Genomic DNA, 72089 nt, shown 5'->3' on the forward strand with positions numbered 1-72089 from the left:
AAATACTGAGACAAATTTACGGTGGAATAAAATGAATTTCGCATCAGCATCATTTTCTGTGCATACTTCTTCCCATTCCATCTCTTCTAGGCTGCTCTTAAAACTCTGTATCCTGCTCGCATTAATAACTCTCCCTGCCTTGTATGAAACTGTATACAGCACCTCAGTGCAGCACTCCGTGAGCACTCGGTCAAGAATGGGCTGCCATTCCCCAAGACACCTTCCAGCACCTAATTGAACATATGCCTGCGAGAATTAAAGCTGTAATCAAGGCTAAGGGTGTGCAAAAACCATACTGAATTCCAGCATTACAGATGGAGAGCGACACGAACTTGTAAGTCATTTTCAGCCAGGTGTCCGGATACTTTTCATCACATAGTGTGTATTCTCAGTTTAAAGTAAATATCTAAGTTTTTCTTATGAACTATTTCCTTTACGGCTTTAAAAATTAGCTCTGCTGCTTCCAGCAGCTCTTCTAGATGAGAGCATTCAGTGACTTTAATCTTACCTCTTATTTCTTGCTTAAAACTGTTGTTAAAAACACTGGAAATATTCCTGGGCTTACGCTACTGACTGCCTCATATTGTCCATATTATAATTTCTGTAAAGAAATTTATGTTTAAAACCGTTTTCAACGCTCAAAATCTACAGAATAACAAGGTTTAATGACCACTCATTTGCAAAAGTTTTAAATATATTGTTCTACACACAATTCCACATGAATGTGCAGCAGAAGAGCTGGTAGCGTACACGCAGGAAGTGTTACAAAGCTATAATTATGCAAGAAATAAGACGAAAGCTTAAAATCACAAAATTCTCTCATCTATAAGAATTGCTGAAAGGAACAGAGCAAATTCTAAAAGCCGCCAAAGTGATAGTTTACAGAAGAAAACCTACATATGTACTGGAATTTGAGAACATAACTTCCTTTTATCGGTCAAATTACTGGCTGAAAAAGAATCAGAAGAGTCCAATATAGATCTCGTATATATATATTCCTTTTTATACTACCGAAAATATCCTATTTACAATATTTACATGTATAGGAGGTGGACAGTAGGATGATCTTGGAAATTAGTTGGAACCAGGTGGCTGAAGGCAAGGGAACACTCATTTAGTACCTATACGAATAGTAGTGATAGAATGGGAAAGCTGTTACCTTCTGATCCACTAATTCAGTATCCTCTCCTTGAAGTATGACTTTAATGTTCTTTGGTTCAATGGATGGTGCTCACGTTGGAGTCCAGTAAAGACCAACACCATGCTTGTTGGGACCCCTGGTGCACATCTGCGAGTTGGGGACATGCTAGGTATCTTCATCGATGAGTGACACAGAGAATAGGAGATCCTTGTTCTGCCCCAACATACTGACCATTTCCGGTACATGTTCCCATGAGCTGGAGGTCGCCACTGTTGCAGGTCCATACAGGTTGGAGGACGCCTCCGTTGCTTAACAAAGAAGCAGGATAACAGTTACATATAACAATGATTACAAGTACAGATGGGCATCTAATATTATCAAGCAGGGGGCATGTACTCTTCTGCTCCTTCGTATTCTGCATGGAGACGCTGCAAAATCTCAGCTCCTACTGCTATTTATACTTCATGGTCCTTCCACTTACTGAGACTGGTGATCTACTGCCCCTGCCTTATATCCCCAGCGTCATGATTATGTGACTGAATGCAGTGCTGCCATTAGTTCCTATCAATCTGCCAGGATAAAATTCATAACATTACACGTTTATGTGCTCTCTGGTGGCTTTCAGTCTCAGGCTGTAGGACACTTTTCGCTTCTTAGATATATTACCTAGCCATCGCAAAAAAAGGTAGACAATTTCAGCAAACCAACTACCTATATAAGTTGGGTAAGGCATTTCCAAGCCATCCCACTGCATTACCATTATTTGCTGAAAAGTGTTCTTCTTATGCTCCTTCTCTACGATTTGTTTCAAATCATCATTTATGAAGCTGTGAATGCACTCCTCACCAGCGTTCTTACAGGTAATACTATTATTAAAATCCTCTCTGACACCAACACCTCATAAGCTAAACACACTGTACACACAAAAAGCTGCTTTCATTAAGGTTGAGATACTCTCAACAATTTCTGCCTGTATTTGAAAATTCTTCCAACAAGGTAGCATCTGCAGATCCCAAAGAGAAATGATGGAATGAAGAGATCCTTCCACACCAACAGCTCAGAATGGACTGAGCTTCTTCTATTAATTCCCAGCTGGGAAGGGGAGTGGGTAGAAGAGAGTTAGAGGAGAGGGAAGGGGAAGAGGTGGGAGTCGGGTGGAACAGGGGAGGGGGAAGTACAAGGGAGGGGAGTAAGTAGGGGGAAAATGGATGACACATTTGTTGACATCATCAATCTGATGTTGCCACATCTACCGACACCATCTGTAATAAAACAGTCAACTATACACACTAGACACGTGTCGGCTCTCTCCCTTTACTCATCTCTGGCAAATATGCAAGCAGTTATTCGGATTGGCATTGATAGAGCTGCTGTATGTGCTACTGAGGTATATCGTTCCAAATCCCGTCAAACTGGGGCCCTAGATAGTGAAAATGCTGCGTTGCTTGGAGGACCCTGCCCTTAAAGCTCCATATCTTCTCATTTGGACAGAGTTCAAGTTACCTTGATGGCCAAAATAGAGTTTGGAAAGCACAAAAGAAGCAGTAGAAACTCTCGCCTTGTGTGGGTGTGTATTATCTTGCCGAATTGTAAGCACATGATGGTTTGCCATAAACAGCAACAAAACGGGGCACAGAATATCGTCGAATTGTTGATGTGGTGTGAGGATGTTCTGGTTGACAAAGGAGTCGTTCTATGAAAAGGGATAGCACCCAAGACCGCCATTAATGGTTATCTGGTCGTATGGTAGGAGACAGATAGGTTGGCAACCCAATGCTGTCCAAAGTGTCACCAGACACCCCATAGCTTGTCATCTGAGTTCAACTTGAAGCGGGACTCATCACTCAAGACAATTGCGTTCCAGTCAATGAGATACCAAGCCCGAAATGTCTTTCTAAAGGACATCCAGCAACTGTATCAGCTAATGCGAATTCGAATAATTCCTTCAATACGTGCCAGAAGTGGACCAACGCATTATTGTGAAGTTTTTCATCTCAGTTAAATCATCCAGTTATTCTGAAATTGTAATAATGGGTTTTTCTGTACATGTATGTGATATCTATCGATTTCCGTCCCATTCGGAAAATTCTTTCGTCGTATGTCTTTATTTTCATTTCCCTTAGTCACCAGTTTCTGACTGGGCTGATGCGGCCCGTCACGAATTTCTCTCCTGTGGCAACCTCTTCATCATGGAGTATTACTTACATCCCACACACTCAGCTCTTTGCTGTAAGTAATCCTGTCTGTCTTCCTACACAGTTTTTACCCTCTACAGGTCCCAGTAGTACAAAGGAAGGTACTCTATGAAATCTTAACACATGCTCTATCTTCATGTACCTTCTTCTTGTCAGTGGTCTCCATATATTCCTTCCCTCAGCGATTCTGCCTCCTCATTTCTTACGTTATCAGTCCATCTAGTTTTCAACGTTCATCCGTACTATAACATCTTAAAAGCAGTTTATCCCATGTTTCACTAGCACACAGTGCTGTGCTCCAAAAGTACATTCTCCGAAATATCTCCCTGAAATTAATACATACGTTTGATACTGGTGGACTTCTTTTGAGCAGTCTTTCTTGCCACCAGTAGCCTGCTTTTTATGTCTTCCTGGCTCCGTCTATCATGGGTTATTTTGTTGCCTAGGTAGCAGAATCTCATAACTTCATCTACTTTGTGATAGAAATCCTGATTTTAAGTTTCTCGTTGTTCACATTCCTGCTACTTCCCATTAATTTCGTCTTCCTTCAATTTACTCTAAATCCATATTTTGTACTCATCAGATTGTTCATTTCATTCAGCGGATCCTGTAACTCTTCTTCATTTTTGCTTAGGATGGCAATGTCACCACCGAATCTTATCACTGATATCCTTTGATAGTGAATTTTAATTGCAATGATGAACTTTTGTTTTATTTTCGTTATTACCAAATGTTACAGTCTTCTCTTTAACTCTTTTTAAATCGAACACTTCGTTCTTGGTTTTCCCCTCTTATTGGTCCCTCTTGGCTCTTGTACATATTGTCACTATCCGTCTTTCCCTACGGCGTGTCCCATTTTTCTCAAAGTTACGATTCCTCTGAACGTGTCTTGATTTTTCTTTAGTCTTTCATTATCAACCGCAACCTCATAATTGCCTTTCGGGTACCTTTACCTTTCCTAAAGCCAAACTAATAGTTACCTAACACATCCTCAATTTTCTTTTCCATTCTGATGTGTGTTATTCTTGCCAACAACCTGAATGCATCGGCTGTGAAGCTAATTGTGCCATAATTTTCGTACTTTTACCAAGGAAGTTTGACAAACTGCCGTACGTAGTTGAGAAGTTATTTTATTTTACCTTGGCTATCAATTTCGGCATTTTAGTATGCCATCTTCGAGTCCATTATGCCCTTCATTTTTGGACATTCATATGTATCGATATTGCCATACTGGAGCCATCAGTGACTTGATATCGTGCATTCGTTGTTCGAGTGCTTCGAAGACTTGACAACAATATTGATACATCTGAAAAGGCATTTCATGAAGTGCACATGGGGACCTGAAGATGGAACACTGAAACGCCGAAAGTGGTACACAAAATAAAATTACTTCTCGAGTACGTGCGGACGTTTGGCGATCTTTGATGATAAATATTTGACCAGCTGCTGTCCCGAGTCCACAATGGGTCAACTTTTTGGAAATTTGTGGTAAGGTCTTGTGGGGCCAAACTGCTGAGGTCGTCGATCCTTAAGCATACACAGTACTTAACATAAACTAACTTACGCTAAGGACAACACACACACCCACGCCCGAAGAAGGACTCGAACGTCCGACGGGAAGGAGGCGCATTTACCGTGACAAGACCCCATCAGACCGCGCGGCTATCCCGCGCGGCGGTCAACGGAAATTCTCGCACTCTTCGTCTCCTTTAATCTTCGTAATTGTGTGTATGGTGTTCCTCCGCAACTCAGAGAGTATAACGCCAGACTCGTACATTCTACGCAACAAGATGAATAGTCGTTTTGTGGCCCTGGTTTTAGAAATTCTGATGGGATGCTATGTATTAGTTCTGCTTCATTCGATCATAAGTATTCCAAAGCTCTTTTAAATTCTTAGTCTAATACAGGATCCTCTATTTGTTCTGTATATTCTTCTCTTACGTCAACAGAAGTGTCTGTTCCTTCATAGAGGCCTTCTACATACTCTTCCCACCTATCCACTCTCTACTCTGCATTTAACAGTGGAACTATCATTGCGCTCTTAATGATACCACTGTTGCCTTTAATTTCGCCGAAGGTTGTTTTTCTTTTTTCTTTGCACTGAGTCAGTCCTTTCGACCATCCATTCTATTTCGATATCTTCACATTTTTATTGCAACCATTTGGCCTTTGCTTTTATGCAGTTTCTTTTTATTGCATTCCTAAGTGACCAGTATTACTATATTGCTGAATTTCCGTGAACTTTTTTGCATTTCTTTCTTTCGTCGATCAACTTAAGCATTTCTTGTGTGGTTTCCTGGTTTCTCCGCACCTACCTTCTCTGTACCTACTTCTGTGATAGTCCTTTTTTAGAGATGCTCATCCATCTTCTGCTGAACTGCTTAGAGAGCTATTCCTTACCGCACTATCTATAACCTCCAAGAACATTATTTAGAATTTTTGAATCCCACGTCTTTGCACGTCCATCCTTTCGGACTAGCTTCTTAAAAAATGGTTCAAATGGCTCTGAACACTATGGGGACTTAACTTCTGAGGTCATCAGTCCCCTTGAACTTAGAACTACTTAAACCTAACTAACCTAACACACATCCATGCCCGAGGAAGGATTCGAACCCTCGACCGTAGCGGTCGCAGAGTTTCAGACTGTAGCGCCTAGAACTGCTCGGCCACTACGACCGGCGGACTAGCTTCTTAAACTGCAGCCTACGCTTCATCATCACATAGTAGTAATCTGATTCTACATCTGCTCTTTGGTTCGCCTTTGAATCCATTATTTGGTTTCGGGATGTCTGCCGTGTTGTAATCTAAAATCTTTCCCATATCTCCCGGTCTTTTCCAGGTATACCTACATGGCTTTTGATTCTTGCCTGTCACTAGCTAAAATTTATTTCATAACTCAATTAGTCTTTCTCCTTTCTCGCGCCAACTACCAAGCCCATATTTGTCTGTATCTCATTCTTCTATTCCTTTGCCACAACCACATTCCAGTCCTCCGTGACTATTAGATTTTCATCTCCATCTGTGTACTGAATTACCCGCTCAATATCCTGATATACTTTCTTTGTGTCTCCATCTTCCGCTTGCAACGTCGCCTCTTTTACGTTAAATATTGTTTTCTGTGTTGGTTTGCTGCCGATTCTGAGTAAAACAACCCTATCACTGTACTTTTCACAGTAGCTCTTCCTGTTCACAAAAAATTCTATTCCCGTTCCATCATTTTCTGCAGCTGCTAATATTATCCTATACTCATCTCGCCAGATATCCTTGTCTTATTTCCATTTTGCTTCACTGACGCCCCACTAAATCTAGATTGAGCCTTAGGATTTCCTTTATCAGCTTTTCTAGCTTCACTATCACGTTCAAATATCTGACATTCCATACCCAGATTTGTAGAACGTAATGCTTTTCTTGGTTATTCAATCTTTTTCTTATGGTCACCTCCCTCTTGTCAGTTCCCTCCCGGAGATCCGAATGGGGCACTAGTCTGGAATCGTTTGTCAATAGGGAGAACATTAACAGACTTCTTCATTTACAGGCCACATATCCTGTGAATGCACAGTGTGTGTATTTTCTTTCTGCATCCTCATGTCGTCGATCATTGCTGATTCTTCTGCCGTTAGGAGCAGCTTCCTACCCAGAGAGCAAGATTCTCTGTCCGCCCCTCCACCGCCTTTGACGAGGCCATTGGGTGAGTCTTTGGCCGCCACCGTTAATGAAATTTGTTCATCATTTAAGCGTTGATGGCGTTCGATCCCCAGACCGCCGACATTTAATTAATAATCAAAGAGGCTACCCCTAGACCAAGGGTGCTGCTTTGTTTTTGGCCCAGAGTGTACAAGACGATGAGATAGACTCGACCTAAGGTGGTGTTCGTGGGCGCAGGCGTTCGGTAGTGGCCTCTTTGCAGAGCGTGCGTGCGGGCGGCTAATGGGGCCTCCTAACCGTGAGAAGCGACTTTGCCTTTCCGCAGCCTTCCAAAGAAAGCCCATATTTCCCGTTGTGGCCTCCGACAAAAACCCCCATCTAGATGCGAGTTAAAAACGCATTCCTAGACTAGATATTTTTCCCATACTATGCCTCTGTTGAGAGAATAAATTACAGTATGACAAAAAAGGGGACTAGAGAGGGTAATAACACTGCGTTGAATAGTTATCTCGGTTACTTCATGAGTATTATTTTCGTTTCTGTTGCCAGAGTGGTATGTGGGTGCCAACAGACCGCAAGGGGTTGGATGTCGGGCAATGAGACCACTCTCACGTAATCGTCGTGCCACTGTGAACCGTGAGATTGTACGCTTTGGAGCCCAGTTAAATTTAGATGCATTTGCCCCCACTATTTGACTTGGGTGTCTTTGTGCCTGCACAACGCAGCGGTCATCTGCTGCTGTAATTGACAGTGGTCGACCACCTCGTGCCCTACAGGCAGCAGAGACTATGGTTCAGAACGCTACCCATGCTCGTGAAACAATGCTGTGCTCAGTACCAAGCTCCAGCGCCACACTCGTTATCCTTCGTCCTCGTTCCAGTTTCCCAAAGATTCTTCCACATCTGAAGTCATCAAAATGTTGTCTCCGGACCATGTTTTGATGTAGAAGATCACTACAGTAAACCGTAGCTGCTCACACCGAGGGAGGTGGCGCAGTGATTAGCACAACAGACTCGCATTCGTGAGGGTAGCGGTTCAAATCCGCGTCCGGCTATCCTGATTTAGGTTTCTCGCAAATGCCCTAAATCTTTTCAGGTGAATGCCCCTGAACGGGCACGGCCGACTTCCTTTTCTGATCCCATGGGACTGAAGACCTCGCTGTGTGGACTCCACACCCCACCCCCACATCGCCCCTCAAATCAACCAAACAACCACCAAACTACTCGCCGAGTGACACACATTGTCTTTTCCCATTCTTTCACGTGGCTGGTGCTGGGGGACCATCCCTATTTAGCGCTATAGTCACGCTGGCCGCAGAACATGAGACGTCCAATTTTCTGTGCGAGACCGGGACAACTATAGGAACGTGCTCCTACACTTCAAGTCATTCCCACATAGCACTGTAAGTAGGCTGTTTAGGTTTTTTTTATTGGTAACGCCGCCGCCACGTAGCGCTCTGTATAAAAATCACCGGCTGTGCCGTGTGCAGTCTGTGGCTGGTTGCATTGTTGTCTGCCATTGTAGTGTTGGGCATCGGCAGCTGGATGCTAACAGCCCGTAGCGTTGCGCAGTTGGAGGTGAATCGCCAGCAATGGTGGACGTGGGGATAGAGATGGCGGAGTTTTGAAATTTGTAAGAATTGGTGTCATGAACTGATATATTTATACAAGACTGTGCTTAAACTGACACACAATATTTTTTTAGCGCAACGCAATCTGACTTCCAAAAATCCCTACGAAAGAATGGCTCTGACTAACATTAACCTATACGTTTCACAAATCACTTACCTCACAAAAATCTTCATTACTCAAGCTACTGCAATACAGCGAGCGCCACTACTGCCAGCTAACTAAAAGATTCAAACTACGGAAGTCACTAACTACTGATAGGGACAGTTAGCAAATGAAAGATTTTAATAGAGAACAATGTATTTACCTTTTTAGTCATAATATATATATATATATATATATATCAGTTCATGACACCAGTTCTTACAAATTTCAAAACTCCGCCATCTCTATCCCCACGTCCACCACTGCTGGCGGCTCACCTCCAACTGCGCAACGCTACGGGCTGTTAGCATCCAGCTGCCGCTGCCCAACACTACAGTGGCAGACAACAATGCAACCAGCCACAGACTGCACACGGCACAGCCGGTGATTTTTATACAGAGTGCTACGTGGCGGCGGCGTTACCAATAAAAAAACCTAAACAGCCTACTTACAGCACTTAATACGTATGTTACTTTATTATTCCGTTAGTAAGGTTTGCAGACCAGCTCAGCCCCCTCATTTTGCATCTACTTAAATCACATAATTTAGTACAGTTTTTCATAGTCTTTTTCTTCACTACTGCCATTTATTCCCTTACTGATTCTTACATTTCCATGGCAGATATGTAGCTGACCTCACGCACCATAGTATTGTTACGATTACACGGGTGTTACTGGGAATTGTGATTCATATCTGCATATCTCACTAATATCACAGTTACAAATTATAATTTGTTAGACAGTAGGGACCATACGGTAACAGAATCACAAGGAAAAACATACTGGGTGACCAAAAGGCTGTATAAATTTGAAAACTTAATAAACCACGGAACAACGTAGATAGAGTGTTAAAAAATTGACACACATGCTTAGAATGATGTGGAGTTTTATTAGAACCCTCCACGCCCCCCCCCCCCCCCCCAAAAAAAACGAAGTATTGCTAGACGAGTGAAAGATCGGTTGCGGGCGTCGTTTGGTGATGATAGTGTGCTCAGCCGCCACTTTCGTCATGCTTGGCCTCCGAGGTCCCCAGATTACCTGGCCGCAAATGCATCGTGATCGACCGACATCTCTAGGGATGCTGAATGACAACATCCACGCCAGTGCCTCACCATAACTCCGGACATGCTTTACAGTGCTGTTCACAACATTATTCCTGGACTACAGTTATTGTTGACGAATGATGGTGGACATGATGAGCATTTCCTGTAAAGAACATCATCTCTTGCTTTGTCTTACTTTGTTACGCTAATTATTGTTATTATGATCAGATGAATATGTCGGACAGTTTTTGAACGTCTGCATTTTTTTTTTTTTTTTGTTCTAGTAACGCCCCATTTCATTCCAAGTATGTGTGACAATTTGTACCTGTCTATCTGCATTATGCCGTGATTTATTCAGTTTTCAAATTTATATTGACTTTTTGATCACCCTGTATTTTCAGTACTGATACCTACGGTTAAAAAAATGGTTCAAATGGCTCTGAGCACTATGCGACTTAAGTTCTGAGGTCATCAGTCGCCTAGAACTTAGAACTAATTAAACCTAACTAACCTAAGGACGTCACACACATCCATGTCCGAGGCAGGATTCGAACTTGCGACCGCAGCAGTCGCTCGGTTCCAGACTGTAGCGCCTAGAACCGCAAGGCCACTCCGGCCGGCACCTACGGTTAAGTACATCGGCTATGTATTATAACTTTACAGGTAAGGTAGAGAAGTAGCATGTTCGAGTCTCTACGCAAGTCACTATTCTTCTAAAAATTTTTGGAACATTGCCGGCCGGTTTGGCCGTGCGGTTCTAGGCGCTCCAGTCTGTAACCGCGTCCGCTATGGTCGCAGGTTCGAATCCTGCCACGGGCATGGATGTGTGTGATGTCCTGAGGTTAGTTAGGTTTAAGTAGTTCTAAGTTCTAGGGGACTGATGAGCAGAGATGAGAGATATTAAGTCCCATAGTGCTCAGAGCCATTTGACCCAGTTTTTTTCTTTTTTTTTTTTTTTTTTTGTTGGATCATTGTTCATGGAAACAACAGCAGTCGAAAGGCACAGATACAATTTTGACTGTCACATAATATAACGCTTTTATTGTAATTTCCTTATTTTTATATTTTTATCGCTATTTTTATCTTGGGCGAACAAAACTGTTTTCTTATTAAAATTATTACAGTTCCTCATCACAAGCAAACCAAACAAGTTGAATTTCTTGTGCTTGACAACGAGCAATAATGTATTTCCAATATCTACAAAATATGGTTCAAATGACTCTATGGAACTTAACATCTGACATCATCAGTCCCCTAGAACTTAGAACTACTTGAACCCAACTAACTTAAGGACATCACACACATACATGAGCGAGGCAGGATTAGAACCTGCGACCGTAACAGTCGCGCGGTCCCGGACTGAAGCTCCTAGAACCGCTAGGCCACCGCGGCTGGCCAGTATCTACATACCGTTATTGTAGAAAAGAACATTGTTAGGATTAAAGCTGCAGTTTCAGTATACAGTTAAAATCTAAGTGGGTGATTTATTTTCTGTGAAGTGCAGTAATCTTGCCATAAATTACGAAAGATTACTGGAAGATGAAATAAAAAAAAAACTAGTACCAAATGTTATTGATTTTATTTTAAAGGAAAATTTTTCTTGTTTGTCTGGTTGAAAGATACTCGTATACGTGAAGAATTAATGGCAAACAAACTCTAGTGTACATGAATTAAAGCTTCTAGCAGTTACCAGGTTGGTCGGATGTTTTGCTAAGATACATAGTTTAGGAAATTGGGCCTATATTTAAGTGAGTCCCATCGGTATTTGCAACACCCCATGATTAAGGCCCATTCCATGTTTTTCGCATGTGAAGCGGGTTGTTTCTGTTCATATTTTGCAAGGACTCTTCTTCTGACAAAAAAATTAAGGGAATAAAAAATCATTTTGTGTATAAAAATCTGAAGACGTTCACTGATTGAGACACGCTGTAGAAGGCCATAATTCACTGTGCGAATTGCACACTTACAGTCGCATTATATCTGACACGTAAATCGAATGTCTGGGCGGGGATTTGAAACCCGGTGGCCCCGAATAAAAGTCCTGTATCCTAACCGACGCATTATCTCACTCAGTCTTCACTGAGAAGAAAAGAGAAAAAATCAGAACGTTACACAACGGAAAAGTCGGTTATTTACTATGCTATTACGGAATGCTAATGCAGTCGGTAGTGCGACTATGAGGTGCGGCTTCCTGCTAAGATTAGCTCAACCATTTGCATAGAAAGATTTAAAATTACTGCCAGTTAATAACTGCCGCGGTTTAACTTCTCAGGTATTAAAGAGAAACCGTTCTTGGTGAATAATTTTAGATACGTTTCCCTATCCTGTGCCTCATAATCAATATTGTCCACGTTATCACATACGTTGCTATGACGATACATAAACACTTTCCGTCACATTTTGCGTTTTGCCTCAGGTAGCTTTCAAATAGAAAACACATTTTTTATTGCTTTCTGTCCACGACTTTTGTACTGCCACGTGGAAAGCAAAAATGTTTATAGGTAATTAGTTTTCCTAAAATGGTTGAATAGCTCTGAGCGCTATGGGACTTTACGTCTGAGGTCATCAGTACCCTACACATAGAACTAATGAAACCTAACTAACCTTAGGACAGCACACATATCCATGCCCGAGACAGGATTCATCCCTGCGGCCGTAGCAGCACCGCGGTTCCGAACTGAAACGACTCTAGCAGCTCGGCCACAGAGGCTGGCTAATATTCATCATGAGGTGCTTGCTGTAACGAATATGCTCATTGAGTGAAACATTTTGAATTACGATATATTGCAGTCATAGAATATGACCTCACAATAACACATTAAAAGTCGTAAATGTTCAATTGATATGCCCACGCTGCATTTAGCTCTCTACCAGAAAATAATTGATGAAAGCACACTGTATTTCGTATTCTCGAGACGTTGTTAACAGCCAGTTACAACAAAACGTAGCACGTTACAATATTTACAATACTTTCTCGGAATATTGTTTGTGTCAATGAATTGTTTGCAAAAAGTATTACGATGCAGGAGGCAGAGTCTTTATTATTAAAGAGCGCATATTGATCATGGTTTTAAATGTTTACTAAAGCTATAGAAGTATTCGTTTATTTATTTGAGTTGACGAATATCGTTTGTTTAGGTTACGTAACGGAGGCGGGACTGATCATGGGAACACGTGAATAAATTAGCTACGAATTGCAGAAGTATTACTTGATAATTCAGAACTCATCTCGACCTCTAAAATTTGTAGAAGCTGCAGGTGTTTATATACACAAGCCACGCTCAGCGCGAGCGGTAGCTTTCACTGTCGCCTCGTATTCCACCTGGCTGGTCGATTCTGTACGTAGGTGGAAGCCGAATGGTAGAAAGGGGGCGGCAAGCAGGGATGGAAAAGCCACTATCCTGGTCAGCGAGCGGACGATCCGTCCTGAAGCTGAACATCCGCCAACTATGCCTTTGTGGGGCGTGGCCCCTCTGGCGATCACGGCTGTTCAACGTGTACACCCTGTTCGCTGTCGCCCTGGGCGTGTGGCACACCACAGAGAGCGCGCTGTCGTGCTACTTCAGCTGGGGCGACATGGAGCAGTCGACTATGGTGCTCATGGCCACCTTCAACATCGGCGGCAGCACCGTCAAGATGGCCCTCTTCGTGCTGCACAGACAGCAGTACAACTCCCTAGTGCGGCACGCAGACGTCCTGATGACTGAGGGTGCGCCCTGCTCCAAAGAGGCGGCGCTGCCGGAGCTGGTGCTGGCGGCGCAGAGGAGGGCGGCCCGCCTCACCCTGGCCATGCTGATGCTCATCGCGTCGCAGTACGTCACTTGGTTCCCCATGCCACTGGTCGTCAACAGGGCCGAGCACCGGTTGCCCTTGGCGCAGCACCAATGGGACGACAACAGACACTTCTACGCGCTCTCGTACGCCCTCCAGTGCATGGCGGCCGCCTGGACGACGCAGTTCAGCCTGGGGGTCGACTGCCTCTTCGTGACGGTCATGATGCTGGTGATCGCGCAGCTGGAGGCGCTGGCGTCGCGCATCCAGGGCATCAGAATCGAGCAGGGGGCCTCCTCTTGCGCAGCGCAGACGACGAAAAAGGTTTCGGACCAAATGTACGAAGAACTGTGCCTTTGCGTCGAAGTTCATCAGAAGCTTCTCAGGTACGTTACCTACGATTAACATGGGCTGCCAGTGGCCGAGCGGTTCTAGGCGCTTCAGTCTGGAACCGCGCGACCGCTACGGTCGCAGGTTCGAATCCTGCCTCTAGCATGGATGAATGTGATGTCCTTAGGGTAGTTAGGTTGAAGTAGTTCTAAGTTCTAGGGCACTGATGACCTCAGAAGTTAAGTCCCATAGTGCTCAGGGCCATTTGAACAATTTTTTTCGCGCAGAATAAAGTCTACAGGCGTCAAATCCAGCGATTTGGAAAACGTTCTCGAAGACATGCTGTAGTACTTCGTACACTATGGGGTGGAGGGGACTGATGACCTCAGATGCTATGTCCCATAGTGCTCAGAGCCATTTGAACATGGGCAAATCGTTCAAATGTCTCTGAGCACTATGGGACTTAACTTCCGAGGTCATCAGTCCCCTAGAACTTAGAACTACTTAAACCTAACTAACCTAAGGACATCACACACAGCTATGCCCGAGGCAGGATTCGAACCTGCGACAGTATCGGTCGTGCGGCTCCAGACTGTAGCGCCTAGAACCGCTCGGCCACCCCGACCGGCTGAACATGGGCAGCTGCCTAGCAAAACGCTGTTGACATCCGGGGATAAATTTTCATTGTCCAGCGGAATTTACGCTAATTTGAACCTTCGGGAAGACTCGTAACTGTGTGATGGACTGCGGCTCGAAAGCGCCATCTTTTCCATTCGTGGCTATATCTTCTACTGGTACTATCACCTCTTTACATCCTTCTCCTACCTTTCAAGTTACATACCTTGCGGGGCTAGCATGCCTGGAAGTAAAAATATAGCAGAGAAATTACCAGAGCATAGCAGAGTGTTTGGAAAATGGATTTTGACTCTGCTAGTCACGCAAGGCGTGTTGGAGAAATTACGTCCACTTTGGAAGAGAGCAGAGAGTCTTGAAGGCAGGAGTCTCCAGTCGCGCTTTCGTAGCACAGCCGGTTACAGTAATTGCTCTCTACATTTGAAATTTCTGTGATCGTGTCCGGATCCTCACTCGCAGTTAATACTTCCACCTAAAGACTGGAATATTGCTCAAGTAACACCAATACCCAAGAAGGGAAGTAGGAGTAATTCGCTGAATTACAAGCCCATATCACTAACGTCGATTTGCAGAAGGGTTTTGGAACATATACTGTGTTCGAACATTACGAATTAGCTCGAAGAAAACGGTTTATAGACACATAGTCAGCAAGGATTCAGAAAATATTGTTCTTGTGAAACACAACTAGCTCTTTATCCTCATGAAGTAAAGAGTGCTCTCGACGAGGGAAGCCAAATTGATTCCATATTTTTAGATTTCCAGAAGGCTTTCGACACCGTTTCTCACAAGCGTCTTCTAAACAAACTGTGTGCCTATGGAATATCGCCGCAGTTGTACGACTTGATTCATGATTTCCTGTCAGAAAGGTCACAGTTCGTACTAATAGACGGAATGTCATCGAGTAAAACTGAAGTAGTATCCGTCGTTCCCGAAGGAAGTGTTATATGCCCGCTATTGTTCCTGACCTATTTGTATATTAATGACGTAGGGGGAGATCTCAGTAGCCGCCTTGGGTTGTTTGCAAATGATTCTATCATTTACCGTCTTGTAAAGTCATCAGATGACCAAGACGAATAGCAAAATGGTTAAGATAAGATATCTGTACGGTGCGAAAAGTGGCAATTGACCCTCAATAACGGAAAGTGTGAAGTTATCACATGATTACTAAAAGACATCCGCTAAATTTCGATTACGCGATAAATCACACAAATCTGAAGGCTGTAAATTCAAATAAATGCTTAGGTGTTACTACTTCAAATAACCTAATTGGAAGGATCACATAGATTATGTTGTGGGTAGCGCAAACCAAAGACTGCGATTCATTGGCGGATGACCTAGAAGGAGCAACAGGTCTACTAAACAGATTGCTTACACCACGCTTGTCCGCCCTATTCCGCAGTATTGTTGTGCAGTGTGGGATCCGCATCAGGTGGGACTGACGGATACCATCGAAAAAGTTAAAAGAAGGGCAGCTCGTTTCGTATTATAGCGAAATAGGGGAGATAGTGCCACAGACATGATTGAATTGGAGTGGCAATCATTAAAACAAAGGCGTTTTCCGTTGCGACGCGACCTTCTCACGAAATTTCAATTACCAGTTTTCTCCTCCGACTGCGAAAATATTTAGTAGCCACCCACCTACATAGGGATAAATTTTCATCACGATAAAATAAGAGGAATCAGGGCTAATACAGAACAATGTAAGTGCTCGTTTTTCTTGTCCGTGGTTCGAGAGTGGAACGGTAGCGAGACAGCTTGAAGGTGGATCATTGAACCCTCGGCCAGGCACTTTATTTTGAACAGCAGAGAATATGTGGGCATTTATTTACTTTCGCTTGAAATGAAACTCTTTTTCTGTGCCTGAATATCCATCGACATATTTACAGCAAATGCAACGTGACGTATTTGTTGCGATCAGCGAGTTTCGAATCTTATGAGATGAGTTTTTTGGTTTGTTAATTAGTCTAATCACAGCTTCTTTAACTTGGCGATGTATTCCACACAGGATGTCCCGATAGGGCGGTCCTTATTTTATCGGACTTCTTGTTTCTTTATGCATATCCCATAGTTGTTTTCCTTTTGATTTCAGAAGGCGTATAAGACTGATTTTGTTGAAATTCTAGGCGATGATTCTATGCTGCAATGGCCGTGAAGTGGAGTCATGTCATTACTTGTTGCTTATTACTGCTTACGCCTGTACTTGACTGTTATCATAATGCAGAATGAAATTTTCACTTTGCAGTGGCGACTAGCGTTGATATGAAATCTTCCTGATTTAAACTGTGTATCGGACCGTGACTCGAACTCAGGACCTTTGCATTTCTCAAGCAAGTGCTTTATCGACTGACCTACCCAAGCATGACTTAAGACCCGTCCGCACAGGTTTACTTCCGCCATCTCCTTCCTTAAAAATTTCACAGAAGCTCTCCTGCGAAACGTGCGGAAGTAGCACTCCTGGAAGAAAGAATGGCATAATATGTCACTTTAAGACTCTCCGTAGCCCATTTGGCACTAATGTAGGAAGTGTTTCAACCCCACAGTAAAAGAACCTTATTTAAGAGAGCTAAATCTATGCTTAGCTTCTTCAACTGGTCCAAACTATGCACTGAAATGAACTCATTTCCCCTATGCTGAGCGAAAATTTCATTCTGAAGACATTCCCAAAACTATGGCTAAGCAATGTGTCCGAAGTACGGCAGTATCCTTTCTCGCAGGAGTACCAGTCGTGCAAGTTTCGAAGAAGAACTTCTGCGAAGCTTGAATGTTAGGAAATGAGATACTAACGGAAAAAAGCTGTGAGGACAGATCGCGAGTCGGTAGAGCACTTACCGAAGAATGGCAAAGGTTCTGTCTTGATGCCTCAGTGTGGTACATAATGTCAGCGCACACTGTCCTGCAGAAAGAAAATTTCATTCTGAAGCATGACAGTAGTCAGGCACGCGCATAAGCAGTAATAACTCGTAGTGAGTTGACGCAACTTCTCGGCCACTGTGGCATGGATGCCTTATCTTTAATTTCAACAAAAGAAATCTTAAATTATTTTTAAAACAAAAGGAAACAACTGTGTAGTGTGCGTGATGAAACACGAAGTTCGTAAAAGTACGGTTCACCCTAATGACACAAGTATGGAGAACATGGTTGCGTAATCGCAAGGATATATGCTTTAGGAGAAGTTTTATTTTGTTAATTATGATTTGTACAAGCGAATAAGAAGAGCTTAGAAAATGCGGGATGAACATACGTTCCAAAGGTTACTTACAGATTTCTTCGGATTGACTGCGCAAGTCTCAACACATATTCTATTTTGATGCTGCATCTCTCGCCCATCTTACGTTATGTCTCCATGTATGGCGAGAGTTTGCGTCTTAGCTCCAAGTTCAAGTCAGAGTGATTGCCCACTTTCCGTTGGCTTTCCTTCAGACATCACATTTCTCTTCATATGTAAGTTCTTTTTTGTGACTTAAATGTGCTGCCAGACCGTGAAAACAGTTTCCAAATAAAAACTTAAACTATCTCTGCTTCACAACCCTTTATACTCCCCAAATGAAATTCTGATTAGACAAGTGTATGCAACGAGTAACATGAGCACTCATGACTAGTTAGTTTATATAGCGAAGATATATGAATCTCTTACCAAGAGCTCCACTGCTGTTGAATGCAATAGCGTGTGTGTGTGTGTTGGGGCTTACGGGCGGTTAATGTCAAGGTCATCAGTGCCCTGACACACATTAAAAGAAACGAACGTCGACAGACTTAGGAAAACCTAAGCATACACACAAAGAAAGAAGGAAAATGCTGTACAAGAAAGTAAAACGTAAAGAAAGCGAAAACGGAGCATCAAGAATGGCACAGGAAATTTTCATTGGCTGGCAGTTTACATAAAATATGGGCGAGCGTGTCACCCTGTGAACAAATTAAGACCCACTCCCTAAAATCTTGGTAAAAACATTTGACAAGTTACAGAACTTTAAAACTTTAACCACATCCGTGTGATTATTTCCTAAAGGAGATGGGAGATCCGCTGCCGAGTCAGCCGCGGTCCGCTAATCAGAAAATAAAACGCATATCCAATAAAACGTGGCTCACAGTGATCTGGACGCCACAAGTACCACACATTGGAGGGTCCTCTCGCCGGAGCAGGAAGCCATGCGTCGTAGGACTGTGGCCTATCCGAAGCCGAGTGAAGAGAACCTCGTCCCGTCCACGAGGTTGGAAGGAAGTACACCACACAAGCGTTGTGGGCTTGACTAAACGGAGCTTATTGTCAGGCATTTCCAGCCACTCATCTTCCCACCGACGCATGACTGGTTAGCTCAACAGCGAGATGAGTGTGTGCAGGGGGAAGGCACACTGAATGACTTGTGGATCGAGACACGCCGCCTTGTTTACGAGATCTGCCCTTTCGTTCCCAGCAATGCTGACGTGACCTGGAACCCAGCAGAAAGCCACCACCTTCCCCAGTCGTTGAAGTTGGAGTAGGGCATCTTGAATAGTCTCGACTATTTGATTTGCTGGATACAAACGTCGCAACGAGTGAAGGGCAATTAGGGAGGCGGAACAGACAGGCAATTTAGGACAGGAAGAACGTCTTATCTGCTCCATTGCCCATAAGGTTGCAGACAATTCTGCATCAAAGACAGTAAACGCCTGAGGCAGTCGGAACTTGAGGAAACGATCCGAAAAACAACACAGCAGCCTACGGAATCGCCCTGTTTCGACCCATCCGTAAAAAAACAGCTACATAGTCGTGGTGCTCAGATAAAATGGCAGAAAATGTTGCATTAAAAATGGTGGCAGGAGTGCAATCTCTCTTGTACCGCACCAAATATAAAATCAGTCTGGGCTTCTCCAGTAACCAGGGTGGCAGGCGGTTAAAATCCTGGATTTGGGGTCGTGCAGCGAGAAGGCAGAAATGAGTTAAATATTTGTGTATGTCCTTACTGTTCCCTTCCACTGAGTGCGATTCTTTCGCTATAATATTGAAGTACTGACATGAGTATGTCTGACAGTGTTTCTATACGTTAAACGATGCACACACAATTTGTAAAGCTACTACATTTTCATCACAAACTCGGAACACAAGGCCTGACGAAATTTATATTGTTAGAATGGTTTTCAATTGCTTTCTGTCCAGATAATCACCAGTTAGAAGTTTATTTATCTGGTAACATCGCTGAAACTTTTCTCCTGTTCCAGCTTCGTCAAGCAACTGGAGAGTACAATGAGTCCCATTGTGACTACGCAGTTCGCCATCAGTGTCCTCGTCGCGTGCGTGTCGCTGTTTCCAGCAACATATGTAAGGCATGTATTTAACGATAGCTTAATAAAGTTACAGGATTGTTCATGACTATGCTTTGAGTACTGTTTGATATATCTATGTATGTTTAACGTCCTATGCAGTACATTTAGTTATTTCCTTTTTTCCACTTGCGGAAAATAGTTTATTTTATACTAGTAAGATTGTAGAACAGCAGAAAAAAGTAACGAGCAGTACTTCATCCTTTAATTCCTTGAAAGATTACAACTCGATTTTTATATCACAGTTTCTGCTGAGTATCTCTGCTATTATATTGCGGTATACTGAAGGAACCACTTTTTCTGTGATAGGATTTGATATACGGCATCATAATACAGAGTGATTAAAAATAATTAACAGTTTTCAGTTGTTTATTTCAAACACATAATGAAAGATAGAAACGCATTGGGCATGCGACTGGCTAGAGGCATGTTCAAGGTCCTATGCTCTCACTGGCATTACACCGTTCATTGAACATCAACATCATGCATTCCTTGAGAAATCTCGAAACGGTTCTCGATTTCATTTCACATTATTGAATCGGTACTTCAACAGTTCGTCCGAAAAGTACCTTCTTAATTATGGTCGCCGGGACGCAGTGGCTATAGTAACTACAGTTTGTAAGGCTTCATATTGGGGCGTCGTTTCAGAACAAGCTAAAGAGCTCATCGTCAAGTTTCCAGTCCACCACATCTGACCACCATAACAAAGGTTCATCGTATTGTGCACTAAGCACATTGTAACTCTTTTCACATCATCACGAGCCATACGAGAGCGAGTAATGGACTCCCCACAATATTCTAAGTCATCCTGCTCCATAGGTGTGAGACTAGCCGCAGTCAGACTAGAGAATTGCCATCCTGCACATCGGTTACTGTTGTCACCACAGCTGTGTTTTGAGTGGTGACGAGACCGCGAAGAAGGAACTGCTGATGAATGGAGTCTGTTCAGCTATGATTCGTTGTTCTGCAGTAACGTTGTTGACCATAGTTGGCGAGTATGACGGCTACCTGGTGAGAAGTTGCATTCTACAAATGTTTTGTAGAGGCACAGCGATGATGCTGCTTGAGTCTTGGTGTGGGAAGCCATCGGAAATGGATTCAGGTCAAGGCTGGTATTGATAGAGGGAGTTCTGGTGGCACAACGCTTCGTCTCCCCGTTGAGCTTTTGGTGATTCTCGGCAAAGCGTGGTGTTGTGTCGTGATCGCAAGATAAGCAGACAAAAGCCCTCTTGCGAGTAAGTTGATGCCTTATCTTCCCAGAATCTCTAACTGAGGTGGAAGGTGCACAGCTTAAGGTTTAGAACAGCTCTCAAGTTTACCAGGAGTTTCTATAACAACACTGACGCGTACGCAAGGAAACAGATTTGGAAGCAACAGCGCTTCCCAATTGCGTCGGAAATATCGGACATGCTTCTAGAACCGTTGCTGTAAGCGTGTGAGTACTTTGTACCTTTCTTGTTATAGGGCACCAACTTCACTGCTGTGTTCCTGTGTGCTGGATTTCTTCCCGTGCCTCTGGGACAGCTTTATCTTTACTGTTGGGCGGCTCACAACGTAACACAGCAGGTAGGCCTCCATAAAAATAAGAAACATATACCTCTCTACAACGATATAATGTCGTTGCGTCATCAGTATCTGGATGAACAGATCTTATCGGTCTACTTCCAAAGTCCTGCTTGGTAAATTGTCTTTTCTCGTTTTATTCTTGACATATGTAGGATCATACAAATAGGACCGTTGTTACCAGCGTTATATGGGCTTCCTAACATTCCTGACAAAAACAAATACCGCCGGCCGTGGTTGCCGAGCGGTGTTAGGCGCTACAGTCTGGAACCGCGCGACCACTACGGTCGCAGGTTCGACTCCTGCCTCGGGCATGGATGTGTGTGATGTCCCTAGGTTGTTAGAATTAAGTAGTTCTAAGTTCTAGGGGACTGATGAGCTCAGAAGTTAAGTCCCATAGTGCTCAGAGCCATTTGAACCATCTGAAACCAATTCCACTTTGTCCCGCCCACAGCAGCAATTATGGCCAAACGTGCAGACTTGTCAAATTAATATGTATTTGTAAATGTGAATACCAATTTCAAAGCAAGGTGGACTTCGTACAGTGGCTGAGCCATTTCAGACTTCACACAATGCCAGTTTTGTCTTCTTTGAAGTAGCTTTCTACTTCTTACTCGAGCCGATAGGAGACACTGTAAAGTGCATCGGCAAGAAATTCGTTGAAGAGACAAATTGAAACACTCTTTTGGCGTACTTATTTTCTCTCTCATGAACACTACTGTAAACGAATCGATGCAGTAAGCAGGATGTTCCGTCATCGCAAACCTTTCTATGGAGTACTTGGAAGAGGAAGCCTTAAAATCAGGCACGTGGAAGTCGACTTCCTTCTTTCGTTATATACACAATACGTTTGTGACTTAGTCAGAAGGGAAATATAGCTCATGTTGTCTATAACATTTACAAAGCCCGAAAAAAATGTGAAGTACTGAGAAGGCAGGGTGGCATGTAAATAAAACTGTGCGGGACCTCATTTTGCCGGTTAGTCGAACTGTCTAATATCCAGATTTATTCCGACCAACCATGTCTGACATTCACAAGGAAGAATCGCCAAATTGTACGCTATGCACACAGTAACCCTTTCACATCAGCCCCACCCATAACAGAGCAAGTAATGGACGAAGTGGGACAATCTATGTCACGCTGCACCATTGGTCGGGGAATAGCGCCGTCTGGACTAGAGAATTATCGTCCCATGCTGCCATTAACGACACAACGCGAACGGCTGCGCTTGGAGTGGTGCTGTAACTGGGAAGCATGGCCTACCGATGAAGTTCGTCGCACTGTATTCAGCATTGAATCACTGAGCCGCAGTACCCAGATAACCATCGGTGGTCACTATAGCGGCGACCTGTGGAAATGACCCATGTTTTGGAGAGGCACAACGGCTGTTCATTTTGTGCCAAGGGGTGGAGAGCCACCGCGTCACGGCTGGTAGCGATTGACAGACCTCTGACGACATAATGGAGCGTCACGAACATCTTGAGTTCTCATGTGTTACTCACATGTGACACTGTTCATTCACAAGTGGCACGTGTCTGTATGAAATGTCTACGTGACAATGAGATGCTCCCGTTTTCAGCAGGATCCCAAGATCTGCACTCGAAAGATCATATGTGGGACCATCTCTGACGTCAGATTCGTCCAAATGCCGGTATTCATGAAACGAATAAGCATTTGCAACAGGTGCGGTCGAGCTTGGCTTAGGATGAGTATTCAGTGACTACACGAAAATCTTCCCAATCGAATCAGTGCATAAATCCGTGCCAGAGGGGGTTGCAATTTCATACTTATGAGTGAGCTCATACAGTCTAGTTCTACATCTACATCTACATCTACATCTACATCCATACTCCGCAAGCCACCTGACGGTGTGTGGCGGAGGGTACCCTGAGTACCTCTATCGGTTCTCCCTTCTATTCCAGTCTCGTATTGTACGTGGAAAGAAGGATTGTCGGTATGCTTCTGTGTAGGCTCTAATCTCTCTGATTTTATCCTCATGGTCTCTTCGCGAGATATACGTAGGAGGGAGCAATATACTGCTTGACTCTTCGGTGAAGGTATGTTCTCGAAACTTTAACGAAAGCCCGTACCGAGCTACTGAGCGTCTCTCCTGCAGAGTCTTCCACTGGAGTTTATCTATCATCTCCGTAACGCTTTCGCAATTACTAAATGATCCTGTAACGAAGCGCGCTGTTCTCCGTTGGATCTTCTCTATCTCTTCTATCAACCCTACCTGGTGCGGATCCCACACTGCTGAGCAGTATTCAAGCACTGGGCGAACAAGCGTACTGTAACCTACTTCCTTTGTTGTCTGATTGCATTTCCTTAGGATTCTTCCAATGAATCTCAGTCTGGAATCTGCTTTACCGACGATCAACTTTATATGATCATTCCATTTTAAATCACTCCTAATGCGTACTCCCAGATAATTTATGGAATTAACTGCTTCCAGTTGCTGACCTGCTATTTTGTAGCTAAATGATAAGGGACCTATCTTTCTATGTATTCGCATCACATTACACTTCTCTACATTGAGATTCAATTGCCATTCCGTGCACCATGCGTCAATTCGCTGCAGATCCTCCTGCATTTCAGTACAATTTTCCATTGTTGCAACCTCTCGATACACCACAGCATCATCTGCAAAAAGCCTCAGTGAACTTCCGATGTCATCCACCAGGTCATTTATGTATATTGTGAATAGCAACGGTCCTATGACACTTCCGTGCGGCACACCTGAAATCACTCTTACTTCGGAAGACTTCTCTCCATTGAGAATGACATGCTGAGTTCTGTTATCTAGGAACTCCTCAATCCAATCACACAATTGATCTGATAGTCCGTATGCTCTTACTTTGTTCATTAAACGACTGTGGGGAACTGTGTCAAACGCCTTGCGGAAGTCAAGAAACACGGCATCTACCTGTGAACCCGTGTCTAAGGCCCTCTGAGTCTCGTGGACAAATAGCGCGAGCTGGGTTTCACACGACCGTCTTTTTCGAAACCCATGCTGATTCCTACAGAGTAGATTTCTAGTCTCCAGAAAAGACATTATACTCGAACATAATACGTGTTCCAAAATTCTACAACTGATCGACGTTAGAGATATAGGTCTATAGTTCTGCACATCTGTTCGACGTCCCTTCTTGAAAACGCGGATGACCTGTGCCCTTTTCCAATCCTTTGGATCGCTTCGCTCTTCTAGAGACCTACGGTACACCGCTACAAGAAGTGGGGCAAGTTCCTTCGCGTACTCTGTTAATTTGAGTCGATGCTGCTATCGGTAAAATAATACACCATATCCTTTAAATCAGTGAGGACCCCCTTTATTTCGTGCTTCTCCCCTGCTTCAATTTTCTGTGACGAAGCGTAAATTCAGTACGTCCACCACATTTCACTGTGGAAATAGAGACGCCAGAGAAACGGATCCGGGACTCCGTGTTTGCCGTAAACTCCCGAAATGGACCTTTATTTACGTTCCATTAGTCACCACCATCGAGCACAGAGAAGCGGTAGCTTCAGCACGGTACACAGGACACGTACCTAGTCAGACGTTCAAAACTTAGCAGCTGAACTCGAAAAAGTGACAAAATGTATTACACAGCAATGATTACAGTTAGCACAAAATTCGTCAAGTTATCGAAATTGCACCGGCAGACTTTGCGGCCACAACACAAGAAGAGGCACAAGAGCAACGACAAACCATCTGCCTCCCACATTCTGGTGACGCGTCCAGTAGAATGGGTTGTATTATGAAAAAATATATGGTGAGAAACGTATCCTATCAGCCCGAAAAAGATTAAATTACTCGAGGGTGACGTGAAAGATGATTTATGCCTCCTGAAGTTTCGTTCATAGTCACCAAAATTAATGAGCTTAGTAGCGTTCTTTTATATTGAAACCACGAATTCAATAAGAACTCGGTGACTCTTACTGCACCTCTAAAACTAATTTTTGGGCTGATGACCATTAAAACTGTTACTGCAAAAAAGCGCCATTCAACAATCAATAGGGATGGGATCGTGTTCGTTTGCTCCACGATATTCCTTCTAGCTTTGTTCTGGAGACCGGGCAGAAAATACGGTCTCCACGCTTGACAGAAAATGGTGTTGCCATGTGCAGTAAGACTTTCGCTAGCATCTGTAGACTACGTATGTTTCGGTATGTACACTTTGTGTCAAAACATTAAAGACAATACAAAAATATTGTGGCTATAAAACGCAGATTTTTATTTTCTAATGTAAAATTGTTGTTTTGGAATTTCATCTTTGATGTGATGTATGTTTAGCGGAGTTTAGATAATTATAAGTAGTTTTGATTTATTTTGAAACAATTTGCTGCACAAGTAATTTCCGCAGGTTCCATGAGCACTTATTCATTTTGGATAAAATATCTCGGGAAGAGTTCTCTCTAGAGGTGGTGATTTATGTTGAATTATAGTAAACATGCTCCTGCCTAGGTTGGCTTCCTGTGACATGACTTGCTCTTTATGGTATGATGTATGGTGTCATCAAGTGGCTCAAATGACTCTCAGCACTATGGGACTTAACATCTGAGGTCATCAGTCCCCTAGAACTTATAACTACTTAAACCTAACTAACCTAAGGACATCGCACACATCCATGCCCGAGGCAGGATCCGAACCTGCAACCTTAGCGGTCGCGCGGTTCCAGGCTAAAGCGCCTAGAACCACTCGGCCACCTCGGCCGGCATGGTGTCATCCACGCTTTTAAAGACGCGTTATACCTTTCGCTGTGAATATTCGGATTTGTTGCTCATTGAGTTGTGTTTATTTCTTTAATATGACTCCACCGAAGGGAACGTTTAAGAAAAGAAGAGATAAGGGTAATAGATTCAACAGAACATGCCCTGCTGTAAGTTCACATCCAGGGACAGAGGGTACAGCAAGCTACTCTGAACACAGTTCTTCACTCTAGCGAGTGCTCCCAAGAAAAGCTTTTGAACAGTGATGAAGGGCATAGTGAAACAAATGCCAGTGCTATCAGTTTAATATTATATTTAACTGTACTGAAAACAATGTTTAATCAAAATGCATGCTGTGATTTGTGTGGTGAAGACAGAACAATTTCTGAAAATTTCTTCAATAGCATCGGTTTAGTTCTTAGTTTTAAAGTCTCTTGTTCGAGATGTGAGAGTAAGAAATTATTTTTGGACATTTGAAAAATGTAAAAATAGTAACCTATTGGAGATGAGCGTCAGTAACTTCTGTGGACTGAGATGCATCTGTAAGGGCTCTAGGGAGAGAAAAACCTTTATGAGCAGCAGCCGTAAGTATTGATAGCGCAAAGGTGCTTGATGTGAAGTATTGTAAAAAATTTTCTGTGGCTACACAAAAGTGGACACCAATAATGAAAACAAACAACTGCGTGAACACAACCGTCTGAAAACATATGTGGGGTCCAGCGGAGGAGTGGAAAGTCTCAGCTGTGACGATCTTCCACTACTCCCAAGAACAACGTGGGGTCCGCAACACTATTGTTGGTGAAGGTGATTTCAGTTCATACTGATCAATAATTGACAGAAATCTCTATGATGACCTAAGCGAAAACTGGAGCCAAGCCATTAGAAAGTAAAAAACAACCTGAAGTAATGATAAAAGTAGTATGGGCAACATTTTTCCAAGAGACGTCAAGCGATGAGAAGCCAGTACACAACTCATGTTCAATTGACTAATGTAAATACCGCGAAGCTGAGGCACAAGGGACTGCATATATACCCATAGAAATACCATCCCTGAAGCTACTGGACCAGCAATGAAGCCAGTATATAGAGATATAGCACGTCCAGATCTTCTGAAGGAATATCTCGCACGAAATCCTTGAAATGTAAATGAGTTCTTCAACAATGCTGAATGAACCAGGGTTCCAAAAGACGAATTTAAGAAACTTGTAAAACACCTACAACAAATAAAACCTATGTTCATCTTTGAAAATGGACTCGATAAGCAACCTGAGCTTCAGTAATCGGAATCTAACCTGCGTGCGTGTTGTATGAGTGTCAGTTTCGCTGTTATTTAACCCCTCAACAGATAGTTACATGAAAAACTTAAAACTAACATCTGGATAACCTATTTGACTCCGTATTTGAATAAGGAATTACAACTGATGCATAATTTGATCAATGTAACGGAGAGTTCTGACACACGCCTTACAACCTGGAAGTACTGAAGATAGGGGTCAGTGATGCTGTGATCACCTTCACTGATGTAAATGCAGAAATAATAAAGGTTCTGAAGCAATTTGGAATTGTGCCTTACCACAATACGCAAAGAGTCATAAAAAAACTGGATAGACAGCGAATCTCCAAAGCTGAAATTATGGTCAAAAATGCAACAGAATAAACCAGATCCCTCAGACGGGAAAAGAGACTGCATTTGGTCGATCTTCAAAAAAATGAAGACACCAAAACTGTAGAGTATTAGATTGTTTCTTCATTCAACAGTGAGTTATTATTTACGTCAACTTTCAATTGCGATTTCTGAAAATCTACTTCTTTTTCAAATGTTTTCATTTTCTCAGAAGCTGCTGAGCTAAAGCTATGGAATATTTACCACTTATTGATAGCGATTATCTGTTTACGTGGTTCTACAACGATGGAGAGAGCACTAATAGTTTGATCATTAAAATATTTTTAAAAATTACGTGAATTCTCAAGACCCTCCTTAAAAATTCATATCTTGATTCCTAATAAAGTTAGATACTTGATAGAAGATCAGCAAATGTTTAAGATATGGCAAAGTTTTCTTTTATTACCTGGAATCATTTCTAAGAAAACACGATATACATATATTACGTTTATCGTATCCAGATACAACATCGGTACTCCCCTTAAGATTACGGCCCTCCGCGACGTTAAAGGATACCTGTTGGTATTGCGGGCACGTGATACAGTAAGAAAGGCATCAGTGGAAACTGTCTAATGGTGTCCGTCTCGCATTCTTCGGCCAACGATTGTTTGACGGTTTGTGTGACATTTCCCAAGGACGATTGTCTGGAATTGTCAAGGTTTCACCCTCCCTTGCCCTGGTGGATAGTGAAGCTTCGACTGGGTCAACCACTCCTGCTGACGAAACGTCAGAAAAATGGTCAAACAATCGTTGATCAAAGATCATGAGACAGAAGTCAACAGGCAGTTTTCAACAAGTGGCCACGACAGCCTCCACAGATTTATACAACTATGGAAAGCATTTGAAGTACGATGAAAAATAGAGTAGGAGACAAGATATTGGACATCGACGTCCCAAGACGGAATGTGGAGGTCAGAGGCTTGCCCACTCCGGATCGGCAGCTATATGTGACGTATACGACAACAGAGTACAAAAGTGATGTAGACACGAATGTTTCGGAGGATGTCGTTCAAAGCATATTGCTGAACATTGGGATCCGCAGCAATTCGCCCCCCGAGTCTCGATCTTGATTCAACGACATCTTCAGTTACGATGATAGTGCACGCAGTGTCATCGAGACTCGACCGTTGTTCAATGAAACGTGTCGCCTGGTAACATGAATCACATTTCTTGTTAAATTACATCGATAGTCGCGTCCAGCTTCGCCATCTGGACGAACGGCTGCTTGAAAAATGAACCACGCCACGGACGCAGGCTATTAGGGGCAATATTGTGCTATGGTGGATGTTTCACTGGGCTTCCAAGAGATCTGTGAAAGTAACGGAAAGTACCATACAGCTGTGGATTACGTGAACATTGTTGTAAGACCTCCTGCATCCATTCATGCTTGATAATTTTCCCGACTGCATTGCCAAGTGTGAGGTAACTATGAGAAAATATAGAAAAACAGCGAAAGGAAAAAAAATTACGGGTCACGCCGTGGAATATTGGAAGTCTTAATTCCAAAGTTGAGCCAAAAATTTTAAAACGATAAGCTGAAATCCTCAGTCTATTTTTAACAGGAAACAGAGATACCAAATGGAAAGAAAATAAGGATTTCCAATCAGACGAGTATGGTAACATGAACAGCAGGAAAAAACGTTATTAATTAAGAATACCAAGAAAGGGAAAGAGTGAGTTCCTGTGAACACTTCCGTGACACTATTATTGTTACCAGAATTACCAGTAAACAAGAGGAACGTCCGTGCTTCGGGCATACAAGCCCACGTCACAACTAGAAGATGAACAGATCGAGAGAATGGATGAGGGTACTGATCTGAAATCTTACTACGTTAAGGTAGATGAAAATCTAACAATCACTATAAGTGGGCCTCTATAGCTGAGATATAAATACGAGACTGTGTTACGGGAGAAAACAAGGTAGGTTGCTGCAGGTTTCTTTATGTCCACTCCCTGAACTTTAATTCCTACTGCAATTTTTTTCTGTATTTTCCTTTACTGCTTGTAAAGTGCACAGACTGAATAAGATAGGGAATAGGCTACAGCCCTGTGTCTCTCCGTTGTCTGTCACTGTTCCCTCTAATATCCGTTAACTCTTAAAACTGTACAAGTTATAAATAGCCTTTCGCTCCCCGTATTTTACCTCTGTTACTTTCAGACTTTCGAAGAGTGTGCTTCATTCAACACTCTCAAACTCTTCCTCCAACTCCACAAACTGTACAAATATAGGTTTTCCTTTCCTTGACCTATCTTTTAAGGTAAGTCGATACGTAAGTATTACCTGATATGTTACTAAATTTCTCCAGAAACCAAACTGATCTTCCCCAAGGTTGGCTCCTACCAGCTTTCCCATTCTTCTGTAAAGAATTAGTGTTAGTGCTTTGCAATGTATAGCTTATTAAACTGTTAGTTCGATAATATTCACACCTGTTGGCACCGGCTTTCTTTGAAATTAGAATTATCATATTATTTTTAAAGCAGAGGGTGTTTCGCCTGTTTCATATATCTTGCTCACGAGATGGAACAGTTTTGTCATCGCTGGCTCTCTCAACGCTATCAGTAGTTCTAATGGAATGTCGTCTACTCCCGGGGCCTTGTTTCGACTTAGGTCTTTCAGTGCTCTGTCAAATTCTTCTCACAGTGTCATGTCTCCCATCTTATCTTCATCTACGTCTTATTTCGTTTCTATAATAGTGTCTTCATGGACAACTCCCTTGTGTAGGCCCTCTATATACTTATTCCACTTTTCAGCCTTCCCTTCTTTGCTTAGGACTCGTTCTCAGTCTGAGCTTTTGATATTCGTACAGCTGCATTTCTTTTCTCTACAGGTCTCTTTAATTTTCCTCTAGGGAGTATCTATCCTCCCCTAGGGACACGTGCTTCTAATTCCTCACATTTGTCCTTTAGCCATTCCTACCTAGACATTTTGCGCTTCCCGTCAACGTAATTTGTAGGCGTTTGTATTCCCTTTCGTCTGCTTCATTTCCTGCATTTTTATATTTTCGTCATTCATCAATTTCCTATGTTATCCGAGTATTTATACTAGGCTTCGTCTTTTTACCTGTTTGAACCTATGCTCCCTTCACTATTTAGTCTCTTAAAACAATCCATTTGTCCTCTAGTGAATTGATCTCTCCTATTCTAGTGAACCGCTGACTAATGCTCCCTCTTCAAATGTTCAAATGTGTGTGAAATCTTATGGGACTTAACTGCTGGGGTCATCATTCCTTAAGCTTACACACTACTTAACCTAGATTATCCTAAGGACAATCACACACACCCAAGGCCGTGGGAGGACTCGAACCTCCGCCGGGATTAGCCGCACAGTCCATGTCTGCAGCGCCCTGGACCGCTCGGCTAATCCCGTGTGGCAATGCTCCCTCTGAAACCGTTGAAGTTTCATATGTTTTAATACACATTTCATAATAAATAAGTTGGAGCCAGTGTCCACACCTGCTGCTAGAAATGTCTTACAATTTAAAATCTGGTTCGAGATCTGTGTCTTAAAATTCTATACTGAGTCTCAAACCTTCCTGTGTTTCCAGCTCTCTCCCACGTATAAACGTTCCGTCACGATTCTTGAATCAAGTGTTATCGATGATTAAATTATGTTTCGTGCTAAATTCTACGAGGCGGCTTCCTCTTTGCTTCCTTTCCCCCAGGCCATATTCACCTACTATGTCTCCTTCTCTTCCTTTTCCTGTTGTCAAACTCCTATCCCTTATCACAATTAAATTTTCATCTGCCTTATTATCTGAACAATTTCTTTTGTCTCTTCATACATTTTTTCTGTCTCTTCATGATCTTCGGAGATTGTTGGTAGATAAACTTGTACTACTGTGGTACGTGTGGTCTTTGTGACTACCTAGGCTACGATAATTCACCGTGTTGTTCGCAGTAGTTTACCCGCTTTCCTACTTTCTTATTCACTGCTAAACTCTCTCCTCCATTACCCCTATTTCATTTGAATTTATAATCATTTATTCACCTGATCGGAAGTCCTATTCTTCCTTTCACCGAACGTCACTAATTCCCACTATATCTATCATCAACGTACCCATTTCCCTTTTTCAGGTTCCTAACCTACCTACCCGATTAAGGATTCTAACATTCCGCACTCTGACCCGTAGAAAGCCAGTTTCGTTTCTCGTGATGACCACATCCCCCTTAGTAGTTGCCGCCGTTAGTTTCGAATGGGGGACTATCTTACCTTCATAATATGCCACCCAACAGAATTCCATCATCGTTTAACCTACATTAGAGCTGCATGCCCTCGGTAATACTTCTGGCTGTAGTATTGCTTTCCTTTCAACCGTTTAGAGTACCAGTTCAGCAAAGGTGTTTTGGTTTATGTTACAAGATCACATCTATCAATCATTCAGACACTTGCTCCTGCAGCTACTGAAAAGGCTGCTAAACCTCTTCGGAGCCACACATTGGTCTGACCTTTCAACAGAGATCCCTTCTCTGTACTTGCACCTACGGTACTGCCATTTGTATCGCTGAATGACGCAACCCATTACACCAACGGAAAAGTTTATCTTCATGGGGTGGACATATGTATTAGGAACCCACTCTGTGTTTTCCGGAATTTTTATGCATCTTGTCAATTATTAACACACAAGAAAATTTTCCTATGGCAATTAGTCTTAAAACTTGAAAATAATACTGTAAAAGAGCATAATATCTGTCATCTAATGCGATGGGACTTCTCGTAAAATAGAGGGTGATTATCAATAAAGTTAAGCTTTCAAAATGCTTTAGAAATAACACCAGTGGTCAGAATGACGTCAAATTCCAATGGAATATTATCAGAGAAGGAGAAAAATGTATGGTAGAAGAAAAAAATACTGTGAAAAGTGATCAATAGATGGCGCTATATTTCTTATAATAGACAAATGAAAACACACGTCATGCGCACGACCCTCTGAAGTTGGTGTAAACACGCCCGGTACACCGCTTTTCCGCCTTTCGCGTCAGCGATATTCGTCATGACTGTCTCAATGCAGGATCGCGCTATGCTTGTAAAGCTGTATTACAAGAATGATGACTGTGCACACGTCGCTCTGCAGAACTTCCGGACACTGAAGGGTTTGAGAAAAGGCGTTGGTCCGATGACTGCCGTGGGTCTGGAGAAAATAATTCCGAAATTCGAAAGATCGGTTCTTTTGGTATAAAACCTGCTAGAGCGAGGAAACAAATTGATACGACGAAAGTGAAAGCAGTGGATACAGCAAAGCAGGAGCAGACGAGTGGTGGTGTGCAAACATGCACTGCACGGAGTATTGTCCGAATATTGACATTCCCATCAGTACCGTGTGTAAAATCCTACGAAACATCCATCTTTGCTATCCATTCAGAATTACCCATATGCTCGAGTTGCTTCCTATTGACCTGCCAGAGCAGGTGTGGCCGCGCTGTTCTAGGCGCTTCATTCTGGAACCGCGTGACCGCTACGGTCTCAGGTTCGAATGCTGCCTGGGGCATGGATGATGTCTTTAGGTTAGTTAGGTTTAAGTAGTTCTAAGTTCTAGGGGACTGATAACCTCAGTTGTTAAGTCCCATAGTGCTCAGAGCCATTTGAGCCAAGCAGGTCCCCAATTGCGTGGATGTGTGGATGGGATCTTTTTTTATGCAAGATGGCGGACCTCCACACATTGAAAATCCAGTTAAGCAGCTGCTGAAGCGCCATTTCGGAAATGATAGAATTTCCAGCCGCCATTTCCCTACAACCTGGCCGTCCCGATCACCTGATCTTAATCTGTGTGACTTCTGGCTGCGGGGCTATCTGAAAGATGTATTCAGTGTTCCGAATGGAAACTTAGCTGCATTTAAGGCATGAATTTCGCAACACATTCTGAATGTGACTCCGGAAATACGTTGTTTGTCGATTTCAACTTGTTGCGTAAAACGATGGGCATGTTTTGCGCCGTCGCACGGAAATTAATGATCCGATTTGATTTTAATTAATCCTTTTCTAAACATTCATGGTGGTGTCTGTTTGTTCTATATCGTGTCTCCCTACCACTTTCGCGCAACGACGCTCTGAGCATGTTTTTTAGGGAATTGACTAGTTTGAACCTGGGACCTGTTGCTGGTAAGGAGACGCCAGACCACACATGATATGGAGTATTCAGAAGAGTTCAGTGAGACTAGCGATGATATAACCAAACACTAAATAATCTCAGCGTCAGCTCCACTGCACTCCCTTTAAAAGAATCTTAATACTAACTAAATTTAGTGGAATGGGTTCAAGGCTTTCCTATTTATAGTTAGCTGGTAAAATAACGTCGAAAAAGCAGTTAATTTACCATTGGAAATTTTATTCTACTCACAAAACATTGTTTATAAATTGCATTATTGATAAAAGGAAGTGTTTTAATACAGGTGGTAAAAACCAAATGCGTTCAACAAAAATGTGAACGAATATTCCCTGAGTGGGTTTCCAAGTTCTACAATGGATCGAAGGATGACCTATGCCATATCACATCTATAATCTAGGTTTCAATTAAGTTTCACAAAAGATAAAAACTGTCAAAATGGCCTACAGTGACCTCAATTATCTTTAATAACTTATCTAACTTGTCGTAAATTACAGTGGCTGATGTGGTTTCTCAATAACTATATAACAGAAAAATCATCGCGTTTCAGAATTTTACTTCAAGTGGCAAATGTGAATACCATAAGCTTTAATTGACGATCGACACTAGTATTACGCAAAAAGGAGGTGTAACAGATGAGACTTCTGCAGTTATGAGTGAAGCTTTATGCGCTGTTATGCGGCATCGCGTGCGTTCATTACCTTGCCGGTGTTTGTCAGGGGGGCGGCGGCCGGCGCAGCAGCCATTCAGCTCGCCGTCTCGGAACTAACTCTCTCCTAACTTCTCCTTACTACAATTTACCGAAGTTGGTTAAAAAAAAAACTGTCTGGCTATGTTTTCATCTGACCAATCAGGGTCTCAATGTTAACCTTAAGCTCCGCCTATAAAAATTCTGTCTATCCAATGAGAAACGTTATAGTTTTCGTGGTGGGGCAAGGTTTTTAAAGTTTGCAATGTAACAGAGACGCGAAAAACTCTCACGTTAAAACCTGCAGCTGGTGTGGTCGTTTTAGCGTTATCGTGAGATCTATACTGTTTTTCTGGCGGGCTCTAGCTTTTAACATGGGCTGGGGGATGGTCCTTGACGTAACAGAGACGCGAAAAAGTCTCACACTAAAACGTGCGGGTGGTGTGGTCTTAGCGGTAGCCTGGCGACGTGGGTGTCCAGTCCGTCCCTTATCGTACGGCCTTCTAGCTTAACACGGTTCTGCTCTCGGCTTCTGTTCTCGTTTCTCCTCTCGGAACTGCATCTGTCTCACGTTGGGAAGGTATGACATGCATTTAGGCATTCTTGTGTTAGTCTGTGGTATTCCATTTGCTCACTCGTTACTCGTATTACTTTGGTTAATTCAATGTCACGATTTATTCAGAGCTATGTGACATACTACTGGATTTGCTTATCATGTCAGGGTTTTCATGTAAGGTGTTGGATTTGCCTGACACCTTACACTTTGTATGTTGTTTTTGGCCTCAGGACAATTAAAAACCGTTTCTCTCCATCCGATGTGATATGACCTTGCCGTGGTAACTAACAGTATCACATCTGTACACCCACGCACACTGAGTAGTACAGTTTGTTTGGCGTCAAACATACACCTTAGGCATTCTTGTATGATTCATTCGTCATTTGTAGTCGAGAACTGTTAAATTATGATGCTTACAGAGCCATCTATTGCTACATTTTGTAACTACTTATTTTTCTTCTGTCTTCCGTTGCAATTTGACGTCATTATGACCAGTAGTGTTGTTTCTGCACCGGTCGCAAAATTTAATTATAATCACCCTATACATATATGAAGAACCTGTTTCTTTAAATCCAGTCTTCAGACTATCGATCTCAGATCTTCAGATATTTTGATACATATCTTCATATAATAAAGTCAAAGTGGCATCAGAGAGAGGAGTATCTTTTGTACTGAAATTGAACATCGTGGGACTAGTAGGTAATAAAAGATTGAAATTAAAGAAACATATTCGATACTTCTTTTGATCGCTACTTTTATTCACACAGCTTATGTATATTTGAAGCACGTACAGATGATAGTACTGCCCTCAGGCGGAAGCGGTGTCTTCGGCAGCCTACAACTGTTCGTGGGTGGGGGCCAGCGAGCGTTTCAAGCGCGCGTTGAGGATCCTCATCAGTCGGGCCCAGAAGCCGCTGGTTTTGACTGCTGGGCACCTCTACCCCATCAACAGGGCTGCCTTTGTCTCGGTGAGTGTCTAGCATTATACTCCATTAATTAGCAGCAGCAGCCCCTTTATTGTCATGTTGGCACCCATTTTACTTCTCAAGCCTCAGTGTTCCTTTAATTTTTGTAAGGCTGGTTACATTACTGAATTTTTGAACATCTTCATTATTCGATAGGATTTAAGATAAGCCTGACACTATATTCTTAAGATCTGATAACTTAAGTAATATTAAGAGGCGATGAAATACACTGTGCTTCGTAAAACCTAATTGTACAGATCTCGTGATTTTTTTCTGTTTTTTATGTAATTCACGTTATTTCATCTTTCGTTAAGAACAGTGGTCTGAAAAATGACATTTCGATGCATATTTTGCGCCTAGAAAGTTGGAGAGTATATTGCCGCTAGAAAAAGTAAATACAAAATCAACAAAATGCTCATCACAAGTTTCTTGTTGTTGTTGTGGTCTTTGGTGAGAAGCGTGGTTCAATGCAGCTGTCCATACTGCTGTATACTGTGCAAGCCCCTTCACCTCCGAATAACTACGGCAACCTAAATGTTTGTGAATCTGCTTACTGTATTCATCTCTTGTTTGTCCTTAATAATTTTACTCCCACACTTCCCTCCAGTACATTTTTTTTAAATGTTCAAATGTGTGTCAATTCCTCGGGGGCCGTGCAGGGTAGCCGCTTGGTTTAAGGCGTCTTATCACGGTTTTTGTGACTCCCACGGGTCGGAGGTTCGAGTCCTCCTTCGGGCGTGTGCGTACGTTAGGTTGACATAGATTATTTAGTGTGTAAGCCGAGGGACCGATGACCTCAGCAGTTTGGTCCCATAGTCCTGACGACAAAATTTCCCACATTCCTCAGGGACCCCTCCGGTGGGAGTGACCTCAAACCGTGCGGACACTCCACGTGGCCACTATTAAATTGGCGAACCTTTGATATTTCAGGATTTGTCCTGTCAACCAGTCCCTTCTATTAGTCAAACTGTACTACAAATTTCTTGCCTCTCCAATTATGTCCAGCACCTCCTCTGTAGTTACGTCATCTACTCATCTAATCTTCGACATTCTTCTGTAGTACCACATTTCGAAAGCTTCTACTCTCTTTTCATCTAAACGGTTTACAATGCATTTCACTTCCATGAAACGCTAACTCCAGACAAATATCTTCATAAAAGGTTACCTAACATTTAAATCTATATTCGATGTTACCTAATTTCTCTTCTTCAGAAATGCTTTCCTTGCCATTACCAGTCAAAATTTTATATCCTCACCACTTCAGGCATAATCAGTTCTTTTAGGGTCCAAGCAGCTCAATTCATCTACTAGTTAACGTGTCTCGTTTCCTATTCTAACACCTTCAATATCACCTACTTTAATTCGGCAGCATTTCTTGTTTTGCTTTCATTAATGTTCATCTTAAACCCTCCATTTAAGACGCTGTCCGTTCCGTTCAAATGCACTTTCTATGCCTTGGCTGTCTCTGACACTATTACATTGTCATCGGCAAACTTCAAAGGATCTGTTTCTTCTCCCGGAATGTTAATTCCTTCTCCAAATGTTTCATTGGTTTCCTTTACCTTTTGCTCATTGTACAAACTGAATAAAATCAGTAATAATTCACAACCGTGTCTCACTCCGTTCTGAAGCACTGCTTCCCTTCCATGCCCTTCGACTCTTATAACTAGCGTCTGGTTCTGAACAAGTTGGAAATAGCCTTTCGCTTCCTGTATTTTACCACTCTTCCCTTCAGAACTTCAAGGAGAGTATCCCAGTCAACATTTTGAGACGCTTTCTCTAAGTCCACAAGTGCTGCGTGTCTAACCAGTACATTGATTTAATCTCGTCACATTACGTACAAAAGCAGTTCATCTGGATGCATTTACCAAATACGAATCAGTTTGTGACATGAATATGAGTCTCTAAAATCGAAGGAAGTAGCAGCTGCGGCTGTATTCCACACGTTTGCTCTACTAAATTCCAGAATCTTAAACTTGTGAACGCCGTAGTAGTCCTAAATATCTACATACTATCTAAATACTAGATAGTTCATGGGAAGTAGTAAGACCATAATAACGACTTTTAATTAGTAAAGGACAAGGACCAAATGTGCTTTTCTCGAGACTGCAACCAACAAAGCTTACCTTTCCTCGATACCGCAATTTTGGGCTTTCACGTCAATGGGAGGGCATAAGGGAAAATATCTCTGTGTGTCACAGAATACTGTAGTTGTAGCGTCAAAATGCCATCAGTTTCCAAGTCGTCCTGTTTCAGATGTGTTCCATACATACCGCACAAAGTAGTCACTGGGATGTAGAAAGCAGTCACATACGAATATGTTTTTAATTTCAGTTAGATACTAAGGTGGCGAAACGTTACGAAAGATAAAATTGTGAAAGACAATTGTTTTACAATGCTAATTCTAATCATGAAATGATATAAAATAAAAAGTTCAGAGTTTCTTTCAAGATGTTCAGTGGAGATGGAGTTGATCAGCAGGAAGTTCTCTAATTCATTCACATTATCTAACTGACGTTTAATACGCTCTGCAACGGTTTTGCATACATGTGTACCTGTTTATTTGACTCCCTTTCTATTCCAATATTAATTCCTGAACTCTTTCTAGAGGTTTCTTTTGGTTTTGATCCTAGTGTTACAATCATACTATTGACTATTTCTTAGAAAAGAGAAAAACTGGGGTAACAACCAAAGAAAAAAAAATTAAGGATATAAACGTTGCCGGCCGCGGTGGTCTAGCGGTTCTAGGCGCTCAGTCCGGAACCGCGCGACTGCTACGGTCGCAGGTTCTAATACTGCCTCGGGCATGGATGTGTGTGATGTCCTTAGGTTAGTTAGGTTTAAGTAGTTCTACGGTCTAGGAGACTGTTGGCCACAGATGTTACGTCCCGTAGTGCTCAGAGCCATTTCAATCATTTTTATAAACGTTGGAGAGTTGTAGGCACAACAGAACGTTTTTTAAAGAGGTTTCTGAAGCATACTGTTAAGTTAACACAAAATGTAACTCTTACACGACTCTTCTGTATCCCAGAATTTACAAATGTAACTTGCGTTTTGCCAGAAGGATGACTGCATAACTCATTACTGAGTGGAAAGGAGAAGAAAAACTAGTTTCTTCCATTTTAAATCACATGTAAGAGTAATCGCTTACAGTATGTACCTGAACAAAGGCGTTTCACTAATTCTAGACATTGGTCTCCCAATTAAGACCGTAATCCCTCTATAGTACCAAAATGTAACACTATCTACGTTTTCTAGATTTCTTTTCGAAGTCTGTTTCTGTAGACATTAGAGTTCTTTGTGATCTGCTCAACCCTGCTTAGCGAATCATTATCCAATATTATATTGTTCGATGGTCTGTAAAATTTTTCCCCTATACTGCTCCAACAGAACATCTCGGGTTCAAATTTCTATAAACTGTAGAAGTAAGTGGATTTAAGAAGGAGCCAGTTTGCCGTAGTAGACGGAATAAAGGAATAATTCTACCATCTGTAGCTAGATTATTCAGTTTCACTGCCCCTAGAGAACACATATTGTCACATGCATTCTCCTGATGATTTCTTTCTCTTTTCAACTCACCTATTCTTTTATCCTAGAAAAATCCTTTGCATTCGGCAGTTGTTGTTTCCTTCTCCACATTCTAAGGGATAATCATTTCAGAAATTACTGGACATATTTTTTTTTTCATAAACAACAGCCTCTTTTCCTCAGAGTCGCCATATTCCATCCAGTGTGATTATTGTTACACGTCAGCCATAAAAACGAGAGTAATTATTTGTAACGCTACCTGTACATGGCGGAGGATTTTTTTTTCGCATTCTGCTAATGGTGTTTCGATCTGGTACAAAGCTGTCTCTTTATGCAAAATGTACTGAACCCCTACTTACGATTTGCCATATATCAGTTTTCTTAAAATACGGAAACCACAGAATTAATTTTGCATGCATAACGTTGATCATAAGCTACAGAAATTCTGTTAGGCAATATCTGTCGTTAATACAGTAGAAATATTACCTTTGTCAATTATATTCACAAGCGAAGTGACAATCGTGTCACGGCCCAAATACCCTGTAGACAAAAGTAGCATTCCTGACAAAAGTAGCATATTTTTACATGTTGATATCTTATTGTTTATTTTTTGTATTGTGATTTAATAAAACATTACTGTAAGTTCCTTCCCAGCGTATTTCTTCTGATTCCATCCATTGTTTTCTGACACCTGTTTCCTGTTCTATTACCTAGAAGCCTCTCCATCATCTTCTTGCGCTACCTGCCCTCACCCTAACGGTTTACGTGCCCAGTAGTTCACAGTCGCTATGTTTCGAAGGTATCCATTAAAGTGGTGTCCAGGTTCAAGCTCTCACTTGTGCCTTTATTTGTAATTCCATCCCGTAGTGTCAAACAGCTACAAAACCACCGAAAACAAACCCCAACGGTGAATAAGTTCCATTATATTTTTCAGGTATTTCCCATGTTTCTCTCCCGTACGTTGCTATATTTTCTGCAGTAAACACCCCAATCTTCATCTGTTATGATATATTTGTGTGCTATAAAATTCTATTGAACTGTTTGATTTTACCGCCTAAAAGATATGTGCATTTTACAGAAACATGCAGCAAGAGTAATAAGGGAACTTTAGAACAATATTATACAAAGTCTTCTTCAAGGACACTGGCATTTTACTGTAGCATGTACTACATTGAGTTTTAACGGTAGATCCAGCCAGTATTAAAAGTCTTTGCCACGCAGGCACGTCACAAACTGTGTCTTATAAGTTTATGTTTTGTCCGTTCTTTAAAATAGAGTGTAACACTTTCTAACTAAAGTATTCTATTAAAAACTATGTGCTAAATAACAGCTTCTTCAAAGCATCAGTGTTTTTTTCTGTCCTCAGTTAAGAAATAAATACCGCGAAATAGAACTGGCTGTAATTATAGTAGTTCAGTCTCTTTCATTCTGTCTTTGTGCTTAGTAACTAAGATTAATGTATATTAGCAGTCATAATACGTGAGTGACAACTGTGTAAATGAGACATAGAACTAAGGAAGTGTAACGTTGAAACAGCATTATGTTACAACGTACAGTGTATTTATGTATTTCCCCGTCTTTGTTGCAGTTGCTGAATGCATCGTACTCATACTACGCACTTTTGGGACAAATTAATAGCCGCTCGACCGAGACAACACACTGAAATCTTAACTGCGATTGATTCTGATGAGAAGAACTACTTATTAATATCTCCTAGTGCTCACAAATGTAATTAGGTGTCTCACTCTACACTATAACTGATTCAGTCACTGCATAGTAACATCTCGGTGCCATAGATTATACCACGAAAACAAATATTTTGTGAAATAAAGCTCAACGTACACTTAAATGTGTCTAAGAAGAGAAAATTGTATTATGCACTTAATGTTTGAGAGCCAGGAATTTATTCTCTTCTAACGAGTTAGAAGAAGGTGCTGAATTTTCGGAAGTACAGAACTATTTTGGGTCTTTTGTGCTATCATTGGTACTAATAAATTAAGTTCGCATTTGTGCTGAGGTGTTCGAATTCCTTATATTACATATGCAAGATCGGTTGAATGTATTTCTTACACTTATATTATGAACTCGTCTCCGAAAGTTCTCTAATTTCTTGAAAAAGGAAACACGTAAGAAACCTTCTTAATCAAACTGAAACCCGATAACAGTGCCACAAAGTCTGGTTATTATTTGATGCTATTTGTTCGTAACATTTGTAATCTTAGATACTCTTCAACTGTCTATTATTAATTGCTTTACTATTAACACGTATCAATACCTTGTATTCAGTCACAGAAGTACTATGTGTCTCAAAAGGAAAACGCAACCAGTAAAGAATCAAATTAATTTATCCATTCTTGGTGCCAGAGATTGTACAAGACTAGGAGGTCATAATCAAAGCTGTTGAATATTGCTAACGCGGCTCGCCTATATAAGTGCATACAGAATTAATAAATAATTATTTTTGTGCCATTTTCACAGCTAATTTTTGCTTTTGAAGTGATTTGTTGCACTATATAGTGTATTTAAGTACCCAGATCTATTTTGGAAGGACGAAAGTTCAGAAATTTTGATTCGTCTACGATGCTTAGTGAAATCGGTTGTCGCATCGTCAATATAAACGTCCTAGAATTCGCTCTCATAGATTTATGAAAGTCATGTAGAAAATAAATCAAAATGGTCTGGTTGGGATGTGAATCACGACCCAAATGTTAGTTCGGGGTTCCAATCAACTGTGCCAAGAGTTCTTTGACACGTTTGAGGCAGTGCCCACTTTCACACTGAAGACATAAAATACTGCATGGTTGCAAGAGTTGCTTTAAAACCTTCATACGAGATGTTAGTTACATGACACTTTCGGAGCAACACCTGTAATATGCACATTTTGTGACTGTCTCGGATGTGGCATCCGTTTGGATAGATACAGCGTAGCTAAGGATGACCGCAGTTTTAGTGCTGAAATACTGTATCTAGGGGTTTGTAGGTTAAAGCTTCATAGCAGGGGAAAATTCAACTAGTCAGTAGACTGGGATTATCTGATGAATCACATTAAGTAGAACAGTGTCAATAGTTAGAGGGTTCCGTACCTCAGTCGGTAAAGACGGAACAGTTATAAGATCACTTTTTTGTCCATCTGTCTGCATATGTGTGACTGATACCACTCGTTTTTCTCAAGAACTGGTAGAGGTATTGAGGTGAAATTTATATCTCATACCTAGGTCAAGAATCACTTCGTGGAGTAATAGATTCACGCTTCTAAGTTAATTTAATCAAAAAATACTGACTTCATATTTACATTCACAAACTAAGTTATCGAAACACAAAGGGTACTTTCCGTTAACCTAGAATCAGAGAAATTTGGCAAGAAGCAAGGTGTCACAGTACAAGTAAAGGAAAACTTCTGACAATTGTTAATTTGGTTTTGTATCACGTAAAAAAAAATTACAAACTTAAGTAAAAAGTCTCAGGAACTACTCGGGACTTGATTTGATTTTCAGTTGTGGGTAGAGTCGGTCACGAGGACAGTTGGGTATATATAATCTACAAATATTTAGTTCTAGTTGACTGAGTTCCCTCCCACAGTGAAAACGATGCCTTTGCCATCTAGCGGTGACGAGTAAGGACTCTCGACTACCTCTCCACGTTGTCACTAGCTTCACAGGTTTTTACGAAGAGTTCTACGTACAATAGCTCGCTGATAGTTTTTGCCTATGACTCGTTCTGAATTTACACTGAAGAGCCAAAGATACTGGCACACCTGCCTAATATCGTGTTGGGCCCTCATGAGCCTGCGAAAGTGCCGCAACACGACGTGGCGATGACTCGACCGATGCCTGAAGTAGTGCTGCATGAAACTGATACCATGAATCCTGGTGGCCAATGGAAGTGCTTAAACTCAGAAGAGCGTTCCTGGAGCCACACTGTAGCAAATTCCGGTGGTGTGAGGTGTCGAATTGTCCTGCTGGAACTGCCCAAGTCCGTCGGAATGCACAATGCACATGAATGGACGCAGGTGATCAGACAGAATGCTTACATGCATGTCACCTGTCAGAGTAGTATCTAAGCGTATCAGGAGTCCCATGTCACTCCAACTGCACAAGAGCCACACCATTACAGACCATTCACCAGCTTGAACAGACCCTGCTGACAGGTAGGGTCCATGGATTCATGAGGTTGGCTCCATAGCCGTATACGTCCATCCGCTTGGTACAATTTGAAACAACACTTGTCCTACTAGCCAACATGTTTCCAGTCATCAACAGTCCAATGTCGGTGTTGAAGGGCCTCGGAGAGGCGTAAAGCTTTGTGTCGCAGTTATCAAGAGTACACGAGTGAGCCTTCGGCTCCGAAAGCCCATATCGATGATGTCTCGTTGAGTCGTTCGCACGCTAATACTTCTTGATGGCCTAACATTGAAATCCGCCAAAATTTTCGGAAGGGGTGCACTTTTGTCCCTTGAACGATTACCTTCAGTCATCGTTGGTCCCGCCCTTGCAGGATCTTTTTCCAGCGGCAGCGATGTAGGAGATTTGATGTTTTACCGGATTCTTGATATGCACGGTACACTCGTGAAATGGTCAAGGGGAAAATCCCCACTTTATCGCTACCTCGGAGATGCTGTGTCCCATTTCTCGCTCGCCGACTATGGCACCACATTCAAACTCACTTAAATGTTCATAGCCTGCCATTGCAACAGCAGTAATCGATCTAACAACTGCGCCAGACATTGGTTGCCCTATACAGGCGTTGCCGACAGCAGCGGCATCTTCTGCCTGTTTACATATGTATATCTGAATACTCATGGACATGTCAATTCCTTTGGCGATTTAGTGTATAATGTTTTAAAGGTAACTAATACTAGACGCTCATTTATTATTACATTCCCATTGTTTGGCATGAGGTTCTAATATCACACGAAATGTCTGCTGAAGCGTTCCACAGAACAGTACGACATTTGTGTTACAAAAGCCCTGTGGTCGGCTGCACCGTTTTCTTCTCTTGCGGCTTCCACCAAATCTTTGTGCAATGGGAACGAAAGCGGACGAAATCAGTGCTTTTGCAATTGCCAGTTAGCATAGATTACTAATCTTCAAAATTGAAAGTAATACACTCTTAAAACGCTTGGAATTCCTGGAACCTATGTTTTACCGGCATCGATATCGATAACAGAAAAACTCGTTGAGATTCTCGATTCCTGGGATGAACGAAGAATGTACATACATAATTAAGTTTGTACGGAACCCTCACAGCCCAATACCTACGCACTTGACCGTTTTTTAAACTGATCTCGTAATTATCGTTGGGAGAGAACATGGGAGCAGCTGTAGGGATTAAAATCAGGGCGACCGAGGATGAAGACGTACTATTTAAAATTTTATTGGATATGTGAAAGACCCACGAAACGCTAGAGTTTGAGGAACCAAAATCCTACTCCTATTTTTGAGTAAGAGAACAATTGTGAGTTTAACAATCATAGTGTTATTTCACTGCCATCGGTGCCTAGCAAGAAATACTCAAGGATGTGAAAGAAGTCATTAGGAAAAAATATGAGTACAAAACCACAAGTAAAGAATGAAAACGAGCACATTGTACAACTACAAAGCTGAGCTGAAAACACTATACAAGAGGAACTGCTAGGATGGTTTCAACGTGTCCAGCGAACGCAAAAGAAATCATCTTTCAAGATTAACTAAGTAGACGAGAACAGAAAGAAAGAAAAGACGAGAACGCTCAAGAAAGCCACGGGAAAAGGAATAGCTGGTAAAAGCAGTAACCGCGACAACAGCCACAGGAGATCCTGATACTGCGTCACCGCTAGGCAGATGAGGTCAGGGTAAAGTATGCAACCGTAAAAACTAATTACTTAATTGTATTAAAGCTGCGCTGTATGAGGAAATCTGTAATGACTCACTGATGGTGAGATGGCGCAATGCTTGAGACAATGGACCCGCATTTTCTAAAGTCTGGCCATCCAAATTTAGATTTTCTGTGGTTTTAACTAAATCAGCTATAGTGAATGCTAGGACGTTTTCATTGAATAAGGATTTCACCACCCCATAATTTGTTCTGGGTAGTGCTGCGTAAGTAATCACTGCACAATAACTATTGTAGATTTTTCACAATCTGTGACTTTTTCACCTAGCAGAAGTAAACCACTGAAATATTATTTAGCACGTTTTTACACCTGTAAAAATCTCACTTTAGTTGGTGAAGATGTTTAAAAATTTGAAGGAGATTCCAAGACTGAATTTGTAATGTGCAGCATGTCTGTTGCTTGTAAATATGGGTGGGACCATATTTTTCCAAACTACTGCTTGCATTGTGTTCATTAGCGTATAAATATGAATGTCGCGCTTCGCAGTTCACGAAATGAAACATTTTCTCTTCTAAATCATATATAATTATCTCTTTCTTGAAATAACTATGAGTTTCATTGCTTTTCGTAAGCTCTTTTCTAGATGTCATTATTTTTTCTTCTCATTTATGAACATGTATCATAAAATATGACATATTTAATGTCAGTGTAATCCATGTAAGTGTTTCATCCAAAGGAAATCGTACGTTCTACAGACATATTAAGTCTCACCTGTATATATGATAATGAATACCTACCAAAGAAATAAATAAAAATTTGTGCTAAGTCCGGATGATGCAGTGGTTATGGCATCTATCGACCAGGAGACCCAGCTTCGAGTCCCAAGTTGATCAAAGTTTTAAGTCAGTGCTTCGGCCTGTATTGATTGTCATGTAACTTTCAAACTACTACTAACATTCGTGTCTGTGTAAATAGGTAAGTATGGTGTATGGTAATTGTTGACTTGCTTTTCTGCAGATGTGATATATACTGTATATCTCTCTCTGTATCCCATATGTATTATGTAACCAGTCTCCTGAAATGAGACATATCTTATAATGAACTTTATTTCTCAATAAAAAAAAACAATCTCACAAACTTTTTTATACGTTCACAATCTAGAGTTTTAGAAGCTGCACTTAAGACTGCAGTCCCATGTTTAATACTTCTGTCGTTTACTTCTATTTTTTTTCTTTTGGCAGCGGTAAAATCAAGCTGTTGGTTTGCTTTCTCACTATTGGGAGCACCACAAGTGGAGAGTGGGAAAACAAGTGACACCACAGTACTTATCTATAGTACAATGTTCTGGAGCAGATTTAGGAATTTATTGAAATTTTGGTGGCGAATGCTGATTAACAAGATAGCCACTGTCGTGCTGCAGCCGCTAAACTATCTTTCAAGACAGCTCAATTATGGCTCCTGAGAGTTTTCATCACCAAGTATACAACAGTCGGTTGAATAATGCTAATACACGTCAGACTGGATACTATATTAAAGTGTATGAAATTAAAAGAACAGTATTAATCTTCCTTAGGACAATAACTGACCATATTCCACCAAGTATAAATTTCGGTAATAGCAACATAAATCTCCTTCACCACTAGAGTTTCTGGCTGTATGACAGAACGAGAACTGTACAAACATTATGACTTGTCTGTAAAATAACACTGACTAGAGGTAATTCGGGACTTATTACACAACCAATTAAGTTTATTATGGTAGTAAATAGATACGGTAGAGAAAGAGCGTACAGTTGTGCTAAAATACCCCCAATCTGAGAAAGAACTTACAGTGAATTTTAACAGGGGATTCGTTGTATTTAACACCTACATTAAAGTTAAACTTCATACAGAAGTGTTTTTAGTATTCGCTGAATTCAATGAGAGTATGCACGGCAGTTAATTAATCTGGTTAGGATTCACATGGTCATATTCACTCAGCCTTCGCAATACTTATTGTTTGTTACTCATTTCGATCTGCATACATTACACCACACCAATCTCCTAAGATGCATTAATAAACCAAATGTACCCACTTACTCTGTGCATAACCACACCACGAAATAAAACTGAATCATTGGCTTACTTATCTTGTTTCAATAGCTAAAAGTAAATCGTCAGTAATAATTTGTTTCCTACAGATATCAGCCCATTGTTATCTAATTTTTCATATAGATTTCAATGGCTGCCTTATGTGGTTAACAATGATGTGCTTGCTTCTTTCTACACATGAATCTTGCTGTAAACGATATCACGTGGATGCACAATGTCAAGTTGATGGAACAACTATTAAAATATACTGTGATGGATGTAACAACGATTAAATAAACTAATGTTTCTTTCATTCAAAAATGCATAGTCAATGTAATTCAGCCCCTTGGTTCAATAATGCTAATGAAATTTTCTACCTCATACATATATATATTTGTGTGCATGAATCAGTTACATCATTTACTGAGCCACATTGACAACAGTTTTGTTATAAACTCATAATCCATACAAGATACGTTGTGCAGGTAGTTGATAAAAGTCATAATATGCGTATTGTTGCTAGACGTTTAGTCAGTCTGTCAGCATTGCTAATGCACACTATAGAATATTGAAATTCAGAGCACTCCAAGTTTCATGATGTTTTCTGTAAATGTGAGCATCCCGTTCCAACACAGCTTCTCTGTGCCTATGAACTATTGAAATATTCCTTCAAACAATAAGGCTGTTAACAGGTGTATGGGCTGTGACATACTCTGTCATCATCTTCTTCTCTATGTGCCCTTTCCAGCTCCAAAGAGGGCCCCGATTGTACCGTCAATACAGCAGTCTAACCCTAACACATTAATCATTCTACATCAATTAATACTTCAGAGACCTGTAAGTTGCAAACTCAACATACTCGCGGTGAGACTCATTGGCAGTCGAATTTTATGTATTGGCAAAGAGCACTAATCTGTTGGCACTTAAGTGAAACTCAGCAAGTTGGGTAAGTTCTGGTGACGGCTTTTGTGGTGACGTTGAGCAGTCTGACGAATCACGAAGATGGTCTGTGAACTCCTGCCTCTGTGCTTGCTCGATTGTAAACATTAGTAAAAATTATTGTTAAATCTGTCTTCTTCTGCTTTTTATTGTGGCCAGATGCAGTGGAATGTCCTTCAAATATGACATTCAGACCTAAGATGAGAGGAAAATGGATTTTTATAATAAAAATAGATGAGGAGGTAAGCTTAACTCCAACTAACCTAGAGATAGTTGCCCAAAACAGGGGGTCCATCCAGCAAATAGGCGATTGCATCAGTGCATGATAACTTTGACATAGAGCTACTGGTCAAGTACAACAGTGTTTGACGATGTTTTTACATAATGCCAAGGGCTGAGAGCAAAGCATGGGACTTACGGGGGGCAGGGGGGAATGGAGATGGATGGGGACAGGTAGTGATCTTGAATATAGTAGGGACAGTTTGTTAACCGTAATTTGACAATAAAAGTGACGTTGCTAACATTGCTTTCCTTGGACCAGAATGCTCCCTGCTACAGTACTCACTGAGTCATGTTCTGAGGGCGAATAGCCTGAACATGATGATGCATGAGCATATGGAGCAATGGAGAAGAGTATATAGAAGGACAGACGTAATAGAGAGAAGAGGTACATTGCGTTTACTATTTATTTGTAGGTCATGAAATCACTCGAAAATTGCTCTGCGAAAGCAAACGGAAAAACGCCAGAAAGAAAGAGTACGTAAAAAACAAATTTCTTCAGAAAAGAAGGGACAATACTCTAGTAAGATGTGGAAAGAGAGGAAATAGACTTGTAAATACTATTATTAGTGGTCATGAATGTGTAAATGTGAGGAATAAGACTGAAGAGGTATCAGCTGATGGACCATAATGTGAAGATAAGTGAACCAGAGAGTGAATAATGTGGAAGAGAAGGGAACGGTTCTGAGACACTGAGACGGAGGGAGATGTAGGTAACGAAGGCAATGAAGGTGGACAGAAGATGGATTTTGGAGATAGGCAATTTATGGGAGCAGATTGCAGCTGGGGACGTTGCAGTGACTGGTAACAGTAGAAATATCAATCAACAAGAATCTATTTTATTAGAAAGAGCAAATCGCTAAGAAAGGACAGTATTCACAGCTAGTCACTATTTCTGAACTAATCCTAGGTGTTATCAAGAATGAAGTAACAGTAACAAACACCAGAGTTCTTTGAATAATTAATCTAGGCGGTATAGGAACGGCAGTAAGAACACACCGTCACAACAAAGTAAGTATCGAAACGAAGAATAAGGAAGCCACCAGATGAACAAGAAGAAACTGCAAACGCAGATAGTCAATGAAGAGCTGATTTACGACGGTTAGGCGATTTATTAAGCGAATTTGTTAAGGAGAAAGAGATGTGCGATGTTTTGTTATTAGTTTGTTCTGTCTGTTACAAAACAATTAAATGAAGTAACTTTTATAAATGAAAGCCAGAGGAGTCGGTTGAAATTATGCCGAGAGTCACTGTTACAGCTGTCAGCCAAGTGCAGAATGCTAGCGATTTTCGGAAAAACCAGTGTCCTTGTTGGAAGCTGACAGAGTGGCTTACAGGGCAAAGGAGTGAGTGGTGAAACAGTTTAATACGTATAATCAAAGGGATGTGTTGTCACAGTCGTGTGTTACCATTTGCCAATAATACGAGTATATCTCAAGCCAGGCCATGTCATCAGCTGTTATAAACGTTTTATCAGTCAGTGAACTGAGAGGAGTGTGGTGCACTATTTTCAACCAGCGATGTGACTGCGGTGACAGCGATAAAGTGTGATTGTGTGTATGAGTATAACCCACTTCAATTTGTTAAATCTTTCAGCAACAGAAATTTGATACCGGCGGTAACACTTTAATTTAACTCTTGGAAATTCTAATAAGAATGATTGTGACTTCTCAGAATTTCATGAGGCGAAATGTGACAGTGAATTTTATCTACTGCTAATTAATACCATGTATTGTAGCAAAAGTGTGTCTCTTTAACTACTTTTGTTGTATCTTTATGTACGTGTCATCATCAACGTAAAGGAAAAGTAACATAAACATATGTAAGTCGTTTCTTATGCAGCTTCTGTGTAAAGTGTTTTGTTAAGGGAAAAACTTTGGTTTAATAGGAGAAAGGTAATTTCGGAAAATTTTTTATTAACACGGAAGTAATGAATGAAGAAAAGTTGACGATTGGAGGCTGAATTGCAAGGATGGATGGTTGGACATGTCAATCTGTTAGTGGAAAAATAAGTTGTATTTTGCAAAGTGAATTTGTTTCTTTGGTCGTAGCGAATGTATAGTGAAATGTGGGAAGACGAAGAGTGGATGTGGCAACCTTTTAAATGCGATAGACGAAACGGACGTGAAGCATTATCAGTGGAAAAAGGTAGTATTTGCAAACAAAGAGGAACTAGTTTTAGGCTCCAGAGACGAGTGGAACGAGAAAGTTGCCAGACTCTTATGTGGGCGTCGTTTTTAAAATGGATCATACACATTTTAGGAAGAGAAGACGGCATTTGAAATTATGAATGGAAAAGATTGCAAGAGAAAGGATTCAAGAGACAAGGTTCAAAGCTACGGAATTAGCACGAGATAGATAACAACAGCTCTCAATATGTTGGAAAGACGAACACTGCATGCGGTTTTCATCGCGAGAACATGAATAAATTTTTACGACCATTATATAGAGACATATGATACAGAAGTAGAATTTCATAATAGTAAATGTACATTAAGCACCTGCAGGTTATTTTAACCTTTTTTAAAAATACCTTGAAGCGCTTTTGGCATATTTAACACCAAAAAGTGATTGCTAGCGAGTTTAACATAGGTTTTCTTTAAAATTCTCTCAGTAAGAATTTACTGGAGTCTGTAGTATTATCATTCAACTTCATTCCAAGTGTAAATTTTCCAACTGGAATAACTACTCGCTAAAAAGGAACCACTTACAGTACATTTATAAAAATTTCTAGTGAACAAAATTATGTTACAGTATAAATTATCAATTCATTTCCTTCTGTAATGTTAACACTGATTAAAATACCAAAATCCAATAGATCTGAATTCAAGAACATAGTTAGTAAGCCAAGAATTGATTATTTTAGGAACCTACTGAAAGACATGAACTTCAGTAATGTAGCAACCATGGCATGAAGGAAAAACATAACATCTTCATTGAAAACGCTTACTTTACTTTAAAACTGTTTTTTCACATGAACTAACCCAGCTTACAGAAAGGTTTACAGAAAAGCAACGGATTACTCAAAGAATAAAGGTAGCTCGCAAGACAAACTGACTAACTGTTGGTGAGAGTTCTGGTGTTGCTGCTATAGCTCAGGATAGAACACCTCGCAAAACAATGAGCATAGTAATACAGAAATCAAAGCAATTCATTATGAGAAATAGATAACCACGTCAGACAACAAAATAAAGGAAAAACTGGCTACAGTGAAGAAGCAGAGAAGTAGGGTAGGACCAGAGATGAAGCGGAGCATATAGCATGAAGTATGATATATTCGTAAAAAACATGTGCAGTGACGAATAAATTTTTAACAAGCATTTCATAACCACTATTGAAAAAAGAGGTTTGTCATCTTCAGTAGATGCTTACATCAAGTCTCACAACAATTTTCACATATAACTTATGTAGTATAGATACGACCCTCACTACAACAATAGAAGTAATGTCCACCAAAAAAATTTTAAACTGCACGAGTAATAGGGTTTGCGATAAAATATCACCACGTTTTATCAAAGAGTGCACCTCATAGTTAAGTAACCTACTGAGGTATTTGTCTAACAAGTCATTTATCAGTGAAACAATTCTTGAATGACTGAAATATGCTGAAATTAAGCCTTTCTTTAGGAACGTAGCTGGAGTAATTTTAGTCCAGTTTACTTTCGCCAGCATTCACTATTTTATTTAAGGTAGTTCATAGTTCGCTACTTAACCATCTGACAACAAATAATATATTATCAAAATCACAATTCGGATTTCTAAAAGTTTCAGATATTGTGAAGTCTAGTTATACATCTAGTGAGAATCTTACACATACCTCATTATACAATAAATTACAAGCTAGTGGTATATTTTCCCGATCTGTCTATCATTTTACTGTATAAATCACAATATCCTCTTAAGTAAATTATAATACCACAACATAACAGGAATTGCACCAAAATGCTTCTAATTGTATTTTCCCAACGGCAAATAAAGGGTTTCAGTAGAAAAGAGACATGCGTTATGATACCATTCATCTTCCAGCTGACAGCTACTAATGTACGATGTATTTCTAGTCACAAGATTTTCCCTTATGGCCCTTCCTTTTTTCTTGTGCATATCAATGATCTTTGTTATCTAACATAATCAGTTGCCAAGTTTCTTTTGTTTGCAGGTGATACAGACGTTGGAATAAATAGTTGAAAAGGACAACTTAGGTAGACAGTTAACTTATTTTTCATGTACAGTCACAAATGATTCTTAGCCAGTTTTTTGCAGGTGGACTTTGAAAAAACACATTATATGCTGTTTAAACTTTAAGGGTCCCCATCTCCCCTGTCCCACAACTACCCACTCATATATTTCTTAAATATGACGACAAGCAAATACAAGATGTTGACACTATTAAGTTCTCGGGATTGCAGATTGACAACAAATTGAACTAGGAGGAGCACACCACACGACTGCTGAAGCAGCTTAAAAAAGCGCTGTTTGGAATGTACATGTTGTCAAACATAGGTGATATAAAAATTAAAATGCTAGCATATCTTGCTTCCTTTCATTCCATAATGATATGTGTTATCATTTTGCGAGGCAATTCATTAAGGCAAGCTAATGTTTTCTGATCCCAAAAAAATGAAATATGATTTATTGTCTGCGTAAATTCAAGAACGTTCTGCGTAGACCTGTTTAAAGAAACAAGAATAATAACTAATGTTACCATTTATACATATACCTCAAATAAATTTGTAAATAAAATATACCCCAGTTTCGATCCAGCAACACAGTTAATGGAATCAGTACTAGAAACAAAGTTAATCCTCACAAATATTTAAAGTCTTAAAGGCACTTACTTTGTTCCAGCAAGGTGTCTGTTACTCATGAACACATATTTTAAAAATCCAGTAGCATAAAAATTTGAACTACTTATTTTGTTCAGCTTAAGAGATGTCAAAAGGATTTATTGGTGCTCAGCTCCTTCCACTCCACTGACGAATATCTTAGCAGATGAGTTTGATGTGTATATGTTATTAATAATATCAAATAATTTTGGTATTGTGTACAGTCAGAGCAACAACGCCATCAACATAAATAAGTATTGTAAAATAATGTTATTTTTGGTGATGTGTAGCAGAAATAGCTTAATAATTATCATATCTAAAGCAATGTAATGAAAATTTTACGTGTTTTACGACAAATCGGTTACTAACTTTTAACTAAGAGTTACTCCATATCCATTGGGACCACTTTGTTTGGGTTCTGCGGTACATTAGTAGTATGACTATGAGACTTACAGTACACAGTGTATGCTATTCTGACGTCAAATACGCTAGTCACCTATATGTGAGCTGTGAACTCAACACATGGTCGAGAAGAGTTGACACATGTGCACACACACACACACACACACACACACACACACACACACATGCACTTACTAGAATATACCACAGGCGTCTGTGGGCACTACCAATCCAATTTAGATGTATGGAAGTTAAAACTTCCCTGGAGTATACATTGTTACATTAAGTTTTATGCGAATTTCCCATTGGTAAGAAGTTGCTATCACGATATTTCGGCGTAGTGTATTGTCCATCTTCAGGTGGGTACTGGCGAAAGCACACTAAGCTCTCATACTTCAGATCCCATTGGTGCAGAAACAGAGTACAATTGGGACAGTACATCAGGTTACAAATGCAAGTAACCGAAATAAACCACATAAATGTGTACAAGAGATTTCTCAATATCTGACATTTAATTTACAGTTCATTTCCAGTAGCAACAAAATATGTAATTATGTGGCATAAAGTTTTTCTTTGTGTAATGAAATTAACATTCATTCATAAACAGAAACAAAATGATAACAGTCTTCGAATGTAGAATTATCGCTGTACATAGCAGCATAACATCATTATCTAATGAACAAGCTCTCTTCCTGTTTTAACAACATGTTCGATACAAAATTTGTGGTAAGCATGTCATGGCTACAAATTATAGTAGGTTACATATATAATAACCACTTCTTCAAGGAAAAATGTTGTATTAGCATTGCAAAAACTATAAATGCAAGAAAGAGTCTATCAATGGAAAAATGTTATAAGTTTATTTTTTGTATAATTAATTGTTTTTCTACAGGTATTCGTTAAGAGCAGAATAAATAATTTAATTTTTCTTCCTTTCTACAAAATATTTTATTGCACTATGTAGATAGGTACATTGCATTTAACAATGTCTGTAGTATTCTTTACAAATCGTTAATACCTTGTAATTAATATTACATTAACATTCTAAAGCTTCTATTCTGTTCATTACATCAGATAATTTAAACTAGGAGTGCCACATGTGTACTACCCTTGGGAGCTCCAATGTGACTTAAAAGCTGAACAAATCAATTCACCGACCTTCAGCGCCGAATAATTTGGTTCTAACGTCTATTCATTTTACCCAACAACGCGTAGTATGAATAGGATGCATTCACCAGCTGTAAGAGAAATATGTAATAGGAAATCACTGGAAGTGTTTCGATGTTTTCATAAATATACATAAATGTAGTCCATAACCTTTTGGATTACACTCACAGTGCACACACATCCTCTAACAAAGTAATCTCTATACGAAACTGATGATCATTTAGACCAAATACAAAACAGTAGTCGATCGAGGAAAACGAAGACACGTACAGACAAGTATTTCTAACAGACGTCACCCACATTGGAAGGTACTTCGAGCGCTCCATAGGGACATGTCAGAGAGTGGGTTACTGAAGCCTAAGAGAGATAGATGCCGTGCTAGGTGAATAAGTGTTTCAAATAAGACTCAACTATTTGTTCATTCACTGCGTAGGGAAATTCACCAAAACAAGGAACCTACACGTTGTTAAGAATCGTGCGTCTCTAAGAGTGCGTATGCTGTAGTGTGTACAAAACGAACACCGTGTTTGCTAGGAGCCACCGTGTGGTACACAGATTTAGAGCTGATGCAATATACACCCTACTTTCAGTGATCTCTTCCATATGCAGTTAGATGTTACAAGCCGTTTCTCTTACATTACAAACTTGTATCACGAGGAACAAGAAGCGGTAGTGAGGTGTATTTAGATTGGAACTCTGGTTGATATTAATAAATAAACGTTCTAAGACTGAGTACGAAGGGGGCTAGTGACAGTTCTAAGCGACAAACTGAAGGACTGAAGCCAAAGGTGATAGAAAATCTGAGCCAACAAGCCAGATGGTTTCCACAGAAGACCTCAACCTCAAGCACCTGCGTTTTGCAGCTAATTCACCACCAATTAAGCTATCCAAAATGTCCATACAGCACGTTCAGGCAGTGAATGGCAGGATGTGTGAGTGTCCGTACAGTGCAAATTCTCCAGTCAGCTTAAGGACTAGTCGCGGTGTACGTTCCACTATGAAGTAAAATTAAATCTAATTTTAATGAAAAAAAGGTGTGTTAAACGGTCTGTAAGTATTTAAATTGTGCGAAAAAAAGCTTAAATACACCTGACAATCATAGGCTGCCTGATTTATTACTCAATACATATCGGTAAGCGTTGGACAGACACTTTGTACTTTAACAGGTAAAGAATGTATACATTCGCCTGTATGACGTCACGTAGGAGCGCTTGTGAACAGGCGTGCACACGCAAGTCTGCTGTGTGTGTGTGTGGTGGGTGGTTATGTGTGTGTTGTGTGTGTGTATCTGTGTGTTTGTGTTAAACCCTTGGCTCATCATATTATAGTTGCTTGACAAACACGTCTTTACCCTAAAGAGATCAAATATTCAAAATCTTGTCCACTGGAACTTCTTGCCCTAGTTTTTTCTTTTTTTTCTACTGAAACGTTCACTTCACTATGTGTTGTATCCCTCCGTTAAACTACGTATGTGTGTAAATTATGTATCTTTCTTCCTTTTGTAAACAATACTACTGAACCATGTTCTGATACAGTCAATCGGAAATATCATGTAAAGACAAATAGGAAAATCATGTCCGGAAGTAGGAAGGCGGGGAGGGTATTCTCTCTGTCCTAGAAGATAACAAAGGATCTGTAGCAAAAGTCAGAAGGTGTGAGCCTAGTGCTTGCAAACCAAGTAACAGTATGTATCCGGAAAATGGCTTGCGTGGCAGAAAGTGTATGAATATTACCCAACGTCGCTCACGTATATTGATTAATTAGCCTCAGACGGTCGTTATTTGTTGCAACGGCATGAAGAACAGGTATAGATGATCCTTAGCATCTTATCACACAATGATCTAGAGAGAAGAACCTGAATCTAGATAAAAGTGCTATGATTGAGCTACTTATGAAAGAGGCTTCTTATGAAAGAGGCGAACAACGTTCTCCAGTATCGCTCCCATGTACATTCTCCCAATTTCAGTGAAGATTAAATCTACGGCTACAACAGCCGGAAAAATCGGCAGTAGCAGAACACTGCTTAAATGAGTAACACAGTATGAAACTTGATGAAAGTGTGGTAGCTGCCACATTTCTGGTTTTTGGAACAGTGTCTTAAAGAGACGATTGAAATTAGGGTGGCTGATAATTTAACCAACAGAGACAATGGGTTTCCTCTTGGCAAGACGTGGAATCCTATATTATCTCGCATCAAAATTGAACGTTCTTCGGTACGGCCCTGAGTGCGATATAACGTTGCCAGCAGTGTTCCGCTAAGGGCGGCGCCACCTCCCTGTCTTGGAGGGCAGCAACCGTAATGGACGTCGATTCGCAGCCTGGCTTCAGTTCTCAGCGGGACTCATCAGCAGAAGCAGCGTTCTCCTGAAGATGGCGACCAGTTGGATAGTCGAAATATCAAGTTGGTTTTAGGATCCGGCAGCAAACCCGAAGAGATATGCAAGTCTTATTACGCAGGGAAAGCCAACGTAATTACATTAAATTGTGCCCTGCAAAAATTTCCTCCAGTTCCTTTCATTCTTTGCTCCCAGTCATATTCTCCTACTGTTATTATCAAGCTTTCCCATAATAATTAAAATTACGTCTCCCTTACCAGTCAGGATATTTTATATTATGTCGTGATAATTCTTTCTATCATCAGCAATGCTAGCAGCTATTTAAATTGGTGATGGCTTTGTATCTGTCTTGGATGTGAGAAAGCGTTAATCGTGCTGTGTATAGTAGCTTACTGGTATTCTTACTTTTTACTCACTCTTAGACATAGTCCAGCATTATCTGTATATGATTTTGTATGTATAATCCTGTATTTGTCCTCTCTTCCTGTCATCCCTCTTATACTTTCGATAACTTCTAAACAAACGATCCACTTTCTGAATTCTGTACCCTACAAGTTTATTTTCCCTTGTGACAAATTTCTCCTGACTAATCAACGTCGGAGATATTTTACCCAGGAGTATGCGATCACCATTGAATCGTAGAATATATCGGCATTTACTCAGGAAATATAAAAAGTTTTGATTCCATTGCATTCAGCTGTTTGCAATAACAGCGTAAATACGCAGCGTTGGGTAACTTCTGAAGGTCAGATCAGTCATTCATCCAGACAGTGAACTAGTGGATGAGCTGCTACTCCTCTCGAGGAATTTTATGCTGGTCTGGCCATACCACAGATATTTCTTCGATGCGCTGCCACTTACGATAGTAGGCTGTCTGTATAATTTTGCTACTTCGTGTTACGCGAAATAGTTTTCATTCACATGTACTGTAAATGAACCTTGCTGTCTTTCCCGTCAATATAATAAGTAATAATGTACGTAGAAAGGTGACGCTAAGCAGCTTTACTATTACTCAAATCCGACAAAGCAAATTTTCACTGAAACTGTAATGAATTTTCCAGGTTATTTTTTTCTAGATATTTTAATTTCTGTTTCAAATATAATCTTAGAGATTAGTAATTTTTCTCAACAACACTGAGATAAGTTTCGGAAAGTGCGTTAATTTTATTGGTTTACACTAACTTTCGTTCAGTGGTGACGCTTGTCTGTACGCTCCTTCACTGTATCAGATTTTCTAGCATTAAGTTTTAACTGTATAAGTACAGTAATTTTAGGGTACACAGTCCTGAAGAACCGACATACTTGAAAAGTGTACGCATCTGTGAGGTTGTTGTAGAACACGTTTGCCAGAAGGAAGAAATGATTTGCAATTACAAATATTTCAGTTGTGTATTAAACTCTTCTTTCTGACTAGTAGCATCTGTGGTTATAGTAAAAATACCATTAAACGCAGTCTGAAAGTCTATTATATTTAAGTACCATTGAGGAACCAAATAATGAATAATAGCTTATATATAACTTTAGCTGACGACCTTCAAACTATTGTTAATATTTACGTAACTAAAGTTGGGTAACCTTGGAGAAAGCTGCGCTATTCTCGCCTTTAATTCTATTCAGAACTGTGCTACAACTCAGATTTAATTCTTTAGGCTTTAAAACGACGAAGACAGACGTGGAGTGAACTACTACTTTAGACCTTAGCTAATATGTGCTATGGCTTGTCGAAAGAAATGAGTAAGGCTATCATGGTCAAATTAACGTAAATGTAGTGGACTTGGAAAAGCAATGAGCCAGCAAATTTCAGTAATACAATTTAAACTCATGATAGGACTATCTAGCAATTCAGTTGTTCCAAGAACCGGTTTAAATTCTCACCACCATGAGGCCAAACAACGAAAGTATCATCTACATATCCGAAAAAGCACCTAGGTTTCAAGACTGCTGACTCCAATGCACGTTCCTCAAAGTCCTCCATGAACAAATTAGCCACAATAGGTGACAATGGGCTTCCCATTGCAACTCCATCAGTCTGTAATTCAACCACTGCAGAGATTGGAATAAGTACTCCATAAGAGGATAGGTAAAGACAAAAAACGAAGCCAAAGAAAACACTGCACTAATGAAAACTGAGGGTTGAGATATTGAAGAAGTAGAAGATGAAGAAGAAGAGGAGGAGGAGGATTACAATGGGAAACATGATGACGATGTAGAAGAAGAGGATAATTACAATGAGGAAGATGAGGTCAATGACTGGAAGACGCTGTCCAACAAATCGTCTACAAATCTCTAATTTATCCGTCAGAATAGCCCAAATAAAGTGATAACGATATCATCTGAATATGAACTTCGGGATGAACCGATTATTTCTTGAAGTTAACAGTGTCTGTGGAAAATAAAGACTCAACTGCAGGACGGGAAACTGGGTATGAGAACATGTCGTTAGATGAAAGATATCCACGTCGCAAATTCGAAAGATATAGAAACAGTTCACGTAATTATCGCATATCGGAAGCACGTGTTCGATCTTGGCCAGAGATGGTGAAAAATCGCATATGATTTCAAAGACATTTGAACATGTAGGCAGAATTGTAGTGATATTGTCAAAAACTGGCAGTCACAAAATGTGAGAGCTTCTGTGCCTGTACGCCCAGCAACGAACAGATCAACACAAACTTAGAAACATGGACACTCTGAACATAAACACACAGAACAAAAACAAACTCAGCTCATCAAAACAAGAAACACTCACCTACAACAACAAACCTACTCACAGGTTTGGAAACAGATCGAAAAACAAGGACTGAAAATAGCCTGCAGAACAGACAGCTCTATACATAAAACTTAGGACAACCAGTACTAACGCAAATAAAACATGTCTGTAAGCTATCAGCTCACATGTCAAGACTGTAGTTCGGTTTATGTTGGACAGACAGGTAGAATACACAGCACCAGACACACTGAACACAGAAGGGCACTTAAGAGAATCAGCTGTCATTCTGCATTTGTATATTACCTTATGGACATTAATAACAGGCCAATGGACACAAACACTAACCAAAAATTCCTAAATTCAGCCACAATGTCCACAAAGATTCGTAATAGAAGAAAATTAACATATAAAAAACGCCACAGCAGAAGTAAAGCAAATTATGAATAAATATAACGCACTTGCCGCGGAGCTATCACACACACAATTCGACGCCCAGCGCCATTTGGTGAAGTAACAAGTGAATACTGAACACCCCGTAGGCGCATCAGAAACTGGAATCAACACAAAGAGAGAATACTCAGTTTACATACACAATTACTCCCCTCTGACTCACCAGTTCACAAAGGTCACTGAAAACCAACGTATCCCCACCATATTTCCAAAGCCAGTACTTTAATCAAGCAAATGATAATTGAAAAATAAAACAAGCAATCCTTGATGACAGTTGAACATGATATAATGACATTAGTAGAACTATTTAACATTACCATTATCAAAACAGGAATAATTTTGTTTTTGGCTTAACATTTTGGTAAATATACGCAACATAATACTGAAAATACCTAAATAATTGCGGATGAGTAACTGAAGCAAACTATCAGATGACATGAAAATATTAGACACCCACATATACATTAGATACTACTTGTAAGATACATTTTTCTGTTACTAATTTTGTAAATGTAAATACAATTCTCAGAAATGTCTGCATTATGATGTAAAATTTCTATATATATTATTTGACAGAGAATAATTGCACTCAGTGATGATGTTGGAACTTCACCAACACATGTACAGTGTGCTAAACAAGAAGAATTTACCTTCGCTGAAGGCAGAGCCACAATTCCACAATTATATTTATATTTATATTCCTAAGAGAAACGGCCTATTGACATGTAACAGAACAGATCCAGAAAATATATCTGCAGATTTCGTATTTATGGATTTTCAGAAGCCGTTGACACCAGTCTTCACAAGTGGATTCTAGTCAAATAGCAAGCCTGTAGAAGGTCGTTTCAGTTGTGTCACTGGATTCGTGATATTTCATCGGTAGGAAGCCAGCGAATGAAACAGAAATGATTCCTGGTGCTCCCCCAAGGACTAGTATAAACTGTCTGCTACTCCAAAGCTATATAACTGGTTTAAATGCAATCTGAGCAGCCCTCTTACACTATTTGTAGACGATGCTATTGTTTATCATCTAGTAAAGTCATCAAAATATCAAGAAGAATGAATTAAACGAGATGTTTACGTGGTACAAAGAAATAGCAATTAACACTAAACAATAAAAAGTGAGGGTTCACACAGATGAGCTTCGTTAGTTGTAGTGAACTTCATGTTCAATGGACCTTTTGCAACATAAATAGTAATGACATGAATGAGTCCTTTACATTAACATCGTAAATGAAATTGTAAGGATGGCAGTTTGATGGAAATTTAAAATGGGTTAGTAATTACTACCCACCGCGTTTTAGACATTATAATAATAGGAATGCTTCTATAGAACAGAAAGAGTTGTTATGTACAACCTTTTTCAGTGTGTTTTTAAATTTTACTTTGCTGTCTTTCAGACATTTTATATTACTGGATAAGTTACCAAAAATTTTAATTGCTGCATTTTGCATGGCTTTTTATACCAAAGACAAGCTTAATGTGGAGTAATGAGTGTCACTTTTAGTTGTGGTACTGTAATTATTCTTGTGCACTGCAGTTAATCACTTATAACAAACTTCATTAATGAGTAAATATACCATGAAGCAGTAGTGAATATACCTAATTCCTTAATTCAACACACTACAAGATAGTCATGGGTGAACAGCACTCGTTATTCTTACAGCACTTTTTTCAGTAACGAAAACTTTCTTTCTTTGAGATATGGCATTATTCAATGAAAATATGCAAAATATGTCAAATTTCTGATCATCAACGAGCCTAAGTGCAGATGTGGCTGAACTACAATGTTTTAGGAGATAGAATATGTGCTTTTTTTCAATTATATTTCTCATGAAAATGGACGCAAAATAATTTAGAATTTTTCTCGAAATTTGTTATTTTCTCAACTTGTGTAGTACCCCAATATATGTAGAACTAAATGTATTGTGTCTTTTTAAGATTCAGATGAGACTATTAGAAGAAAAGACAATTTTAAGAATATTGTTTACCATTTCTTCTGTTTTTGTTTGTATGCTTAGGTTTGTTACTAGTGTCATCTGCAAAAGGAAATAAACTAATTGTTGTATATCGTACACAAGTTGGTTTACATACAGGGTGTTCCGAAATTCCTGTTACGAACTTCTAGGACTTGTAAAGGCAGTGAGTACATAATATTCTGAAAAGGAACCATGTCCATGAACGTACCATTTCCGTTCTATGACTAATTCATTTTAGATATTTAACTCATCCACTTCTTCTTGAGAAAGTGAATTAGGCGTTACACAGAACATATATTAGGTTATAGATCGAAATGAAAGGTAACCAAACATTCATTGATCACTTAAGCATATTTTTGTGTATTATTACTTAAATATTACTTGTTTACATTATTCCAGAACGAAAAGTACCCACCATACTAATGTATTACAACAGCGGCTCGATGTGGAGGCGACCAACTAAGTTGCGGACATTGTTGCTACGAAGCATGTTCTGCTAAACACTCTCCATCCCACTTGATGTCCGTTCAGATTCTAGTGCAGTTGCCAGAACTAGAGCCAGCAGATCTTCCTCTGTCTCTACATACGTCTCTATATTAAACTTTGCATACGACCCCACAGGAAGTAGTCAAGTAGTTCATAGAAGCAAATCCCCTCTTCCCTATTGTATACCAGATCAAGCAACCCCAGAGACCTTTTAGGTTTCCCTCTGCAGACATGGATGCGTTATACATCTGAATTTGTCACAAACGGAAACGGTAAGTTTCTGGACATGTGTTCCTACTCCAGGTGCTCTGTACTCGCCCCACTCTATAAGCCCTAGAAGTTTGTAACGGGAATTTCGGAGCCCCTGCATACGAGTAACAGTAATGGACTTGTGACTGATCCTTGGGGAAACTCACATACGAATTACTAATCATGACTTTCTGAACTCCCTTAGCTAAGCATGACATTACACATTGGTTGGATTTACCATCAACCCCTTAAGACTTCAACGTATCTAGGAGGCAACTGTGAATCTCACATTCAAATGCCATAAACATGTTACATAAAAATACCAACCATCTTTATTTTATTGTTAAGTGAATCGAACATTTTGGTGAGGAACACGGAAATGAACTCTCATTAAAGCAACTCTTTTGATATGAAAACTGTGGTTTATTGAGGACATTATTGTTGCTCAGGTGAGACACAGTTCTTGAAGACATAATCTCCTCAAAAAGTTTCGAAAATGATGTCAGTAGTGAACTTAAAAAAATTCCTTTAATCTCGGTTACATAAGAACTGAAGTACACTGAACAGGCAAAGAAATTGGTACAGCTGCCCAATAGCGTGTAGGCCCCCGCGAGCAGTCATAGTGCCGCAACGCGACTTGACGTGGGCTCGCCTAGTACCTGAACGTGTCCTGGAGGCAACTGACACCATGACTCTGTATGTTGGGAACTGCTGCGATACAGAATGTATAATTAAACGCAATCTAGCAGTCTAGTTACCAGAGTTATTTTATTTGACTACTAGTTTGGGCGATTTACTAGGTGACTGTTCTAACAGTGGAAACATGATAGTTGAAGGTACCGCTGTAACTACTAATAAAAGTACTGCTGATCTATGTTTTGATCACAACCGAGGTGGAATCTTACTACACGACGATCAAGGACCTGGAGATAGCTCGGTAGATCGCCGAAACTGGTAGCCAAATAAAACGAGTTTGGAAAACTACACTGCTGGGATGTGTTTAATTTGACGTCATGGCACCATGAATTCTGCAGAGCTGTCCATAAATTGATAAGAGTACGAGGGGCTGGAGATCTCTTCTGAAAAACACATTGCAAGGGATCCCAGATATGTGCAATAATGTTTGTGCTTGTGGAGTTTTGAGGGCGGCGGAAGTGTTCCTGGAGCCACTCTAGCAATCCTGGATTGTGGGGTGTCGCATTGTTTTTCTGGAGTTGCCCAAGCCAATTGGAATGCACAATGGACACGAATGGATGCAGGTGATCAGACAGTATGCATATGTATGTATCACCTGTCAGAGTCGTATCTGGACGTATCAGGGGTCCCATATCACTCTAACTGCACACGCCTCACACCCTTACAAAGCCTCCGCCGGCTGAGGTTCAGGGTCCATGAAGTAAAGCGCTTGTCTCCATACCCGTACACGTCCTCCCGCTCTATACAATTTGAAACGAGGCAACACGTTTCCAGTCATCAACAGTCCAATGTCGTTGTTGACGGACCAAGGTGAGGCTTACGATTTGTGTCGTGCAGTCATCAAGGGTAAACGTGAGCGCCTTCGGCTACGAAAGCCCATATCGACGATGTTTCGTTGAATGGTTCCCACGCTGACACTCGTTGAAGGCCCAGCATTGAAATCTGCAGAAATTTGAGGAAGGGTTGCACTTCTACCAAGCTGAACGATTCTCCTTACTCGTCGTTGGTCCCGTTCTTGCAGGATCTTTTTCCGGCCACAGCGAAGCCGAAGATTTTATGTTTTACCGGATTCCTGATATTCACGGTACACTCGTGAAATGCTCGTAGGGGAAAATCCTCTCCATCGCTACCTCTGAGATGCTGTGTCGCATCACTCACGCACCGACTATGTCACCACGTTCAAGCTCACGTAAATCTTGATAGCCTACCACTGTAGTAGCAGTAACCGACCTAGCAACTGCACCAGATGCTTGTTGTCTTATATAGCCGTTGCTGACCGCAGCGCCGTATTCTGCCTTTTTACGTATCTCTGTATTTGAATACGCTTGCCTATACCGGTTTCTTTGGCGCTTCAGTGCATATTTAATAGTTGTCTATTCAACCAAATATCTATGGATTCAAACCTCAAACAAATTAAATTGGAAACATCACACAGAAAATGTTGGGAGAAAGGAGAACCGAATACTGCGTTTTATTGGCAGTACACTCGGAAGATACAACAAATGCGGTAAAGAGACTGGCTGCACTACGCTTGTCCGTCCTATTCCTGAATACTGCTGCGGGGTATGAGACCAATACGAGATGGGGTCGACGAAACACATCGAATAGTTCAAAGAAGGACAGTTCGTATTTCATTACCACTAAATACGGGAGAGTGTGTCACGCATATGATAGTGGCCATCGTAAAAAAAGACGTTTCTAGTTGAGGAAAACTCGTTTAACGAAATTTCCATCGTCAACTATTTCCCCCGAAATGTCCGGATGAGAATCTATGAACCGACCGACAAGTGTGAATCGCAGAACAGCCTTGTAGATGAATATTTCGATCTAGATGTGAAGGATGGGTAGTCAGAGCAATACAAAAGTGACAGGTTACTTTGATTTCTTCTGGTATTGACTACCTTACTGTTTCACCCACTATAAGTCCATATTCTTTATCCTGACTGATTAATTGAGCGTTATCCCTTGCTTTCAAGCAACTTCCCTACATCATTTCGCAATAAGTCTTGATGTCCGTGAATTGTCTATTATTGGATATGGCTATGATATAGTATACGCTTAGTAATGGAATTTTTTTTCACGGTCGCCCAGCCAATGATAGAAATCACACTTCACTGTCCGTTGTGACCTCATTCATAACATATCATTTATATTTGCCGAAGAATTCAGTTTTTACTGTCTCTTCCGCATACAATATCTGCAATGTGTTCAAGTTCACGTTACAAAAAGGTGGTGAATGGATGGTTTCACGTTTTATAAGTCTATACCGACTGCCGTGGGCTTTTCAGCTGAAAGTGTTATCTATGTCTAAGTACTTTCCGATTTTACACGAAATTCTTGCATCAGATAACAATTTGACAAGGCATTTGTTACATTTCAAAAATTTTAAAATATCTTACGTATGTCGCTTGGAATAATGCCACACACGCGACGAGATCGCTGCAGCAGAACTGCGTCATTACGATGGAACTCATAGTATTCTGCAAATACTTAATGAACCTGGAACAGAAAGAAAGTACCTTTAGTTGCAATATAAAGAAGCTGAGGCAACTGTTCGTAATTTTAAAACAAAATCTGATTCTACGTTGGAGGATTTTGAAAGGCAGTTGTCTACAATGCCATGTTATTTTAAGAAACTAAGAATATATGAAAATACAACTACCATTAATGTTGTCCTGTTAAAATTAAAGAAAGTGTACATTGCGGAAAAATACTTTCATTAGTTTGCAATAGACCACATGCCTTAATTTAAGTTGTTGTCACAATATCTCTTTTAATTCATTATTATTCCAAATTAAATGTTCTTTTTTTTGTCGTACTCCAAGGACTAACTCTACAGTCTTAGGTAGCTGTCTCTGAGGCATTTCAAATTTAACCGCAGGAACGGATACTCTCCCTCGTATCACTGAACCTGTTTATTTATCATGAATTGTAACTTGTCAAATGTGCTTTCTAGCCACAGAATTTCGTGCTCCAGTGCTCGAACATTGCAATATAAATCTAGGGTCCACTACTGGCTAGACATAGCACGCCCAATGTCATGAAAACAAGATATCACGTATTAGAGCACGTACCTGGATGGTTTTTACAATTTTACAACAACATATCAGCTGTATTATAATGGAACTTTCCGTATTTCTTTGCGATTCCGTCCAGAGCCGGAACCCTGGTGTTATAACTGCGTCATCTCGACCTGTTGTAGAACATTTTGCCGTAAAGGAAGAGGAAATCCTGTTGTTACTTTATTATTTTTTCTCCTGGTCTTACTGCATGGCGGTGTATCAAGATAACTGCATAACTGTCTTCCTTTTCTTAGTTAGCCTTTTCCATCTCAAATTTTCTCCCACAAATTCCCCTCTCCCCTTCCGAAGATCCTGCGGCCTGGAAGCGGTGGCACATCTATAATTCCTTCAAAAGTACGAATGCGACTGATATCAACTACCAGATTGGTGCATAAGCTCTAGCGCTTTTGTTTTGCATGTTGGTATTGCGGTTGCTCTGTGTTTATTCATCGATTGCCAGTTTTTATTTGTAGTTCGCTGTACCTGTTTGATTACACACATTGTCATCTTGTCATTTGGAGATAATGAGGTGTCCACCATTCAGGCACATGGTGGGTAGTGGTCATAATGTTTTGGGTCACCATTGTATGTATGTATGTACGTAAGTATGTAAGTAGTAAACAGTAACGATCCCGCAACATTCTCTAGCCCTACTCCCAAACTTACTTTTACGTCAGGTGGTTTTGCCCCTTTAAGAACGACGTGGAAATCTTGAAGTCTTTTACACTTGAACATTTTTATGTTCTCGTAGCAAATACACAGTGCAAAAGAATTAAGGGCTCGTTTTTTCGAAAGACCGTCATGTTTCCCCATTGCGCTGATTAAGTTTGAAATATGGCTCAAAGGTGCCTAGAGCTTCCTCTGTAAGTGTGTGACGTCGACGTCATCGTCTGGCTCGTTGATGCTTCGAACTGAAAGGTGTCTTGACATCCTAAAAGAAGGGCAGAAATCAGAAGTTCGTTTGATGTATGAGGTGGGTTAATGATGTCGCATCGGCACCAAATTTCACCACAATTCTGTCGAGTGCCACCTTCGATGTGTCACACTTATTGGAAGAAGGTCGTCACACCCTTCCTTAACCAGGTGTGGTTGTGCGAGTCTCCGCCGACCTTTGTGTGACACGTTCACGAGAGCATTGGGCAGATGTGGTACAATTTGGTGCAGATGTGACGTCGTTAACTCACCTTAGACATTAAACGAACTTCTGATTTCTGGACCTTTTCTTGCATGAGTAGACAGCTCGCTGTTGAAGAGACCGTCGAGACGGAGGGTAACGTCGCAGGGTGCCACGCTTTTGTTCCATTACGGAGAAAGAGTGTTGGCGCCTTGATCTAAATTTCCCACTTCTTCGTCGAAATAGGTAGGATGACGAGCCTTAAAACACGTGATCCTTTAATTATTTTGCGCGTTGTAGTATTACATGCAATGCATGAAAAGCTTGTGGATACTTATTCCCAGGGCATGTCCGCTGACGACAACGCCATGCATGACTCTCAACAAGTGATTTTTATTTTTTTACTACTTACATTAATGATGTTCCTGCATCAACTTGATAATGGGACCTCGCCTACATATCATCACCGATGTCATCCACATTTGCAGGGATAGCACATAAATGAAAGTGAAAGAAGTGGGAGAGTCAGATGACCAATCGTTTTGGACTACAGCCTCCATACAGAATATTTATTATTTTCAATGTTTACGTTATGTACACTGCAAATAAACAAAATATTTTCATAATGGCATTGAAAGGAATGGCAAAGAAAAACTGTGATCGCACATAAATTCCCTAAGAAGGGTTTTAATTACGGTCTCCACGAGGAATCCGCAAATAATTTTCGAAGAAGTAATTGGAATTAAAGCATACAAGAATTTCTTCCCGTTGGCTTTATTTTGACCTTCCAGAAGCTTTCGGCAGATACGCGCGATCAACAGGTCCCTGATGCAGGTAAAGAAAAAGGACATCATTTTCCTAGAAGACTGCATCAAAATACGTTCCATTGTACATCACCAACTGCCTTCGCTAATATTCGACGAAGTGATGCGTTACCTGTGGTTATTAAGACTGAGAGCAATTTGCCAATGTAAATCACGTTTGTGTTTCTGTAGCAACTGCAAAACAACCGGGTGATTGAAATAATATAGCATTTATAATGTGTGCAAGATACTAAATCATTGGAGTTCACATGTGGGTCTTTTAGGTTAGAGAATTCCCTCCCTAGGCCTGACAAAACGTCTCCTGAGGCGCGGCAAGGAAGTAGCAGGAAAAATGCAACAGCGAATAACAACATTAATGTGGTAATAGTAAACTGTAGGAGCATCTATAGAAAGGACCCACAACTGCTCTCATTAATAAACGGTCACAATGCCCACATAGTACCAGCGACAGAAAGTTGGCTGAAACCAGATGTAAACAGTAATGAAATTCTAAACTCAGATTGGAATGTATACCGCACAGACAGGCTGGACAGTGGAGGGGGAGGGATGTTTATAGCGATAAAAAGTGCAATAGTATCGAAAGAAAATTGACGGAGATCCGAAATGTGAAATAATTTGGGTGAAGGTACGGTTAAAGCAGGCTCAAACATGGTAATTTGATGTCTCTGTAGGCCCCCTGGCTCAGCAGCTATTGTGGCAGAGCACCTGAAGGAAAATTTGGAAAATATTTCGAGTAGATTTCCTCGCCATGTTGTAGTTCGGGGTTGAGATTTTAATTTGCCGGGTATAGACTTGGAGACTCAAACGTTTATAATGGGTGGCAGAGACAAAGAATCCAGTGAAATTTTTTAAGTACTTTATCTGAAAACTACGTTGAACAATTAAACAGACAATCGACTCGTGGCGATAATATATTGGGCGTTCTGGTGACAAACAGACCCGAACTATTTGAAACAGGAAATCAGCGATCATAAAGCGGTTACTGCATCGATGATTTCAGCCTTGAATAGAAATATTGAAAAAAGTAGGAAGATTTTTCTGTTTAGCAAAAGTGACAAAAAGCAGATTTCAGAGTATTTGACGGCTCAACACAGATGTTTTGTCACAAGTACAGACATTGTTGAGGATCAGTCGACAAAGTTCAAAACAGTCGTACAATATGCATTAGATGAGTATGTGCCAAGCAAGCTCGCAAGGGATGGAAAAACGCCACCGTGGTACAACAATCGAGTTAGGAAACTGCTGCGGAAGCAAAGGGAACTTCACAGCAAACATAAATATAGCCAAAGCCTGACAGACAAACCAAAATTACAAGAAGCGAAATGTCGTGTGAGGAGGGCTATGCGAGAGGCGTTCGAAAGTAAAGCTCTATGTACTCACTTGGCAGAAAATCCTAAGAAATATTGATCTTATGTCAAAGCGGTAGGTGGATCAATTGAAAATTTCCAGACACTCTGTGACCAAAATGTTACTGAGGATGACAGACTAAAGGCCGAAATACAAAAATGTCTTTTTCCAAAGCTGTTTCACAGAGGAAGACTGCACTGTAGTTCCTTCTCTAGATTGTAGCACAGATGACAAAATGGTAGATATCAAAATAGACGACTGAGGGATAGAAAAACAAGTAAAATCGCTAAAAGAGGAAAGGGCGCTGGATCTCATGGGATACCAGTTCGATTTTTACACAGAGTACGCGAAGGAACTTTCCTCCCTTCTTGCAGCGGTGTACCGTAGGTCTCTAGAAGAGCGTTGCGTTCCAAAGGATTGGATAAGGGCACAGGTCATTCCCGTTTTCAAGAAGGGACTTCGAATAGATGTTCAGAACTATAGACCTATATCTCTAACGTCGATCAGTTGTAGAATTTTGGAACAAGTATTATGTTCGGCATAGAGACTTTTCTGGAGACTAGAAATCTATCTGTAGGAATCAGCGTGGGTTTCGAAAAAGACGATGGTGTGAAACCCAGCTGGCGCTATACGTCCACGAGACTCAGAGGGTTCCCAGGTAGATGCCGTGTTTCTTGACTTCCGCAAGGCGTTTGACACAGTTCCCCACAGTCGTTTAATGAACAAAGTAAGAGCATGTGGACTATCATACCAGTTGTATGCTTGGATTGAAGAGTTCCTAGATTACAGAACGCAGCATGTCATTCTCAATGGAGAAAAGTCTTCCGAAGTAAGAGTGATTTCAGGTGTGCCGCAGGGGAGTGTCATGGGACCGTTGCTATTCACAATATACATAAATGACCTTGCGGATAACATCGGAAGTTAACTGAGGCGTTTTGCGGATGATGCTGTGTTATGCTGAGAGGTTGTAACAATGGAAAATTGTACTGAAATGCAGGAGGATCTACAGCGAATTAACGCATGGTGCAGGGAAAATGTAGATAATTGTAATATGCTGCGAATACATAAAAAGAAAGATCCATTATCATTTAGCTATAATATAGCAGGTCAGCAACTGGAATCAGTTAATTCCATAAATTATCTGGGAGTAGGCATTACGAGTGATTTAAAATGGAATGATGATATAAATTTAATCGTCGGTAAAGCAAATGCCAGACTGAGATTCATTGGAAGAATCCTAAGGAAATTCAATCCGAAAACATAGAAGTAGGTTACAGTACACTTGTTCGCCCACTGCTTGAATACTGCTCACCGGTGTGGGATCCGTACCAGATAGGGCTGATAGAAGTGATAGAGAAGCTCCAACGGAGAGCAGAGCGCTTCGTTACAGGATCATTCAGTAACCGCGAAAGCGTTTCGGAGATGATAGATAAACTCCAGTGGAAGACTGTGCAGGAGAGACGCTCAGTAGCTCGGTACGGGCTTTTGTTAAAGTTTCGAGAACATATCTTCACCGAGGTGTCAAGCAGTATATAGCCCCCTCCTACATATATCTCTCGAAGAGACCATGAGGATAAAATTAGAGAGATTAGAGCCCACACAGAGGCATACCGACAATCCTTCTTCCCACGAACAATACGAGCCTGGAATAGAAGGGAGAACCGATAGAGGTACTCAAGGTACCCTCCGCCACACACCGTTAGGTGGATTGCGGATTATGGATGTAGATGTAGATGTAGATGAATATTGC

At 40.7% G+C, this 72089-nt stretch overlaps 1 protein-coding gene and 1 pseudogene across 1 annotated transcript; one reads left to right on the forward strand and one right to left on the reverse strand.

Annotated features, from left to right (window-relative positions):
• Nucleotides 1-13179: 13179 nt before the first annotated feature.
• On the forward strand, nt 13180-41258 carry LOC126285176 (odorant receptor Or2-like). The gene is made up of 5 exons (XM_049984485.1): nt 13180-13952; nt 19726-19825; nt 21292-21393; nt 35915-36070; nt 41184-41258. The coding sequence occupies exons 1-5, from the start codon at nt 13180-13182 to the stop codon at nt 41256-41258; spliced, it is 1206 nt and encodes a 401-aa protein (XP_049840442.1).
• A 24877-nt stretch (nt 41259-66135) lies between these two features.
• Nucleotides 66136-72089, reverse strand: part of LOC126285177 (uncharacterized) — an 11807-nt pseudogene continuing 5853 nt past the window's right edge.

This window comes from Schistocerca gregaria, chromosome 8 (genome assembly GCF_023897955.1).
Source record: "Schistocerca gregaria isolate iqSchGreg1 chromosome 8, iqSchGreg1.2, whole genome shotgun sequence".
In the NCBI taxonomy this organism is placed as follows: domain Eukaryota; kingdom Metazoa; phylum Arthropoda; class Insecta; order Orthoptera; family Acrididae; genus Schistocerca; species Schistocerca gregaria.

Excerpts from the sequence above, each read along its gene's own strand:
- LOC126285176 (XM_049984485.1), top strand. The coding sequence starts at position 13,180 with ATGGAAAAGCCACTATCCTGGTCAGCGAGCGGACGATCCGTCCTGAAG. Across the intron at positions 13,953-19,725 it reads GTTCATCAGAAGCTTCTCAG|CTTCGTCAAGCAACTGGAGA; the intron begins GTACGTTACCTA and ends CTCCTGTTCCAG. Across the intron at positions 19,826-21,291 it reads CGCTGTTTCCAGCAACATAT|GGCACCAACTTCACTGCTGT; the intron begins GTAAGGCATGTA and ends TTCTTGTTATAG.